Here is a 60,948-nt window from a genome sequence, read left to right on the forward strand (position 1 = left end):
AGATTTGCTGAATTCTTTACACTGCCATAATTGGAAATCTCCTCTCTGTAGCCCACGTTTAGTTATATAAAATTATAGTAATAATGAACAGAGATTGAAAGTCTTACAACCTATCATACTTTTAGCTTTTTTTTCACTTATACCATGACAGAATTCTTATTTTAACCATTCACAAAAATCCATGTCATCAGAACAGTCATAGACTATTTTTCCTTGTTATTTTGGATGAGTTTCTTACCCTTGTTTGAACTCTCATAGAAAGAAGTCTCATTCATTCAAATATCATTTGTCACATATTTTAGTCACTGTTAGATATTAAATGATTAATACAATAATCTCTAAGAAATTGGATGAACACATAAGACTCAGAAAAACATAATAATTTCTGTTTTTTAAGAATACTATTACTGCTTGGTGTAGGGAAATCTAAATTCTTTTTCAAATAATGAGTAAAAACTGGGTAATATGTGAGTAGGTTATAGATTAAAAAGGATGAATAGATTTAGAGAACAAATAGTTGACCAGATAAATAACCAGGGACTCAATTGACTTCATATTTAATTATAGAAATTAGGAGAATGAATAAGACTGAAGGAAAGTTTAGACCTAATTCAGAGGCAATGTACACTTACAACTTATCCAAGTTCACTTTCAAATAACACTACACCACTTCATGCATAGTGTGAGTACCTTATAATGGCAAAATAGTCCTGCTTTCTTCCTCACGTCCCCTGTATCATTGCTGTCATTCATTTCACTTATATATAGGCATACATGAGCATTCAGTTATATATATATATATATGTGTATGATATATACATAAACACAGATAATTGAATGGTTTGTATGTAATTGTATGTACAATTGTATGTACATTGAATACATTAATAATTGAATTCAATTGAATACGTACATAATTGAATACTTTGCTGATATTATTATTTTGAACAAATAACTGTTTTCTGTTAGATAAATTAAGCATAAGAAAAATAAAAGTTTTATTTTACCTTCATTTATTCCTTCTACAATGCTCTTCATTTCTTTATGTAGATCTGAGTTGTATGACCTATATCATTTTCCTTCTCTCTAAAGAACTTTTTACATTTCTTGCAAAGGAGGTCTACTGGCAACAAATTCCATCCCTTTTTGTTTGTCTGAGGAAGTCTTTATTTCTCCTTCATTTTTGAAGGATGATTTCATGGGGTATGAACTTCTAGGTTGGTGGGTTTTTTTTTTCTCTCAACACTAAATATTTCACTTCATTCTCCTCTTGCCTGTATGGTTTCTGAGGAGAAGGTGGATGTAATGCATATCTTTGTTCTACTATGGGTAAGATGTTTTTATCCTCTGGCTTTTTTCAGGATCTTTTCATTTATCTTCGATTTCCTGCAATTTGAAAATGATGCACCTAGGTATAAATTTTTGTCATTCATCCTGCTTAGTGTGCTCTGAGCTTCCTGGATCTGTGGTATGGTGTTTGACATTAGCTTTGGGAAATTCTGTCATTATTGTTTCAAACATTTCTTCTGTTCCTTTCTCTCTTTCTTCTTCAGTATTCTCATTACACATATGTTATACCGTTTGTAGTTGTCCCACAGTCTTTGGATATTCTTTTTTTTTTTTTCCCCAGTCTTTGTTCTTTTTGCTTTTCAATTTTTATTTATTATTTATTTATTTATTCATTTATTTATTTATTTATTTATGAGGAAGGTCAGCCCTGAGCTAACATCCATGCTAATGCTCCTCATTTTGCTGAGGCAGACTGGCTCCGAGCTAACATCTATTGCCAATCCTCCTCCTTTTTTTTTTTTTACCCCCCAAAGCCCCAGTAGATAGTTGTATGTCATAGTTGCACATCCTTCTAGACGCTGTATGTGGGACGCGGCCTCAGCATGGCTGGAGAAGCGGTGCGTATGTGTGTGCCCGGGATCTGAACCCGGACTGCCAGTAGCAGAGAGCGTGTACTTAACCGTTAAGCCACGGGGCCAGCCCCTGCTTTTCAATATTTAAGGATGCTGTTGAATATCCTGTAGCTCATATAGTCTTCCCTCAGCCGTGTCCAGTCTACTGATAAGCCCATCAAAGGCATTCTTCATTTCTGTTACAGTGTTTTTGATCTCTAGAATTTCTTTTTGGTTCTGTCTTAGAAGTTCCAGCTCTCTGCTTACCCTGCCCATTTGTTCTTGCATTATAGTCCTTAGCATATTAATCATAGTAGTTTTAAATTGCCCATCGGATAATTCCAATATCTCTGTCATTTCTGGTTCTGATGTTTGTTCTGTCTTTTCAAATTGTGTTTTTCGCCTTTTGGTATTCCTTGTAATTTTTTCTTGACAGTAGGACATGACGTATAGGGTAAAAGGAACTGGTGTAAATAGACTTTAGTAATATGATGGTGAGGTGTTGGGGAAGGGAAGCACTACCCCTAATCACTGAGACCTATAATTAGGTCTCAGTGTTTTAGTGAATCTGTGTCTCTGGGCTGTGAACCTTACAAGTGTTTCTCATTTTTGTTTCTCTCCCCTTTGGCGGGACAGGATGGTTATAGTGGGCTGAAGTTGGGTATTTCCCTTCCCCCAACTCAGTTAGGCTCTGATAACACCCCAGTAGATTAGGCTCTTGAGGGCAGGCCTTGTTAAAAACAGAGTGCTCTGACATATTTGAACATGGTTCCTTTTCCCCTCTCCCTGCTGAAAGCCCTAAGGGATTTTTCTCAGGTATTTACTGTGGGAATCTGATAGATCTACTGGAAGTAAATCTCACAGTATTGTGAGGGCACCCCGAGGACCAAGTGCTCCTGGAGTTTTAAACTCTGTTGTCCACAGTGAGCCTCCAGCAATTTGTCAATTTCAGTTCAGGTTTTCTGATCCTGGCAGTGGTTTCTGCTCACGAGTCTCTGCGCTGGTAAACCATGACTCCCTAGATTAGCTTATCTCTCCAATCTTGGAGCCAGCAGTTGCCCTGTGTCTTTCGTTCTCTTGTGGATCCTAGAAGACTTGTTTAGTTTTCAGTCAGTTCAGCTTTTGATTTGTTGTTAGGATGGAGTGACGACTTTCAAGCTCCTTACGTAGGGAACGAGAAACCAGAAGTCTTTTCTTCCATTTTTTAAATACTCTCCTCTCATAGGTTTGATGACCCTATATTCTTAACCATTCCTTTTATCTCATTAATTTTCCCTTTGCTAGATTCACTCTTCTGGTGGACCTATGAATGTAAGGATTTTTAGCACTCTATTAAGGACCATCTCACCTTTCTTTACTTACTTTCCCTAAATGCCATTTCCATCTTCATAATTTAAATACCAGCCATATGCTAATGACTCACAAAATTACATTTCAAAGATCAAAACTCAACCATTGAAATAAAAATTGACCTCATCCTATGATGTTTTACAGACGTTTTAAATCTAACATGCTGATAACAATGTTCTTCCTCTTATTCCCTAATTCTCTTTCTCCATAATGTGAATTTTTCACATCTTATTAAATTGTATTCCCATCTGCTTACTCAAGTCTGAAGTCTATGTATCGTCTTTGATTTGTCATTTGCTGGTCTTCTCATATTCATATCTAACCCACCAAGTTCTCTAGTTCTATTTTTGTACTGTCTCCCTCACTTCTATTACACTCCCTCCAACTTTAGTCTGAACTTCTTGAATACCTCATAATTGATCTTTCACCTCTCCTTTTTCTACCTTTAAGAGATTCTCCACAAAGCTACCATGATCCTTATTTTCATATCACATTACCCATTTAAAAGATATCCAATCTCTTTGTATTGGCTAGGAAGGCCCTGGATAGTTTGATGTCTGCTTACACTGGAACTGCTTCTTTACGACACTCATCCTTTCTCACTCCACTATAGCTATTCTTTCAAAGTCTTTAGACATAAGGTGACAATTTTCTCCTGTATTCTCGCCAGTCTTAGTATGGGTAAGTTTTTACAAATCCTGCATCTCAAATAAAATAAGTGAGCCCTCAGACCATGCAATACAACATAATCTCCATTCCATTGTACTTATCCATTGACACATTTTCTCAGTTCTCCTGTCTGGAAAGGGGACATACAAATACAAACAAGCAAATATTTTGTTTGTTGACCATTGTGTCCCATGCGTCCTGCATAGTGTCTGGCTAATAATAGTCATTCAGTGAATATTTCTTGAATGAATAATCTGGTCTACTCCAAAGGGGAAAATAATTTCAATTATGTATTATTCTTTTTTTCTCCTGGTGTATAAAAGGGAGCTCTTTGTCACAATCATCATGTTTTCATTAGGAAACTCTTCTCTTCAAAAGCAAGCCATGTTGAATCACCATTTCCAAGAACACTTTTTCATAGTTCAACTTATTCATGTCCATGGGAGGTGTGAAAATGCTGATGGGTGACAGTGTTCTGAAGAGCACCTTCCTGTGTGGTCCAATATCTTGGCTTATTTTCTCTAGATCTGCAGGTCAACAAGTGGAACTCAGTTTCAATTCCACTTTGTGGACCAAATCTTGTGCTAAGCACAAGGAAATAATAATGGAAAACAAGATGGTGGTTCCTGCCCTTGTGGAGCTAATGGTCTAGTGAACACAGAAGATACAAATCAAGCAATCATGAGTCATTTTTCTAATGACTTCAGAAGAATAATGGGACTCAAAAGGAACTACAGTAGGGGGATCTAAAATCACCTAGGAGGTAACAAAAGACTTTCTTGATGAAGCCATTTTTAAGTTAAATTTTAAGACCTAAAAGATAATGTGCTTATTCTTTATTTGTTTGCTTCTAGGCCCAGTCAGTCCTTCTATTCTGCCTACAACTGCTGAGGCTGGGAGGCTACAAACTACGCTTCTCATACTACTCTGACAGCTGTCTTGCTAGTAAGTTCTGTCAGTGGGAAGCATTGTGGGAAATCAGGAAGGTGGAGAAGGAGAAAAGTTTCTCTGTGCTCTTTCAAGAATGTTGCTGACTCTAAGTCACCTACAATTGCAACTGTGAAATCAGAACACCTGAGCACCTCAGCTCCCAGAGGAGCCTCAGCTGGGAGTTCTTGGTAATGGCAGCAGCTCCAGTAGTTTATCAGCAGGTTCAGGTTATTGGGGTCATCCCAGGGTGAGATGAGTTTTCTTCATTTCTGGATAGTATGCTTGTTTTCTCCTTACTCCTCCAACAGTCTCCCATTTCTCCTTTTTGACAACTTCCTAAAATTTTGTAAACATTCATTCTCTTAAACCTCTTTTGTTTGAAATACTCAGCATTGTCTTTCTCATTGGACTCTGACTGAAATAGGTGAATAGGCAGTGATTATACAAAGAAAAATGTGCAGAGTTTGCCAAGAAGAAATAATTTAATATAAGAGATAAAAGATATTTTTTTTTTTTACTTTCTAGGAATTAATAATCCAGCATTTTGGAGGCACAGATGATCCTAAAAAAATGGTCAGTGGGAAAGTTTTGGAATCGCAAAAGTCTAATTCTCCACTGCCTTATGACTTGCAATCAAAATATTTCATAGCCTAGCACTGAGAAAACTAAGGCCTCCAAATCACTGTGTCTCCAACTTCCTCCTCTGCAACCAACACATCTATATATGGATATCACTCTGCCTCTTTTCTTCCAGAGATATGATGTCTTTTCTCCTATCCAAAAACTTATCCACCCTCTCTTTTATGGGGGACAACACTCTTGCTTCTTTTGCAGATCTTGACTCACCAATCTCCCCTACTCTTTCCTTTGTCTCCCTCCTCTTCTTCTCTATTTATTTTTAATTTTTAGCATGTGCAGACTCTTAGATTTATCTCATTAAAAATATTTTTACCATCATATCATTCACTTTCTCTCATCCTATACATTTTCCTTTTTTTCAACTAAAAGTTTTCTGAATGGGTATTTTATATTTTTAATTATTTTCAAAGGTAAATTAGCAGCAGTGAAGATGGGAAGGATTAAACGTGGATAATCCAAATTAATTATATTAGTGCAATTGGAGAGTTAAAGAAAAATGAATAGAAACATATTCTGCCCTCGTGGAGCTATGGTAAAACAGCAACATCTGAAAGTTTCTCTTGGAGCTACAATAAAGTTATACTTGATGGGTGGATATAGTAGAAGTATTATATTGTGAGGAACTGTGGGAAACTCAATAGTTAATCCAAAGGATATGAAGTGACGATTTAACTTTCCACATCATCAGAGTAATTTATCACTAAAGACATTATGACAGATTTAGAGTTCTAACTAATCAGTAGAGGAGAAAATACAAAAATCATATTGAACTTGCAAACATTTATGCAAAAAACAATTAATCATTATTTTTATGTAAGCAAATAGTGACTATTTATAAGTATATACATAAGTAGTAATAAGCATCAACTATATTTGATATTAACATTAGAGTTATTTCATGATGTACAATTGATCAAACTAAAATAAGGAAGTAGAAATTGCTTTATGGTAAGTTGGCTCTAAAAAGAAACTTTAACTCACTACTCCTTTTGAATTGCCGTGGTCAATCCCCGATGTCTTATTGTATCTTCCCCAGTGAAACCACCCTGAGGATGGCCCTGCGGATCTGCTGGGTTTTGATACTATAGATAACAGGGTTAATCAGGGATGGGAAGAGCACAGAGACAGTGCCCATAGTGATGTGCACCAAGGGCAAGGTGTGGTGCCCAAATCTGTGCACGATGGACAGGGCTGGCACAGGCACATAGAAGCAGAGCACAGCCAGCATGTGGGAAACAAAAACGATGAAAGAAGATGAGGGAGATGGGAGGCAGAGAAGGAAGGGAGGAAGGCCCTGGAGAATAGGGAAGCTAAGGTCTGAGAAAGAGTTGCTGAAAGACTGAGAAGAGGGAGACTGGTTGCAGGGAAACAGAGGGAGAGAACTGGGGAGAATAAAAAAATGGAGGAAGTTGATAAGAATTAATAAGAATCTTAGAAACTGAGGTTGGATGGGGAGAGGCAGAGGGAGGAACAGAGAGGTGGAGGGGTAGAGTGGGAAGTCAAATGAAAGAGAGAGAGAAGAGGTTTGAGGAAAAGAGAAACAGGAAAGACAACAGGACAGGGAGGGCTGGGCAACAGAGAGGAGAGATGGTATGTTGGATATAGCTAGGCACCAAGGGACTGATATGGGTAAGTCTAAGGAACAGAGAGAGGGTGAGGCACCAAGGAGCCTGAGGTTGGTACCCTAGAGAAGGAGGCCAGGGAATCTCCCACGGTCCTTTGTTCAATCTTCTTATCTCAAGTCCACTGGACACTGAAGGATCTATCTAGTCTTGTGGCTGTCTAGACACAGTTTCATTAGGCAGTGTAGTGTGGTGGTTAAGAAAGTAGCTTTGGAATCAGATCTGCATTCACATCATAACTCCAATACTTATTTACTCTATGATTGTGCAAATTACTTGCCTAATCTCAATTTCCTCTTCTGAAAAATTGGGACAATTATTATACCTACTTTGTGGGTTATAGAGCCATTTGTACACAGTTCTAAATGTGGTGCAGTTAGAACCATACACTCAACAGATGTAGATTATTGTTGTTTGCAGTTTCCATCATCTTCTGATTGAAAATTGTCCACAACAACTATCTACCATGTGACAGATTCAGCTCTTCTCTTCATGTCTGCAGTAGGCTCTGTGGGAAAGTCCATTAGTGACCCGACAACAATGAATAGTAAAAAACCCAGGGTTCGGTGCTCTGAGCTCTTGAGTGGGTTTTTGGACAAGCTAGCCACATGACTGGTGAAGTGACTAAACCCATCTGTACCTTTGCTTCTTTCTATAATGGAAGATTTTCACACGTTTCCTGCTTGCTTTCCAGGGAAATTATTGGGTTAAGGGACCATGGAAAGAAGTGCTCTCAAGTGCTGGAAGCTGCATCAGTTTTGGGGGGATTTGTTGAGATTATGATTCCTTGCCTGCCAAAATCTTGTGTTGCTCCACTCCAAAGCCCAGCCCAGTAACAAATTCTGGTCTCTTTCCAATCTAAAAGATCATGGGGAGATATTATAGAACAGCAGCTCTAATCACAGACTAGCCATCCTCATGGAAGCTGCCTTATTCCATAACCCTACTTATAGACCTGCTAGATAAGAGGTATCAGAGAAGTCATTGGATTGGCTATCTCAATCCACAAACCAAAGCATCTTTGACAACTGACTGTCCCTTGCTGTCTGCAGCTTCTTTCCTGGTGCCTACAGCACTCGTCAGTCCTCTCCTTGGTTCTTCTCCTTGGCTCAGGCTGCTGTTTTGCATCTGCTGCACTTGCAATTATAAGGCTATATCTTTCCTTTTCCCTTGGGTCTTGGGTCCTCAGAGGAAACTTACTAGGTGGATGTAGAGCTGAACAACACCAAAAAAGGACGAGTATCCTCTGAGAACTTAGCCTTTGGGTGCCCCAGTTATCTTCCATGGAAACTTAGTGACCCACAAGTACCATTATGAGACAATTCTTCGTTCTCTTTTCCCACTAGCTGCTATCGTTACAAGAAAATTTGTTGATTGACCTCAAACCCCCTTTCTGTGATCCTTTTTTCCCCAGTCAGGCCTCCCTTTGAGACTCTCCTTTCTACCGAAAGGACTCTACTTTCTTAACCACCACACTACACTGCCTAATGAAACCGTGTCTAGACAGCCACAAGACTAGGTAGATTCTTCAGTGTCCAGTGGACTTGAGATAAGAAGACTGAACATGCTCATTCATTTAGCAAACGAGTATAGACTGCAAGATTTGAGCCATAAACTTGGATGAAAATATTAATAAGACACAATCTCTGCCTTTGAGAAAATGATTGTCTTTTGCAGGAGATAGACATAAAAAAGCCTAAATCTCCCAGAGAGAGAAAAAAAAGGACTCACAGGAGATACAAGGATTAAATAGGTATTCTTTACTAATGGCTGCTCTCTCACTAGATCCAACATTCCAGATAGAGACAGAAACAGACAAAGGCTCAGAGTTGTTAAAAAGCAAGACACTATAAAATTATGTGAATTTAAATTACATGAAAAATGTATGTTTTACAAACATAGTATCAGCTTCAAAGACTTAGAGAGGCATGAGGATATTAAATAACATGACATGCTTGTAAAGAGTTCTGCATGTGGGAGCATAGGGTTGGTGAGGGTGAATGGCAAGACCATGTACACAAGATACTGTAGTTAGAATTAATAAATTTAACTTTTATTAGTTTTGTTTTGTTTTATGTTGTTGGTTTGTTTCTGTTTTTTATTGAAGCAGTTTTAGCATAGTAGCTAAAAACATAGACGCTGCAGAAGCATAGAGTTCTATGAACTTAGAACTACAAAAGTTCACTTCTATAGCATAGAATTTAAGAAGAAGCTAAGTAATTATGATTTTTTACTTAAACTTCCTTCAACAAAACAGGCTCTTGTCCTAAATAGACTGACCATGTCTGAAGAGTGGCAAAAATGGTACCTCAATTCTATTCTAAACCAAAATCCTGTATTCTTTATACCTCATTCTACCAATAGGATCCGTAGAAAACAAATTTCCACTCAGTATGGAAAAGAACATTCTAAGGTGGAAAGTTGCCATTCAGTAGTGTGGCCTACCACGTGAATTTCAATGAAAGTTAAGAATGGAACCTGTGTTTAAGGGAGTGGCTACATCTAAGACTGGAGAGACTCTGGGGTTCCTTAGGGCCTCCCAAACCTAAGTCATTGAGATTCCAACATCCCTGTCTCCCCCCACCCCTGCCCACACACATATGCACACACGAGACACCACACAAGCACAAAAGCGTTCATATCCATTTTTTGAGTTTGCTTCTCCTTTAAATTTCATTTTGTATTTTGTTTGTTTTTCAACAGGTTATTTTTCAATTGTAATAATATAGAGAATGATGTAATAACAACCTGAGTGAATGTACATGTACATGCTTACTTAGTTTTAACAAATCTTAACATTTTCGTCTATTTGCCTCAGGTTTTTTTTTTTTTTTTTTTTCCCAAATAGAATTGAAGCGTCCATGTAAAACTTCTCACTTCAATTTAATACCCTCTTTCCCTAGAGCTGTTTTCCAGAGTTTCCCATTTATCATTCTCAACTTAATTTTTAGTATTTTTCATACACATTAGGTATTATCAGACTTTTTACATTTTCATTAATTTTATCGGTGAAATATGGTATCTTTGTTATTTCGTGTTTTCCAAATTTATAGTGAAGATGAACATGTTTTCAGATATTTATTGTCACATTTGTTTTTCTCTTCTGTACATTGCCTATCATTTCTTTGTTCAATTTCTTATTAGATTCTCTGTCTCTTTATTGATTTATAGATGTTCTTTATATATCCTCGACACTATACCTCAGTTGCTCATCTAGACATACACTGTAGATATCATCTCCTAGTCTGGTTTACATTGTCTCTTTGTTTTTGATGTCTTCTGTTTTACTACATTTTAATATCTATCAATCTACCTACCTATCCACCTATCTATTCTCCAGTATTTTCTTTTAAACATTTTCAAGTTTTCCTTTTAACATTTGTCTTTAATATAATGTGTTTTTTTTTTTTTTTTTTTTTTTTTTTTAAAGATTTTATTTATTTATTTTTTCCCCCCAAAGCCCCAGTAGATAGTTGTATGTCATAGCTGCACATCCCTCTAGTTGCTGTATGTGGGACGCGGCCTCAGCATGGCCAGAGAAGCAGCACGTCGGTGCGAGCCCGGGATCCGAACCCGGGTCGCCAGCAGTGGAGCGCGCTCACTTAACCACCAAGCCACGGGGCCGGCCCTAATGTGTTTTTTTATGTATACTGTAAAATAAAGATAAAATTCTATATTCCTTATGAATAAAAAATTTGACTAACATTTTTTATTGAATAATCCCACCTTTTCCAACTCTTTTTAATATTATCCGTTTGAAGTACAATTATATTTGGAGGTCTTTGTCTGTAACGTTGCCACCATCATCTCTTCAACACCACCCGCTACCACTGTCTCTCCTCTCATTTTAACCAGGCAAACAGAAAAAGCCGATATCTGAAACAGAAACCAGTCTAGCAGATATCAACCATCTGTGTACCACTCTAAGGAATTCTCTCAGATAATGTGTTGACTAAAGAAAAAAATGAATAGACATGGGTGGCTAGGACGTAGGAAAAGTTGCCCTGTGTTGAGGCAGGGATGTGGCAATTCCTGCCCTAGGAACCTCTAAACTCCAGAGTCCATATTAAGAAAGTGAGAATTGAGTTTATTAAACAGCTTCGGCAGGTTTTCCTCAGGCAGAAGGAGTGGTGATTATATACAAGAATTCCCAAGCCCTAGACCTATGAAGAATGACTCTCAGGAAGCACTTCCTGGTGATAGTAATTTTAAACTGTGGCAGATGGGGCAGAGGGCCCAGAGGGCCCGAGCAACGCAGAACTAAGAAATGATGGGGGACACCCCTTTGGATGCCATCAGAAAGGAGTCTTCTCAGGCTTCCTGGATGTGAAGAGGGAAAGCTTTGCTAGAAAAGGTCTCTTTCTTAGCTTTAGATTCCACTATATGCATTTACGTATCCAGGAATTCACTTAGTATTTATTTGTTGAGTATCTATTTCGTGCCAGTCATTGTATTTACGGAGAAAAAGGCATGCATAATTCCTCCATAAAGCTTAATTTAGTAATACATTGTGGAGGACAAAAAAAAAGGAAACCAAATTAAAACACTGAGCAGTACATTACTATGGGACAAATGTTACAATAGGAAATGCAGGGTTCTGAGGAGACAGATGGAGCATCTGCTCTGGTATTGGAGAGAAGGCTTGTCAGTGAAAATGTCTGTGAGGAAGCAACCTCAGTGCTGAGACTCCAACATGAATTTCATTTAGCCAATGGTAGGAGCAACCTTCTCTGCCAATTTTAGGTTCATAACCTCCTGAGCAAAGGCATTACAATTTAGACATGTTTGTGGTAGTTTCCTTCACAGAAGCTTTGTCACCTTTCATGTCATTGTGTAAGATCTCACAAATAGAGTGGCTACATACAAACACTAAATTCAGCTTACTGTGAGACCTGAGGTTTGGGACTTATACGTCCATAGGAAAGGTAAAATCAGAGATGAGGAGTCAGGGGTGGGGTCAAGGGTTTCTACTCGATGAGAAAGTCCAAAAGGGAGCAGGAACACAGCCTCAGAAAGATTTGGAGGAGTTCTGCCTGAATCAGTCATTAGGGAAGTTCTGAAACTTCTCTCAAGAATGTGACTCAGGAAAGCAAAGGATACTGTTTAGCCAGGCTAGAAATCAAAGAGAAACAACTTTCTCACTAGAGAAGAGGCAAGCAGTCCCAAGGAGCCATGGCGGGAAGTACATTTCCTGAGGTGAATTAGAACAACTCACTTTTATCTGGTCACTGCCAGGTTCTTTTCTGGGTGATTTTTATATATTATATTTTTTTAGTTTTAGTTTAGTTTATCTTTAGTTTTGGTTTTTGCACGTTGATGATGACCATTAACAGAGTTTTGCTGTGGGCAGTTTTTGTTGCTACCAAAATAGCTAGATCTTGTATATAGGTAGAGGCATTATAATTCAAGCAAGAGAAGGACAGCATTCCTAACCCATAACTCAAGAAAGAAATTCACTGCATTTTATACAAAGCAGTGAAAGAAAATCTTAGGGAACATGAAGTATGAAAATAGGAAATCAATGCAGCAAATCCTTGGCCTGATTTGGGACCTTCTTCTAGGCACCCAGTGGAATTTTTAGCCCCAGGACTCAGCCTTGGCCTTTCTAAGACCCAGGAGCTTAGTGATGGCATGGCGGATCTCCTTGGTCTTAATACTGTATATGATTGGATTAAGCATGGGAGGCACAAAGAGGTAGATGTTGGCCATAAGAAGGTGGACAGCAGGTGGAGCATTCTTCCCAAAGCGGTGCACCAGGGACAGCCCCATCATAGGCACAAAGAATACCAGCACAGCACAGAGGTGTGAGGTACAGGTTTGGAAGACTCGAAGCCTCTCCTCTTGAGAAGTCAGTCTTGCCACTGTGTACAGGATGACACCATAGGACAGCGCAATGAGCACCAGGTCCAGCATCACAGTGAACACTACCAGTGTCAATCCATACAAATTGTTGAAGGTGGTGTCTGCACAGGCCAAATGTATCACCTCCTGGTGTAGGCAGAAAGAATGAGAGAGGACTCGAGGCCCACAGTAAGGAAAAGCCTTCAGGAGGAGGACAATGGGAACAAGGGCCACAGGTCCCCGGAGGATGACAACCAGGCCTGCCCTGACCACTCGCTGGCTAGTGATAATGACTGAGTACCTCAGGGGGTGGCAGATGGCCACAAAGCGGTCAAAGGACATGACAAGGAGCACTGAGGACTCCATGAAGGAAAATGAGTGGATGCAGAGCATCTGGATTTGACAGGTTTCAAAGTAGATACTATGAGAGTTGAACCAGAAGATTCCCATAGTAGTGGGCAAGGTGGACACTGACAGTCCCAGGTCAGTGATGGCAAGAAAGGACAATAGATAGTACATGGGTGTGTGCAGATGACGGTTGGTCTTAATAACTGTCAGAATGAAAAAATTGCCTGAGATGGCCACCAGGTACATAAGGAAAAAGAGGATAAAAATCCAGTGTTGGATGGCTTCCAGTCCAGGAAAGCCAGTGAGGTAGGACATGGGGCTAAACTGAGTGATGTTGGACAAGAGCATGAATCGAGGACTGAGGGGATATTGGGTTGGCATTCGTCAGGGACTGAGCTGAAAATAAATGGATTTTTCTGGTTATTAATTCTTCAGTTTCACTAACATTCACACCGTCATAAGCAGAATCATGACCATCATCATCTTTGGTATCGTCTACTGCACTGTTCTCAATTCTACCACTCTCATTACCAGATTGAAACTTTCTTTGATAGCACCAGCCTCACAAGGTTTTCCTCTATATTTCTATTCTTCTCAGTCTCCTTTGCTGGCTTCTCTTCATTGCTCATCCTTGAAATATTGCAGTTCCCGTCCTTGGCAATTTTCTGACCATGCTCTGTTGTTCGTCCCTAGGCAATGTCATCACTCTCATGAATTTGCTTGCCATCCATATGTTGATAAAGGTCAAATCTATAACTCCATAACTTCTCTTCCTTTGATTTCAAGACATATATCTAGCAGCATGCTGAGTTTCTGCATGTAGATGTTTCATAGTTATCTCAATAACATGTCAAAAATTTAACTTATAATCATTTCACCCAACAGAATTTTCAGTTATTTGTTTTCATTAAATCAGTAGAAAAATGTGGACTTCTGAAATAAGTTGAGGAAGAGATATAAATTTGAGGGATATTAGTATACAGGTTGGAGGAAGAAACCTAAGAAGTGAGTATAGAGAGAAGTCGCTAGCATTGAGCTCTAGGAAAATCTGAAATTTCGAGGTTGGGAAGAGAAGGCTCCACTAAGAGAGACTGAGGGGAAAAAATGCCAGCTAGATAGGAAGAAAACCGGGAGAGTGTGGTCTTGTATGAGTTTCAAGAGGGATTAATCAATTATATATAATGTTGCTAACAGGTCAAGGTAATGAGGACTGAGAAGTGACCAAAGGATTTAGCAATGTGGAAGTCACAGTTGATCTTGAGAAGCAGTTTCAGGGGAGTGGCTGGGAATAAAATGATCTCGACTCACCCCCAGAAAAAAGACAACGTTCATGTCAAGATTTCTGATTCCCTCTGCTGTGGCCATGGCTGCTCTGGGCCAGAACAGCCACAGTTCCCAGGTATCCTCTGCAAGACCACTTGAGTGGCCGACCAAGCCCAAACTCACAGTGTCAATAAAGCAGTTCTTTGAAAAAACAGAGTGTATTCATGAGAGAAAGAGGAAGAGTGAACAAACAAATGGACTAGGGCAATGCAGGATTCCAGGCAGTGATGATGGTCCACTTGATGTTTATAAATTCAAAGTGGAACCAGTCAGCATTTAGGTGTGTTTTTCATCACTATATTTATCTGCTCAAATTCAGGAAAGAAGTATGTAGAGAGTTGAATTTAACCAGATTAATGTTAGGGTAGGCCAGCATGACTAAATTTAAGGGTATATGCAAAGGAATGGGTATGCTGATGTACTGTGGACACTAAACTGGATAAAAAGAAAAGTTAAACATGAGAGAGTGAGGGACAGTAAAAAGGGATGACAGTTCTTGAATATGTGATGGGACTGAGCTGCTGATTTAAGGTAAAGGACACAATCCTTGATGAGAGGAGTTCAAGGAGCTGAGAGTGAGGCTGCAGATTGGTTCAAAGAAAGGACTATTGAAGTCACTGAGAATTATGTCTGGGTCATAATTCCATAGTAGTGGAAAGAGAAAAGTTAGGCTAAAACCTTCAGTGAATAAAGTGGTGTGTCTGGAAAGGTGGTTGGTGGATGCAACAAAGGCGGGATAGCGATGGTAACTGACGCTGTCATGCACTGAAAAGAATGGGGAAGGAGGCGGCACCAATAAAAAATGTTCAGGAGGACCAGGGTCAGCCCTTCATCACTTTGACAAGGGGATGGAAGGACTATTCACACTTATCCTCTCTTTTTTCACCCCTCAGTTCACTACTCAACCAACCAACCAACCACTTTTTTTTTTTTAGCCCACTTAGCTAAAGCAATGCTGTTTAAATTCACCAGTGACTCTGTGGATGAAATTCAATGGAGACCTTAATCATGCCTGATTTCATTGCAAAGATTGACTTTGTGGATGTGCCTTTATTTTTAAAGCTCTCTCTTGAATTCTTGATGCCAGTACCTGCTGGTTCTCTTTTAATTGTCATAATGGCTGAAATTCAGTCCCTTCCACCCATTGCTCAAATGTTCATGTTAGTCAGTCTCCTGACCTTGGACACCTTCTCGTTCATTGTATTCTCTATTCTTCTTATTAGTATTGTTATCAGTAATAGTGGTAGTAGTAGACTGATGACCCAGATGTTTACCTCTAGCCCAGACAACTCTGCAATGCATCAAGCCTGAATTTCTTCTTTGTTATTTGATGGCTCCAAATGGATGCAAACTAAACGCAACACATCTAATATTGAGCCCACCATCTACCCTTTCCATACCTGATTCTCCTCATATTGATGCATTTTTGATAATATCATTTACCACTTTCCAATCATACATGACAACATTTTGGATCTTGTCCTTTACTTGACACTCTCCCTCTTCCCACATCTAATTTTTAACCGAGTTAAGTGTTTTCTACTTCCTAAATATCCCTGTAGTCTATTCCTTTGCCTCAACCCCAGTGCTCACTGTCATAATTCTTAATTTTTCTATAGCTGCTTAATTGACTCTCTGTTACTTAACTTGCAAGGCTTGACACCCCCTCCCCTTGATCCATTCGCCATTGTAGTCATGGGGGTTATCTGGAAAAATGCAAACTATATCAGTCACTGCACTGTAATCAGTCCTTCAATAGCTCCCCTTTCACCAGAATAAAGTTCAAACTTGTAAAAGAGCTACAGAGGCAGCTCCAATTTATTGAGCCCATGCATGATTCAGAAGCTGTATAAAACTTAACATAATCATGTATATTCCTCATAACCATGAAGCATTGTATCCCCGCTTCACAAAGGAGAAAACTACAGAAAAGGTCAATAATTTTCTCACAGTGACCTCATGTCAGAGATGAAATTTGAGCCCATGTTGGCCTAATTCCAAAGGGTGTGGTTCTAATACGATGTAATACTCTGTCTTTAGCCAGGCTCTTCCTGCTTTGGCACTTTTCTAAACTCATCTTTTTTCTATAGAGTCAAGAAATCCATTTCTTCTTTACACAATTTGCCATGTGTACTTTCTTGTCACTATTTCTTATATGGCTTTATTTCTTACTTTCCTAGCATAAACCACCTTGTTTTTCTGACCAGTGAACATTGGTGGATCCTTTAAGACAGCACAAATATTTACTCTGACAAATCTCTCTTGAATTCCTTGTGTAAGAGTTGGGCAAATCTTTCTCTGTACACACATGGTACCTTTGCTGCAGCACTATTAAAGTATAAACACACACACATACATCTTTTATATATTTTATATATATATATATATATTTTTATATTTATATATAGTATCTACTATTATGTTATATATATGTATACATACACAAATACGTATAAGTAATACATGTGTATTTTCTCATTTATACTTTATATAATATAGTATATATTATTTATATACATATATATTCTTCATACTGTATAGATATTCTTTATATATAAGTACAAAAAGTATAATTATATACAAGTAAAAATGTATACTTAAACATATATTTATACATATATATTTATCTTATATATTGTATATATAATATGTATTATTTGTATATTATGTATAGTCCTTATATGAGTCTGTGTGTGTTTATAACTTACGATTTAACCCACATTTTTGTACCAACTAGATGAATTCCATAAGACCCCTGGAGTGCAGAATGTGTCTAACACATGGTGGACACCACTATATGTTTTTGCATAAAACACTAAATAACTGAATGAGTGACTCAAGTGCTTACCTCTTGTCCTGATTAGTGCCTGGAGTTTGGTGTTGAGTCCCGTTTTCACTGACTTCAGAATAAGAAGGACAAGGAGAGGGAGATGAGGGAAATTAAAAGTCTATAAGGAGACCATGACAGGGCTGGGATTATTCCTCCTGGAAAAAAAGTTCTGGTGAACTTTTCCTGGAAATGAAAGACAATTACCCATACTAAGGGAGCAAGAGTTGTTTCTCCATTTCCACTAAAAAGCAAGAGTCCATTCATCAGCACATAGTCATGTCTAATGACGATATAATTACAGTATTCACAGCAGAGGCGGTACAGGTGAGAACTGAAGAGGAAATTCCTGAAAAGAAAGATTATCACTATACGATGAGCAATTAGATTCCTACTTTACCTATATGTTCTAAGTATTCTCTTATTTCAATTTAATATTTGCTATTTTTTAAAACGTATTAGTGGTGGAGGCCACTGTTTCTTACGAGTAGGAGAATATGCAAATAGAGTCATGCCTAAGCATAAGGATTTGGACCAGGTATCTCATGCTTGAAGCAAGGAGAACATTCCCACAATGTTCAAATGCATCTGTAAACATGCCTCTTGTGACTGGCGTAGCAGAGGATTTTGGAAGAGGGGAGGGCATATCCTGGATACTGGGGAAGTCAAAGGGGGTTGTCAGTATTAATACACACAGATTGAGGGCCTTCCCTGCTATGTTCACTCATCTGGGACATAAAATGCACTTAACATACATATTGAATGAATGAATGGCTGTTTGGTTGATAAGAGGAAAAGGGAAGGCTGAGTGTACCAGACAGCTTGACAGGGAGGAGTCTATGGAGACCAAAGGGTTTATGCTATCTTGATGCCAGTGGGAGGTTGATTTTCAGCACCCGGAAGGGCCTGACTTGGCCATGTAGGCCCAGGTCAGGAGGAGCCAGACAGCTTTTTCTCTGGGCCTTAGGAACAGAATACTGCAGATGGTCTCTCTTCTTCCCTATGGAGAGCAGCCTCTGATCCTTTGTCTGGCTCTGGTTCTGTGCGTAGACTCTGTGAGTTTCAGAAGTGGAAGAGATTCTGTGGGATCCTGGATTTAAAGACTTAATTTTTAAATGAACAACTAAGTAAGGCCTAGTGTGGGGAGTACACTTGCCTAAGGTCATTCAAGGATTTTGAGGAGGAGCCAGAAGTAGGCTCAGACCACCTCCTTCCAGGACCACTGCTTTCCTTGAACCCTGTACATCCGCCTCTTCCTGCATTTTCTCTCTTTCCTTTCATATGATCGCCTAATTCCCACCTGGAAACTCTGGCACAGGACAGCAGTGGAAGACTCACCAGCAGCTGCTAATTTATAAAAGTGAAGACCAGGTAGTCTGTACTAAACAGGGAACAGGGTAGGTGAGTCTGACACCAGGGTCAGTGAGAGGCATCAGGCTGAGGTTGTCAGAGAAGGATTTATCCTTCTTCCTCTGTGCATGTGAAACACCATGGCTCCAGCTGCGAGAAGCTGAGGACAAACAAAGAGTCCCCAGGGCTGGGAGCTCTGTGGGCAGGAGCCGTCATTACTCTCCCCTCCTTGGCTTCCATCCCTCTCTCCTTCAGGGGCTCACTTGGGGCTGAAGGCCCCTAACTTTACAGAATTCTGTCTCCAGATTTTGGCTGCTGACAGATATCTGCTGCGGGAAAGGTGGTCCTGCCCCACCCATTTTTTCTGCTTTAGGAAGAAACTGATCTCCGTCACCCGTCACTTTATTTGCTCTCTCCCTTTGGTCCTTAGAATGGATCCATAGTTTGTGAAGAGGCTGGATGTGGCATAAGAAGATTATCGATGCAACTTCCACATTGGCTTCTCAACTGCTCATCCTCCTTGAAGCACCACAGCTACCACTGCCTCAAGGTCCTCTCACTCTTGCACCCATTGTCGTGCCCATTTCTGTATTTCTTTTATAAGATCATTCATTTGCCCTTCGTCTCTGCCAGTCACTGTATCTTTGAGCCTATAAGTCAGCCAGGTTAAAACCTTCCGTATATATTGCCATCCTAAACACATGTCCCGGCTAGTGTCTCAGGCTTTTCCACTCAACTTTGAATGTGTGGGACAATCCTTCAACAAACTCTAAACAAGCAGTCTTTTCACAACATTTCCTCTCTTCTTGCCTTCTTCATCCTTCTGGTGGCAAATACCATCATCTTGTAGAAAAATCAATATGCATTTCTTCCTCAGTCTATGTTAAAGAACCTGGATTGATGTGGTCAGGTTGTATGCACACTTCTCCTATCTGTCAACAAACACACATTTGGAGATTGGCATAAACAAGGTGTTATATTGTTATATCCGTCAAACTGGGGCTGGTTGTTCAGCGTTGTGTGAGGGTGAAACCCAAAATAGAGCATATAGATGCAAAGTGAGGACAGATGCCCACGAAGCTTATGACACACCAGTGTGATCATAACACACCTAGTTAAAGGTGGTATCACCTCATACCAAGTAAATGACTAGAGGTTACAGCCAGAGTGTAGGTAGGCAGAGTCAGGCAGACAGAACAGGATACAGAGAGCTGGGTGTCCTACCAAATTGTATTTGTTGAAGAGGGTTCTGGCTCCGTACACAGGGAGAGAGCTGACCATCCTCATTTAGGCTCTTAGGAGAGGAAATCCCAACCAGAAAAATTTGAGAAATTCTGCCTTTATTGAGAACATAATATAGTCTATGCCCTAGAGGAAGCCTAGTTAGGGACAGTATAGGGATAATATAGCAGTGACAACGCTGTTATTTTTACCATCAACAGCAACTATTCATAGTATTTGAGGGCATCTATCATATATAAAATAATACAACAAGTATTGTAAGTGCAACCAAAGAGATGAACACAGCAATTATGTGACTTTGGGTGGGTGGTCACTGGCCCACTGGGGAGGCCCGAGGAAGGCACTTGAACTGATACTAAGTAAGAATTAACCATGAGATGGGGCTTTATAGAAAGGGATTTCCAGGAAGAAGGAGTAGCATAAGCTAGGACACAGAGGTGAGGAAATTTTCCTAAGAACTATACAATTTTCCAATACTCAAATATAAAATTTAAGAGAGGTAACACCTTATAATGAGACAGTAGAGGTAGACAAGGTCAAGACGTTGGAAGGGTTTATATGACATGTGAAAGACCGTATACATATTGATGATTTTGATTAAGAAGGCAAGGAGTGACCTTATCGTATGTTTAGTAGAGTATATTGTTTGCCATATGTAGGAAGGATTTAAAGTCTACAGTGGATAGACATTACTTGATGTATGGAGTTAGGTGAGGATATTTAACTGATAGCTTTTCACATCACTGTTAAATAATAATACTGTTTAATGAATAATCTGCCACTTATCTAGAGACACAGTATTTGCTTTATTATATTTTTTACTAGCATCTATATATCAGCTTTCTACTCTGCTTCTCTGAATTATATAATAAATGAAGGACTAATGTTCAGGAAATAGTCATTAAAAAACACTCTTAGCTCTTTTTGTTTTTTTATTCCCCTAAATGATCTTTAGATTTATTTTATCACATCAAAAAATAGTCCTCTTTGAATGAAAACTGAAATTACTTTAAACATTTTTAACAATTTTCATTCACTGTGCACATATTAAGTGCCTACTCTGAAAAACTCTGAGCATGGCCTTGCAGATACACAGGTAAATACGACAGTCTTGCCTTAATGAAGCTCACCTGCAGTAAAGCAAATAGATTGTTAAACAGAATTCACCCAACAGTGTCACTAGTCTAGGCTAGGGAGGCAGAATTAGTTTCTGAAAACTGGTGGCAGGGAGCAACAAAGGAACAGACCTTGGCCCCAGATCTATTCCCTTGGGTAATCTTGGAATCTTGTGAATATGAAGTGAAGTGTATGTGGGTAGTGGTGGTTGGGAAGGGGGAGTATCAGTATGCTGATGTGAGTCATTCAGGCCTTAACTCTGAATGTATTAGAATCCATTACTAAAGTATCTAAATCCATTTCTAACAGTATCAATGCAAGAATGTGGCTATTTGTATATATGCTAGTGGTTTTTAGTGTGTGAAATATTATTTTCAAATGTGCTTGTGTGTGTGTGTGACAGAGAGAGAGTGAGTGACAGACGTATCTCTTTGCCTCTGGTTGAGTGTGAGAGAGGCTGTCAGTGTGAACAAGACGTAGCTCACCTTCTTGTCCACAAGGAGCTCAACTGAGCCTACTCTGTACCAAAGCATGAGAAGACCTGTGGGAGAGAGAGACAGGGGTGTATTTGAGCCTGGCATTCTTTTCAGGGTCCAGTATGAACTATATTTAAGGCACTCTCTAGCCAGAATCAATACCTAGCTCACTGAGCCAGGCTTGGTGAGGTAGGAGATTACTCCAGGAAAACTGAAACAACTGGTTAACATACATCTGTGGTTTTCCAATGAAACCACCAGAGGGAGCCTTCAGCCAAAGGATGGGCTGAAATTTAAACTTTCTACCCCCATTGCCAACAGGTCAAGACAATGGATCTGTTTTTCCGGTACCATCTTCCCACATCCTGTATGTCTCCTACACAGCTCTGAAACTACTGGCCAATTCATTCCTCCTCTGAGGATGACATTCTCTCTGTCTCATACATACACAAAATGGACATACTCACACCTACACAAACTCACATCAAAACCTGAAGTTGATGGATAGAGATGACATTTTATCTCTACTTTCTCAGATCTTAAAGATGATGACCTCATAGGACATAGATCTCTATGTGTGGCCTTTTGTCCTAGTCAATTGACCAAGCTTTGGATCCCCAGTCTGACCAGACATGGCCCTAAATGAAACATTTACTCAGGGTTCTCATTCTCTCCAGACTCACAGACTCAATTTGGGGTCTCTGTCACAGAAAAGGCATATAGACTCAGCTCATTATTCCCTTGACCCAAGGTCCAGGCCTGTTGAATGAGGCCTTCCCTGGATGAACTATATTTTGTGGTGTGGGATTGATGTGGATCTTTCAGGCTAGAAGGACCCACAGAGCTTGAGCTTGCCAAAGGGATCCTCTAGCCTGGTCCAGAGCCCTTAAGAAAATTTCATGTTGGAGTTTATTTTGTCCATTCCCCTAACTACCAGCATGCCAGCATTTATGTGAGCACAAAGTCTGGAATGTTTTCTTAGAAGAAGTTTCCATATCTCCTCACAGCAATCCTTTCAGAAAGCTCTTCTTTCCTTATATCCTATCTCTCTCCAGTCATTCTGAGAGGAACCAGTTTTCATCCTCCTTGTTGAAATTTTTCAGACTCCTGGAAAGCCAAGGATCTGCCCTACCACTGCCACCACCAACTTGAGCTAAGGCCTGTCTGTCTTTTTTTTATGTAACTATCTCTACTCATGGCCCATCAAGCTCAGAGAACTCACACACCTGTCTCATCAAAGCAGGCTTCACATTTTCCAGACTTTTTCCTATGCCATTCCATAGTCTCTTCTACAAACCTTATTAAAGAGAAGGCATCTTTCCTAGGTCTGGTCTCTTTGTTATTCAATCAGTGGCCAGGGGTCTGTTGTGAGCATATTGCAGTTCTGTATGTTCCCTGTATTGTGTATTATAGGAAGATAAAGAACTGAATTTTCCCTACACTGAGTAGTTCTTGCATCATATTGGAGAAATAGTACTAAGAGTTTAAAAAGCCTTTAAAATGCTTTAATAAGAGTAATAAAAATAAACATTGGTGTTAGGATGCTTGAAGAAGGGAAAATATTTGGGAAACTCCTATGATGATTCCAGTGAGAGATGAACCAAGTCATGGAATATAGGGAAAGAGAGGAGAAGAATGAGGCACATGTTAAGAGGGTACAATCTACACAACTTGCAGACTATCAAGGTATGAACTAAGTCTGATACACTGACACTGACATCTCCTAACATAGCAGTCTGGACCCATTCTCCTGAAGCCAAGGAAACACATCGCAAAATTATTTTATATTTATTATTAAATAAAATATTTATATATTTCATATTTTAAAAATATAAAATTATTTGATATTTATGTCTTGTCATCAAGTTCTAGCTTACCTAACTCCTGGGACCTTCCCAGTTCCTTAATAATCTGTCTTTTGAGCCTAGATAGAACCATTCCCTTCTGAGGTCTTTTGCTAACTTTCTCTGTCTTCTTCGTCTGGCTTCTCATCTCATTTCTTTTTCTCCTCCCCATTAAAAGCAGATTCTCAGCTGACCCATAATCAAGGAGGTGACATTAGTTTAACAGGATCTCAGAATTAGTGTGAAATTCCCTGCAGAGAAAGAATTTCTTATAAAACCTTGGTGAGAGGTAGCTGTGCTCCCATCTTCACCAAATATTGAGCATCAGGGCCAGGCCAAGGAGAAGCAAGGTAGGCACCTAGAGAGCAAAATTTAAGGAGGCGCTCATTCTCATAGTGCAAGTGCAAGTTCAGCAATTGCAAGACTCTAAGAGTGAGAACCTCCTTGAATTTGCACCTTAGATGGAACCTTGCCACATGTTAGTCTCGTGGAGTTCCTGTTATGTGTTAGGAACCGAGGGTACGCAGTGATTAAGAAGTGGTCGTACAGACTTATATGCTTCTGGGAGAGACAGATAGATATGTAGTAAAATACAACAGACTGATATAAATGCTCCCATAGAAATAAGAAATGAAACCAGACTTAAGGGCTTAGAAAAGACTTCCTGGAGGAGTAGTCAGATAAATCAACATGTGTTACAGTAGTGAACTAGCCAGGAAAGAATTGAGGGAGGAAACAGTTTTCCATGAATACAACTAGCCACTGGAATGTTTTCCAATGAAGAGGAACTCTTCCTCTTGGAAGATGGCATGAAGAAACAGAAGTTCATAGGCCTTTGAAATTCATCAGTTAGTTGAATCCCAGTCATATGACATCAAGCACATGATTTAACCCCTCCCAGCTTCACTCTTTTCAGTAAAATATATTTGTAGTAATACATGATTCAGGCAGCTATTGAGAGGATCATATGTGACAAGAAAGTCATAATTCCTGGAAAAACTAAAATAGCTATTTGTGTCCTAAATTAACACAAATTACTCCACATATACTTTCTTAGGAAGCCTGAGACAGAGTCAAAGCTGTAGCACTGTTTCTGTGCTTCCTCCTTTACAGCAGTGAGGAAGCTTAAAGGGTGAATTTACTTATCTATGTCATGCAGGTTCTATGCTAAGTAGTCAGTGGAATGGTTTAGACAGGGAGTCTCTGCCTTACTTGCAGGCATAAGAGGAAAGAGCCAGGTTTATTTACTGTTCGCAATGGGTCATGGACCAGGCTGTTGCTATGCCTCTATATAAGTCCTTTATATCACACTATTGTCTAATATAGGCTTTGCATTACCCCTCCTCCCACCCTTGAGGCTTAACTTCTTGGCTGACTTCAAAATAATGGTATTCTTCTTATGGGGGCCCTGCCTTGATCTAGGATTCTGCTGGTCCAATTTCTTCAGCTGGCCTCTGCCTGCACCTGCACATTGACTCTGATCCCAAGGATCTTGACTCATCACTTGGTAACAACCATCATGGCAGATCTGTGACCCTGAGTTTCCACTTTTGGAAATGTACCTGATATGTGTCACAGCACAATACTGTTTGTTAAAGTTGGAGAATGAATATGCCTCTTTAGTCAAACTTGGGATGTTGAATGGATCACACTCATATACCCAGAGATGTGCAGGCTTACATTGAGACCTTCAGGGAGCCCCACAGATATCCATTTATCCAACCAATATTTATTAGGCACCTACTATATGCCAGGCACTGTAGGAAGTTCCAGGAGACAGCAGTAAATAAATGGTAGGGTCTCTACTTTCATGAGCCTCCTAGTCTACAGCAGTATTGTTGTTCACATCGCTCTGTATAAATAAATTGAGTACAAAGCAACATTGTGAAAACCAGGAGAGTGGCCTTCTTTGAACAACTCAGTAGTAGACCAACAGCTCTCCTGAGAGCTTCCTAGCATTAGCTGGTGAAACCAGACCTTCTCTGTTTTCTGGCCTGCCCGTGTCTCCCTATTAGCAATTGCAGTACATCAAGAATATCGTCTCCTTTCAACAACCTAGAGCAGAAGCAAGATTTGGAAGACCCTTTGCAACCCACTTATTGAAAAGAGATGCCACAACATGGCCTCACACAGACTCTTGGAATGGTGACCTCCTTATTTTGATAGGCTATCTCAAGTTGCACTACATACTCTAGCTTCAACCCAGGAGGGAATCATTTTGAGTGATATCTGAACAATGTTCCTTGGTTCTCCCCTAGTCTACAGTGTTCTCTCAAAAAGTTTGACTGAAGCTTGCCCCTCATCTTCCATGTAGCTAACATTGTTTGTCTTATTCCCTGACATATCACCACTTTGAAGATGAGGAGATGAGGAATTTAGATAAGGATGAGATTAGGAATTTCAGGAAATATTTGGAAACTGTAAAAGTGAAAAAAATGAGAATCCTAGTAAAGTAAAATAAAACATTAAAGTTTAAAAAAAAATTATTGGATGGAATCCAATGTAGATTAGACAACATAAAAGAAAAGAAAACTGAACTTGAAAACACCTGAATATAAATCAACCAAACCGAAGCACTGAATGAAAAAAAAAAAAAAAAGACACAAAAAGATTAAAAAATAATTTAACAGAATCCCACAGGCTGTGGAACAGTATCAAGCTGTCTACCATACATGCAATTAGAGTTCTAAAAGTAAAGAAGAGAGAAAAGGGGTCAAACATATTTTTGAAGAATTATTGGTTGATTATGTTCAAAATCTAAACATAAAGAGTATCGTTAATTCAGATGCTCAAAAAATCTTGAGAAAGACCAATTAAAAAAGAAAACATACAACCAAATGCATTTATTTCAAATTGGAGAAAACAAGAAATACACACATGCATCTTAAAAGCAGGCATGGAGTTTTACCTGACTTTTCATTGGTAGCAGTGGAGATCTGAAAAAAAAAAAAAAGGCACTTAATTTGTGAAGTAGTGAACGTAAAATCTGTCAGTGTAGATTACCAGTGAAAATTTATTCAAAAATTAAGGTGAAATAAATATTTTCCAATTAAAAAATAATTGATATTAAGACTATCTTCTTTCTGTTACTAAATTCTTCAAGAAACAATTGAATATTAAAGCAAAAATAATAACAAAATATTGTAGAATTATTATATAAGCAGAAGTAAAATATATCTCAACGGTAGAGCAAAGGGCAGGTTGAGATATAAATGAAATTATAATGTAACAGAAGAATAAGAAATGAGAAATGTACCACCACATTGGGTCAAAACAATTTTTATTTCAAAACAAGGCAAGGACATCTATGAGAGAAGAAAATCACTATCCTACACTGTCCATGAATATGTTTACTGTTTTGTTTTGTTTTTAAGGTCTTAACCAAATAACAGTAAATGAATTCAGTAACAATTAAAGAAAAAAAGACTCCAGAACCAAGTCATTTTGGAAGATAAAAATAAATAAATAAATACAATAAAATAAAATTCAGTAAATGTATTTTGTAGAATTTTTATAAGTTGATTTTAAATTTTTTATAGAAAGGCAAAAGACATAGATCAGCCAAACAATGGCAAATAAAGACAGTCTTTTAGAGCTCATACACTACTAATTTCAAAACTTACTATAAATCTTCAGTAAACAAGATAGTGTAGAATCATCATAATGAGAGACAAACACATCAATGGAACAGATGAGAGAGTCCAGAAACAGACCTTCACATAAATCAAGTATCGATATTTGACAAAGTCACCATTTTTATGAGAAAGAATACTCTTTTCAGTAAATGGTATTCGTACAACTGATTATCCATATAGAAATAAAGTGAACTTTGACCTACCTTATACCTTACAACAAAGACCTATATATACTTGATAAAAATATACCAAAACTATAAAGCATCTAGAATAAAACATATGAGAAAATGTTTGTGACCTATTTTAGTTAGGGCCAAATAGCAAATGGCATAAACATAAATTAATTGATAAATTCAACTTCATCAAAATTAACAAAGTCTGCTCTTCAAAACACTCTGTTAAGGAAATTAAAATTCAGTCCAAAGATGGGGAAAAAAATATTTACCACACGTACATTTGTAAAAGCACTTGTATTCAGATTAAATAAAGAATTCTTACAACTCAACAATAGTGACAGATAATCCAATAAAAACAGACAAACTTTTAATGCAAAATTTTTCACAAGAGAATATATTCTAATGGCTAAGGAGCATATGAAAAGAGGATCAAATTATTAGGCATCCAGGAAATGCAAATAAAACCACCATAAAATATCACTTTACACATGTCAGGACGACTGCATTTAAAACAACGGACAATAATGCCATGTGTTGTTATAGATGTGGAGCACCTGGAACTCTCATATGTTGCTGTGGAAGAGCAAAATTCTTCAACAATTGTGGGAAGTACTTGAGAGTTGGGATTTTGAGGCACAATGTGTTTGGATAATTATCTCAAGGTCTCATAGCTGGTAAATAAGAGTCAGAATTTGAATCAGGAGGTCTGCTGTCAGAGTTCCAGTCTTTACCAAAACACAAATCAATGTCATATTAGTCAAAGTCTGTATTTTTCAGTCTTTAATCTTATATATTTCAAAATAATACTATGGATTTGAAATGCCATTAGATACACAGAGCTCCTCTTTCTGTGTTCCCTCTGCAGCGGTAGACAGATAGTACATTTATGTTTGCTCCCCCTACGCCTTAGTTATTTTTCTGCTCTTTCTAGACTGAAGGCAAGGATGTATCATTTTGGTTCATGATTCCTAAGATATAACAATGTCCTGGCATTAAATAGGCATGATATATGTTTGCTGATATTTCTGAGAACAATCGTTAGGGTCCCCAAACTACTTTTACATTTCTAATAAGAACATAATCTTAATAATCTATTTTTCTTTAATTATCAAAGATCCAGACAAAGTACCTGAGAATTAGGAAAAATATAGATTGAAGAAAATAAATAAAATAATTGAGTCTTTGAAAGTTTGGATAATAATAGTAATAATAATAAAACAATAATAACAATTAGTATTCTAGTAGCTAACAATTATTTAGGTCTTGGTGTCCTAAGCCCAGGAAACATCCTAAGCACTTTCCAATCAAGATTATTTATCCAGGACATACTGAAAATAAGATTAAGGCAAAGAAAATTCAAGTTACCAGCCCAAAGTCACAGAATTAATTAGTACTCAAATTAGATTTTGAATCCAAAATTTCCTAACTCATAACCACGTAAGTAGGAAAATGCAATATTTGTGCTTTCTAAAAAAAGGATTCCTGACCCCATTGGGGAAAAGGATATGAAAAATTTGGGGAAAGAATAATTATGTTTTATAAAGAAAAATACTAATATCGTTCTATTAGAGAACAAATAAGTGTTACTTGATACTTAATTCCATCATTACACTTCCTTGACTCTAAGTTAATTTATCTTTACAACAAGTAGTAAAAAAAAAAAAACAGTATGTCGTAGAGAAGAGCGCTTAAAAATTCCTGGGACAGGGTTTTACACAATAAATACTTCATAAAGAGAATTTCCTCCCAAGAATTTTTCTCTTTCAAAAAAATTCCAGAAATTCTGTGTCAAAAGTAGCTCAAGAGAAACTATTTACACAAAAGTTTTTGTTTGGTTGGTTGGGTTGGTTTCGGTTTTGCTCAGGTTGTCCTTGGAAAATCAGCTTGGAATTGCTTGGAATCTCTTCTCTGTATCCCTTATCTAGACACAGTCCAGAGCAGTCTTTGCCACACAAATCTTCCTTGCTTCTGTCTCTCGGGTTCCTTTAAACAAAGATGCTGCCTCCTTCCCTGAGGACCTGTAGGAGCCTGTACAAATGCTGCCTCTCAGCAGGGTGAGAAGTTACAGAGAAAACTGAAGCCGCCTGGCAAGCAGACACAGGTGAAGTACATGGTCACGGAATATGAGAAAGATGGGTTAGGAAGTGAGGCTGAACAGGAAGAGTTATTTCTGTGAATTGGACAAAGAGATTTATGTCACTACAGAGCTAAGGGAAGGAGGAGTGGGGGTGAAGGAGCTTGGGAGACATTATCTGAAACTCTCGATCATGGTCTACAAACTCACTAGATTGTGTCAAGGCACAGATTACTGAAGAAAACTTTCTGTGGGTAAAGTTATTTCGAGAGGAAGGGCACCAAGGAAAGGGTCTCTCAGTGATGGAAAAGCTGCCGAAGGTCTGAGGCCATCAGTATAGAGGCAGCATAGTGATGGGTCAATTGGAAGGGATTCTGATTTATACAGCCCAGGATTTCCTCCTGTTCTTTTCTGCTTTCTCAATCTACCAGTCTTCATAGTGGTTAAGATAACACCTGTGATGACCCTTGGTCACTTTGGGATTCCTGAATACTGATTTCCATTTTCTTGTGGAAGACAGAAATAGCAAGATATTTTAAGTTTTTCAAATGCATGGTTAGAGAAAGCATAAGGAAGTTTTACCAAATAGTAATGTAAAAAAAAAAAAGGAAAAAAAAAACGATTAAGTAGATTATCCAAATATCAATCAATATGAACTTAAAGATTTTCACAGAAACTACTGGATGATCAAAAGGGTCAGATTGCTTTATGCACCAAGAGGGTATTTTGCCTTAATCCCACCCTGTGAGGCAGTTCCAAGAGATGCTCCTACTCATTATTGCAGTCTTTTGGCAGAAAGTGCACCCTAGTCTGGTCGTCTAATATATGTCCTTTTGACAGATATCTGGGTACCAGAGTTCTACCCATTTGGCTTATGCAAAGTCGTCTTCTAGTCCCTTTGCCAATAAATAGTCCCTGAACCACGTGGCCTCTACAAGTTCTTACTCATGGCTCCTAGGTTCTGAAGGCAGGCATTATCTTTCCCCATTCCTTTTCCTCAGTTCATTTTTCTCTTTTGTGGTTTGGCTTGCTCAAGATTCAATAAGTATGTTGGGATTACCTTTTGTATTTACTGGTCTTAACTCTCTCTTTTTCTCCTAGCCTCATGGCATCAAAGGATGTCCTACAGAAATCTCTTCTCCACAGCTATTCACTGCAACAGCCATAAAACACTCCTACACCTTCCTGCTACAAAGGCGTAACTGCTTTCTGGACAGGTAAACAAGTACTTGGGTTAAAATAAAGACCACTTCATGCTCTCAACTCAGTGATTGCCAAGAGATGACAAGCTCTGAGCTAAAACAAGCAAAAAGGTTAAAATTTTGTTAACTCATTTCCCAACAATCTCCCTTTCCCTAGGTCTTCCTTGATGATATATCCCATAGTGATTTCAAGAGGTCATAGAAGATTTACTCAAACCCTTATGTTTTTCACTTTTCACAGATTTGGCAAGGAACTCTGGTCTTGTGGCTGCCTCCTCCAGTCATGTTTTCGGTTACTAACTCCACTCAAGTTCCCTTCTACTTCATCCTCACGGGCATCCCCGGCTTTGAGGTTTTCCATGCCTGGATTTCCATCCCCTTCTGTTGTCTCTACACTATCTCTATCATGGGCAATACCACCATACTGGCTGTCATCAGGGCAGAGCCCTCCCTACATGAACCCATGTACTTGTTCCTCTCTATGTTGGCCTTAACAGACCTGGGGCTTACCCTCACCACTTTGCCTACAGTCATGGGGATCCTCTGGTTCAGTGCCTCAGAGATCAGCTTTGAGGCTTGTTTTGCTCAGTTCTTCTTCCTCCACGGATTCTCCTTTATGGAGTCTTCTGTGTTGTTGGCTATGTCCTTTGACCGCTATGTGGCCATCTGCCACCCCCTCCATTATATCTCCATTCTCACCAACCGGGTAATCAGAAGAATAGGTATAGCCATCATTTGCCGCTGTTTTGTGGTGGTTCTTCCAGGATTGTTCCTGCTGAAGCAGCTTCCCTTCTGTGGCTCCAAACATCTCTCTCATTCCTACTGCCTCCATCAAGATATGATTCACCTGGTGTGTGCTGACACCACTATCAATAATTGGTATGGATTTGTTGTAGCTCTGCTCATTATTACACTGGACCCCCTGCTCATTGTGTTCTCCTATGCACTCATCCTGAGAAGTGTGCTGAGAATTGGCTCCCAGGTTGAAAGTCTCCGGGCACTCAATAACTGTCTGTCTCACATTTTGGCTGTTTTTGTGCTCTATGTGCCCATGGTGGGATTGTCCATGACTCACCGCTTTGCCAAGCATGCCCCTCCACTTGTACATGTCATTATGGCCAACATCTATCTTCTAGCACCTCCTGTGATGAACCCCATTATCTACAGTGTTAAAACCAAACAGATTCGTGGAGCAATTTTTCATCTCTTCTCTCATAGACAGTTGTAGTAGAGTGTTGAGAAGTGGGGTTTTGGTACTATTCTTTAAAAAAAGGATTTGGAATACTTGGAAATTTATGGTTTGGGTGTCCAGTCGTGTATAAATCCCAAAGCATAATGGGAGTAAATACATTATCATGCTCCCTGAATTTGTAATTTAAACTAAGCTAAATCACTGACACATCATGTAGCTGCCTCATTTACATGAGAATTTTGCATACCAAGTTCCTCAAAGCTATAATTCTCAACTTTTTTCCTTTTGCTTGCATTTACTCATGAAATTTCTCTTCTTAATTTCACTTGGCTAATACTATTCTTATCTGTCATTTGTCCTTTGTTCACGGCATCCTGATTGTAACCACTGCATCCTCTGTCAGGCATGGTTTTCACTAACTTCTAGCTTCATCATGTTCTGTCCTCTCTGGGTAAAAAGACTCATTATAATTGAATCTCATCTCCCTGGATCACATTGATTCAGGAGTGACAATATGATTAATGCTTCTGCTCGATTTTCTTAGGCTTTGGTGATGTAGGATGAGTTATTTATATTTTTTCTGGTCTGATTGTTTCAATAAAGCATTATCTGGTGAGCTTTGGCCTCTGATGGAAATAATACAGGTAAGAACAAATTCTTGGTATATTTTGGATGTTAGAAAAAATGAGCAGGATATGACTTAAGAGCCAAAAACTGTCTCCAATTTCTATAGTTCTTACTGAATTTATTACAGACCTAAAATTTATAACACTTGTAATGCTTATTCCTTTATTTTGGTCTCAAATTACATACCAATGTAAATTCCAAACCTTCTGTTGGAGAGCCACAGGAACTCAGGAGGATCTCAGTTCCTAGTTATGTCATCATAGTACCTTTTCTTCAGGGAGCCCACTCCAAACTGTACAGTAATATGTGCTCTGTCGCCTTCTTTCCCTTCGTGTTCCAGTTTTAATTCATCTCCTTAAATTTGTCTCCCTTTGCCAGCTTATCTAATAGATGGTATTAGCCTATCTCCTTATTCTTACCGTTATTCTGTAACATAACAGCATATTTATTCCCTTCATGACAGTAATGCACAATATATACTTGCTATGTGCTTAGTTAATTGTTTATTATCTTGCTTCCCCTATGGTTCCAGATACCTGAAGTTATTTTCTTGTACTTAAGCTATTTATTTTTAAGTTTAGTTGAAACCTATTATACATGCTAAGCACTTAAAATTCTTTAATGAAAGTTAACTCTGTCAGCTTTTATTAACATTAGGCCAATATGTATCTCATCCTCCAAAGCCATGTGACTAAAGTGTTCTGCAGGGTTCCGGGAAGACTACTGTATTTTACATTTTCAAACCATTTTTGTCCTTTTAGATTTCTCTGACAAGTTCCTTTTTGCTGTTTGAGATCCCTTGTAGAAGACAGTAATAAATGATATGATGTTTACCCAATGAGTAATCAATCTATTCCACAATCTCTCTTAATCATAAATTACTGGCATTCCTCACCACATCCCACTTGAGCAATGGATTCTCTTTTACAGAAGTCCAGTAGCATCTACACATACAAACCATGTGTTGGCTGTTATTTCCACCAGGAAAAAGAGAGAGAATTCACGTATACCTACTCCATCCTGCCATTCTCTCTCTAAAGGGAATATTTGTGTGCATGCTTTGCTTAAAAATTGTCAAATATCCCTAAAATAACGACAAACTATAAGCATATTTGTATTAGTTAAGAATCCTTTTACCTTGAGAAATGGAAAATTTTTCTCACTGTCCTAAGCAAACCAAATTAAGAAATAAAAAAGTGGAGTGTGGGGGAATGAGTTGACAGGAATATACTGGGGAATTATTGTCCCAGATAGAATTTGCAAGAATCTTGAGGATAAGACTTGGAAATAGAAAGTCGGCAGAAATCCTGATAGTTTCCACAAGCCAAGAATCAGGAATTCAACCAACATAAAGCAGAAATGGACTCACGGGGGTATTCAGGCCATGACTGCAGCAAGTCCAAGACCCTCTTACTTTAAGCAAAGTTATCACCACTGCCATAGACTGATACTGTCCATTATTTTCACATCCTTCTTCAATATCTAACGTCACAGATAGACATACTAATTTGCTTGGGGTTATGTTGTTGAACTCTGATTGCAGAACTTCAAAAGAACAAGAATCTGTCCTCTCTTATCTCTCCACAAGAAGTTGGACCTCTGTCTATCAACAAAACTACAAACAACATAATAAGTTACTTTTTTAAGATAGGAGAAATTAGGTTCTGAATTGCAACCCTAAAAATATAATCCATATTCATTATAGAAACCATAACCCACTACAGGTTTCAGTGACTGGTAGTTACTCAAGAATAGTTTTCAGAAACCTGAGTCTTTGGCATGTTCAGGGTATAGTCTATGGGTTCCATTTTGTTGAGCCTTATTCTGTTCCATAAGTAGATGGGTGGTATATCCAAGTGTCAGTCTCTACCACTCATTGTTGAGAACTCATATATACAAGTGTGTCAGTTTAGCTCTTCCAGCAAGCTGATGCCAGCCAGCATGGGTCTAATATGTATACTGGGTTGGATGGCATCCCTCAAAAATTCAAGTCCACTCTGAACCTATGAATGTGATCTTATTTAGAGATAGGGTATCTTTAGATGAAATCAAGTTAAGACCAGGCCATACTGATTACAGTGGACCTTAATCCAATCACTGGTCTCTTTTTAAGAAAAGATACAGAGACATCATCACACACAGAGAACAGACAGGCATGTGAAGATGGAGGCAGAAGTTGAGGTGATAAAATTACAAGCCAAGGAATGCCAGGGATTGCCAGAAACCATCAGAAGCTAAGAGAGAGAGGCATGGAAGAAATTCATCCCTAGAATCGCAGAGTGATCATGGCCCTGACAACACCTTGATTTTGGAATTCCAGCCTCCAGAACTGTGAGGGATAGTTTTCTGCTTTAAGCCACCCAGTTTGAACTGATTTTTTACAGCAGCCCTGGGAAACTAATGCAACTTGCTAGAAGTTTACTGGGGTAAACACCCATGAAGGATAATGAGGAGGAAATCTTGAATAGTCAGGAAAAATTTCAGACCAATATGACACTCTGACACCTATGAAAGCAGTGAGGGAAGGAATAAGGCTATGTAGGATAAGTCTAGGACTTAAATACAGCTCTGAGAGTTTCATCCAGGCTGACCTGGAGCTTCAGAACAAAAATTGTTCATTGGAGTCTTAAACCCAACAGAAATGGCCCAGGTCTTGTACTGTCACTGTGCACAGTCATTGGCTATGAATATCCTAGGGAAGATTGTGACCTTGGCATGATCATTGTGATGGACCCTGAACACGGGACAGTTGGAGGCTATCAATTATCCACACTTCTTATAGTAGGTTCTCTCAAAGGGAGATCTGAGCGGTACACCTTAATGAATCCATCAGCAAGAATATTCAAATGCATAGCACCAGAGCACCAGGGGCCATAGTTCATCCAAAGCCACACAGTGTCCTCTAACAGCTGGGGAAAGTAGTTAGCATGGATTGTTTTTTCAGAATTAGCGTTTTATATTTTTTAGGTTATTTAGTGTTTTTCTGTGTATTTAGTTTTCCTCGTTCATAGACAATCAGCAGCTATCGACACCAAATGGTAACATGGGAGGACATATTCCACCTCATCTCTAGTAGCCTTCTCCATCCACACCATGTTATATACAGAAGAGGCTATAATTAACCAACACAATGGGAAATGTCTCTAATTGACATGGCTGATGAGACTAATCATCCATTTCTTCTGCAAAAGAGATCAGCGCAGACATCTGCAGCCTCAGCCAGCAGGCTGCCCTCTAGCATGGCCTGTACCCTTCATTTTCCCACTGGTAAAAAGATTTCTTACCAACAGATAATTATATTTGTTCTTGATCCCATTCCAATATCATTATTCCTACTTTAATTACTAAATTTAATTTTATAATATTGTAGCAATCGAAATATGAGTGGGAAAAAGTTGATATTACTTTTTAATTGAAGTCAAATGCTTTGGAAAATCCATGTGAAAATGACTCACTAAAGTAATTGCTGTTAAGTTAAGCACGAATAAGATAGCTATAAAATATTGAGAGAGAAGAAAGCATAAAATTCTAAAACCATTCTTCACTCTCATTGTATTTCAAGTATCGAATTATTCTCATTCCATTCTAAACAAACTGAAAGAATACATGATGCAATATTAGGAAAGCTTATGCAAGAAAGACAACACTGGATTCTAACCAAAGATTCATATCAAAAGGAAAGGTGCAGGTTGCGTATCCAGAGCTTACCGGTGCTGATAATTGTATAGAATGTGAAAAATTGATATTGGGAAACTTCCTGTTACCTGAGATTTGTTATTTATTTCACACATCTTGCAGGTTCCAATTATACCAAAGAAAATGATATAGTTATGAATTAAAGGTGGAAAAATTTTTGAAAATTGTGAATGACGCATATATATATACTGTAACAGAAACACAAGATCTAATGGAAAAGGAAGTGGCTAAGAAGGGACTGAACAGAGTAAAAAATTGCTCAATTCTATAGTTGGCCTAAATAATTTTGCATTATAATGAATAAATTATTTAATGATAAAAAACAAAAATTGAGGCTATGCTCTGAAAGAGATTCTATATCTTCTGGATACAACATAAAATCATATTTTTTATCAAATAAAAGAACTTAAAATAATTCTGCCATCATATGAATTTTTATAATTTTATGATTTAGTTATTCTTTTAACCAGCCAACTACTGGTTCCTGATCCACTCAGATGAAAGGGCTTTTGTACAATATAAGTAAAGCTGCATGCTTGTTATTCAAAGGCAACTGGTATCCATTAGAACTTCATTCAAAGCTAAGCCAAGTTAAAGTTCAAGCTAAAAGAGTTGAACTTGTAGAGTTCAACTATACACTAGCTCTAAATATGTCTCTTTAAGAGCATTTATTGTGTCCTACTCCTTAGGATATACTAACCACTGTAATAAGAGCTTTCAACGATTATCTAATTTAAATCTTCATAATATTGCTACAAATTAACTTCTATAGCAATGGCAATTTTTTCTTTTTTGTGAGGAAGATTGGACCTGAGCTAACGTCTGCCAATCCTCCTCTTTTTGCTGAGGAAGACCAGCCCTGGGCTAACATCCATGCCCATCTTCCTCCACTTTATATGGGATGCCACCACAGCATGACTTGGCAAGCAGTGCATCGGTGCGCGCCCGGGATCCAGGCTGGCAAACCCTGGGCCGCCAAAGCCAAGCGCGCGCACTTAACCACTTGCCCTGCCGGGCCGGCCCCAGCAATGGCAATTTTTTGAAGAAGAGGACTGCAACTCTTTCTGATGGAGAATGAAAGGAAGGTGGCAGGAATGTGTATGTGAGCTGATATGTGAGATCATCCCTGAGTGTTGATGTGTCAGTCTTGGTGTGCGTCTCTCTATGTGTTGAAGTGATTGTGTCTGCATGTATGTGTCTTTTCATACATTGATTCATTCCTTAATTTGTGGTTTTATTTAATAAATACATTCAAGGCAATGTTCTAGGTGCTGAGGCTATTGCAACAGACAAACAGGTAACTCTTGACCTCATGGAGTTTACATTATACCATGAATAAACCAAATAAATAAGTAAAATATAAAGTATATTAGGTGCTAACATGTGCAATGAAGAAGAATAAAGCAAGGAAAAGGATAGGCAATAAGGGGATGAGTTACAATTTTATAACAGAGTGGAGGGGGAACCATCTCTGAGAAGGAAACGTTTGAGGGGTTCCATGAGTATGTTACTTGAATGTGAACTAAGACTTAATAACTAAGCCTGTATAGTTGAAGTATAACTTGAGAACAGTAGATTAGATGCATTGTGTTTTAGCTCCACATCACAAACCTAAATTCCATGGTGGGAAAACACAAAGATGTCAAGATAAGGAAGTCCCTCCTTCCCCAAACAGGTCAAAGCATTGTAGCTTTCTTTCAAGCATATTCTCCATTTTAAAATATGTACTAGCAGACATTGCAAATTCACTTACCAAAATATAAAGAAAAACACAAAAACAAGAGGTTTGTGACAAACTTCTAAATTTTCTAGTTTCTCAAATTTTCCCACATTATTTTATAGGTAATTCCTAATACTTGTAAAATATTGTAGCAAATGGACATATTTTTTTCTCTGATCTCTCTCACTCTTACTACCTTCATCACAGCATGATTTTTCTGGGATGTGTTGATACGGTTATCAGTAATTTGTATGGGTTATGCTGGTCATGTTCATCATTATCATGTGCACTCACTCCTCGGCTAAGACCCTTAATAACAGCCTCCTCCACATTTTGCAAATTCCAGGTCTTGTGTTTACCGTGAGACTGTCCGTGATCACTGATTTGCCAAGGGCAACGTATAATGGTGATGACTTGACTGTGATAAACCTCATTATCTGTAGTATAAATTCACACTGATATCTCAAGGAATTGTTTGGTTCTTATTCCTGAAGTCAGTATACTAGAGATGGAAAAGTGGGGATGTTGTACCATTTCATTGGTCTGGAGGAAAGAAAAGTATACAGTGGACCCAATTTCCATGTACATCCTCAGATTTGATGGGGTCCACATATCTGCACTCTTGACTCTCCATCACTTGTTCAGTGGAGAGCTGCAGCAACTGCTTCTATTTCTTCATTTTCTAACATTACCAGATGTCTTAGCCACTCCAGGATAAGGGCCAGACTCTCCACAGGGTCAATTGTGTCTCTTGAAGCCACAGTAGCATCAGTGTTCAAACTTAACCTAACAACTCCTGTACCCCTAGCACTTCTGGACTCAGATGCCACAGGGAGTGGGATCTGACTTCCCTAGGGTTTTCCCGGAGGGACTTGGTAACCTAACCAGGAAATGCACAGCAATTAATACCTACTAGGGATAAATTTAACCAATGAGAGAAAGAAGATCATAAGGCGATATCAGGTAAATTCTCTTCCTAAACCCTCCTATGGTCTGTGCAAAGGCATGGTGGTTTATCCTAAGACATCCCTCTAACCAAGCAACTAATTTTATTTTCATATGAAGCTGTTGCTAGCTTAGTACTGTACCTCCTTGTGTTTGCCTTCTCTTTTTCCATGTTTCATCTTTTTCTCCCTTCATTTTCACCGCCTTCAGATTGTATCCTCCAATAAAACATTAGCCCATAGTCTTTCTCTCAGGTTTTGTTTTCTACAGGATTCAGATTCAATGACTATTTTGGGTTCTGGGACCCAATTCCACTTAAGAGGGGCAGTTTACCCACACCAAAAACAAGCAATCCTGGGACACCAGGTGGGTGTTCTAGAATTCAACTCAATTCTGACACTATCCACCCAGAGATAGGACAAGATCCCATAGGTTAAGGGCTCAGTCCCACAAGACTGCCCTTCACTTCAGATGCCAATGGCAAGCCCAGGTTGCCATCTGTCCTTCTGACCAATTGGCTACAGATTGGAGATTCCAATGATCTCTTCCATATCATGATGCCAATCACAAGTCCAGGTTGTTATCTGTAATTCTGACCTACCCACTACAAATTAGAGGTTCCCACAATCTGATCTTTGAGTTGGATCAATTTGCCAGAGCAGCTCACAGAACTCAGAGAAACGTTTTACTTACTAGATCATTAGCTTATTATAAAAGGGTATAATTCAAGAATAGCCAGATGGAAGAGATGCATAGGGCAAGGAATGTGGAAAGGGAACAAAGCTTTTATGCTCTCCCCAAACGAGCTTGCAACTCTCCCAGCACCTCCACGTATTCACCAAGCCAGAAGCTCTCTGAACCACCCCCCTTTTGTGTTTTTATGAAGTTTAATTACATAGGAATGATTTATTAAGTCATTGGCTATCGGTGACTGATTCAACCTCCAGCCTCTCTCCCCTCTCCAGAGGTCAAGGAGGTAGGCCTGAAAGTTCCAACTCTTTAATCACAAGGTAGGTTCTCTCAACCAGCCCTCATCCTTAGATGGAGTCCAATAGTCACCTCATTCATTTAACAAAAGGCACATTTAGGCTCTCATCACTTAGAGAATTCCAAGGGTTTTATGAGTTTTGTGCCAGAGAAGCTGACAAAGACCAAATATATATCTTATTATAAATCACAACATCACAGTGACCTAAAGGGTATAGCCAATGTATTCTCAATCCTAGATGACTTATAAAGAAGGATGGACATTTTAACATTTAAGATATACCTGAACCTGTATCTTTTGAACGAGCTTGCAGATTCATGAACTTTAAGCCTTTTCTCTAAAGCAAATCAAATTTGGATTCCTTAATTGTTTACGATCGGTTGTGTTATTTCCACTCAACACTAATGTCATTCTTTGGATATAATGAGATATAATTTTTTTCTCTATCTCTTTAGATACTGTTATCCCTATCTCATGGGGTACCTCTGCCTCTGTTTACTCTGTTAATTATTTATGATGGAATTGTATATCTCTAGGATGCAACTCAGATTTTTACAGTTTGGTCAATTTCTCTACAGAATTTTTATGGGCCACGGAAAGTGAATCATATATTCAAATTTTCTTTTGAATGTTTGTATTTGATTTTTAAAAAAAGCAATATGAAAGACCCTGGCTCCTAGGAAAAGTCTGTGAGGACTAGAGCATAAACATCAGAATGTAATATGGACTGTATGACCATGTTCCAGTGCCCCTGTATGTACTAGAAATGCGTGGGACTAAGTCCAGAATAAAGTTCTTACTTCAATATTCACACTACGGCCAGTAGAAGGAAGGGTTCAATCACTATTCTGATCACTCAGACTATGTGTTCTCTGGAAAAGGCAGTCCCCTCTGGGTAGCCCTAATAATTTTGAAAAGTCTCTTTTCTGAAATATGGTCGTATCACTCTTTTCCCTCTCAGTTCACTGAACTGGAACTCCAGGACAAATAGGAGTATGGAAAAGCTTTTTCTACCTCTGCACCTCTCAGGTGACTTTAACTATCACCTCCTTTGGGAGCTCTCATTTATCACACCAGCTTATGCAAGTGTTTCTTTGTTATTCTTTATTGCATCCACCTTTTTGTTTCTTCCACGGCAGTTAGATAATGTTGTAATTATTTATTGTCGTACTTTTTTATTGTTTGCCTTCCCTATTAAAATATAAGCATCATAAAGGCAGAGAATATATGTACTGATATATCTTTAGTACCCAGTAATTACTAAAATACAGGGGTTTCTCTTTAAAGAAATAAATAAATGATCACCTATCATTAACTGACTAATTAAAATCGACTAGATATTTTCTGTCATCAAATCTCAATGCCCAATGACAGAACAGTAACATATCAAGAAATGTACCCCTCTGGGGATTTGAATTTAATTTTCTCTATAAATTATTCTGACATGACTATCTGGTCACTTAAGTTTATTTTATTAAGAAAATATATGTAAAATTTCTGCCTCACTTTACTGTAGCAGTCCAGTCTTGGCCAGTCAGTATAAGAGAGAGATATCTTCTTCACTTATTTAATGTCTCACAGCATTAGTAATCCAAATTCTGAATTTAGGATTCACTATAAAAGACTGAGACTATCAATGATAGGAATAATAAATAATAACTACAATAGCAATTACTGTTATCATTATTACTTTTTAACTCACTATTTGGTAGCCCCAAGCTTTTGTTTTCCTCATTTTCTCTCTGTGTTGCTCCAGGAGATACTGTACAAGCCAAAAGGTGGGAGGAGTGGTTTATGGAACAACTGACTCATCTAGGGTCCTCCAGAGGGAGCTTTGTAGAAAGAACTTGGTGACACCACATAAGGAGGGCTGGAGGCAGGAAACCAAGATCTATTTCCCCACTTCTTTTTCCCAAGTGGAGATCCTGAGACAATGTCTTCTCTTGTCTCTCTCTTATTGACAATAAAGCCAAAGAAGTCATCACTTTTAAAAATCATTGGCTTATTTAGAGTCTTTGTCTAGATTCACTTTAAACCAAGAATGCACACAAGCAACCAGCAACGCTCTTAGTGTAGTGTAATGGAAATAACAGTGCCACACAGCCCCTGCCACCAAGTATAAGGATATGTATTTGAATACTTTTATATATAAATGTACATAAATATGTAGAAAAAGATGCAGTGGGATACATGCTAGATTATAAACAGGGATTATCTCTAAGGAAGATAGGACAGTAGGGCTGAGGGGTCTCTTCTGTTTATATTTAATATACATGAAGTGTATCTAATATTTTATATTTATATTGTAGAAATATTTAAGCTATTACATGGAAATTTTTAAAAACTCAATTATTACTGGTTACATGGTCTTGGAAATTTTCTCAAATTATCAGATTTTATTTTATCAGTAAAAGTAATACGTAAAAAATCTGTTTTATATATTTTTATTGAAGTATAGTGAATGTAAATCTCCTTATAGTGCTGCACTTGGCACATAGTAGCAGCTAAAATACTACTGCTGAAAGATTCCTACTAACCATTAATAACAATTTCAATCAAAATTTGTTTATCACTTTGTGCCTGCCATCCCACATGCATGTACATGCGTATCATCTTCTATCATGCTGGCCTCATGCAGTCTAGATAACAAATGGGTACTCAGGTAATATTTATGAATGTTTGAATGAATACCTACTGTTAAAGACTTCACTCTCCTTATTTGTCTAATCTTAGATCCTGGTCATGTGGCCATATATATTTTGATTACCCAAACACTCTAGCAGAGATTCTGCTTCACAGGCACTCAGTAAATGTTGATGAATGAATGTTCAATCTCAGAAGCAGTCCAAAAATCATCTAGTCCACATGGCCAACTCACAATTCAGACTTCTTGTAAGTCTGTACCAGATCTGTGAGGCCCACAAGGAAAGGAAAAGGTTCTAAGTAAAGGCTTCCTACATCCTCAGAAGTTCCTCTGAATCCTCATGAGAATGTACAAATTCAACATTCTACTCTCAAGAACACTTTGGCCTACAGAGGAAAGCTCTACACATTTGGTTCCTCCAGTTTCTAAGCATAACACCTTAAGTCACTTGGCCTCTGGGAATCTCAAAGTCTTCTTTTGACAAATAGAGCTAAAACCTCTACCATGTCCTGCATTCTCACAGGGTCCTTGTAAGAATAGAATGCAAACCTTTACATTAGGATATCTTGCATTGTGCACAATGTTAAGCATTGTGCTTGTGAGCAGGTTTTTACAAAGTCCTAAATTTCTTTGCCAGATCAGACCCTTCTCACTCGGAATGTCAAATGATCTCATTTTTATAAAATGACCAATAATAATAATAACTAAAATTTCTATAGTATTCACTATGGGCCAGGAACTATTAGGTGCATTGCATATATTAATACATATAATCATTAACACAATCCAATAATGTGGATACAATTAGTATCCCCATTTAAGGTTGAGCAGACCAAAGAACAGAAAGATGAAATGATCTGCCAAAGAGTACACAGCCAGTAAGTGGAAGCTGACATTCTAAACCAGATTGTTAGATTCCAAAACTACTGTACTGGATTGTGTATAGAGAAACATGAAGCTATGGGTTTTTAGACAGCAAGGGAGATCGTGGCCGGATTACTGAAGCTGGGTCATAATTAAGTAATCAGTTGAAGATGCAACAAATCTGAGTGAGCTGCAGGCTCCATAGGAGCAAAGGGCCAAGTGAAGCTTGGGTTACTTGTGAGGTGTAATTAAGGGGTAGTTTTGCCTTGGTAAGACTTTGAAGAATTTGTGACTCCTTACTAACTGGCTGAGTAAGGACAGAGAAATGCTTAGGCTTGGTCAAGATTTGGAGGTGAGTCACTAGATAATGAAAATAGATACAAGCAGAATACATAAGTAAAAGAATACACTTGAATGCAAATATTGTTCCAGTGTCACTTTTATGACGTACCAGCACATCAAAAACATCATTTTTCATTTTAACTTCAAATTCTTCTGTTAAGTATGGTTTTATTCCAGTTAATGAAATAGCTAAAACTCAATGGTTAAGTGGCTTTGCAAGGTCACGTGCCTATATGCAGCAGAGCTTCTCTTCCATTGAACCATATTGAGACTTGAGATACTGTCCTCTGCCCCGTTTCTAGAGACATTTATCCTGGTTCATTCACTGTAGGAGGAGGTGGTAGTATTTGCAAAGCTTGGGAGGGGAATGGTGGGAGACCATGAGGCATGTGCTTAAGAGATAAGACTCTAAGTCCTGGGAGGGACTGAAAGTTTGGGCCTGTTGTCTCAGAGCTCAGATAGCACCCCCACCTCAACCCTCCAACCCCGCATGCACAGGAACTCCTGCTTGGGGAAGGATGGGGGTTAGTAACTGAGGAAGAATTATTTTTGTGAATTTAAAATTTTATTCCAGAGACTTTGGGTCCCAGGAGAATACCCTTATTTCCCTTTTTCCTTTAACATCCCACCCAAAAAGAGACCTTCCCTTGGGCTTCTTTTCTTATCCTCCTTCCTTTCTCCCTAGCCCTTCCTCCTTTGCCTTCTAATTTTCTTTCTTCATTTTCCTTTCCCTCCATTCCACTGACCTTTAACTTCCCACCTGAGGCAGGTTCTGTCCTCTTCACTCGCTGTTTCTTATCTCGCCCTCTTGGGCTCACCTCTAAGTCTCCTAATCTTTAGCACAAAGCTGGACAAACAACGCATGTCCTTTAGAAGCTCTTGCATTACCAGCTGGCCCGCAAACATGCTTGTTGCCAGGTTCTCCCCAGGGTGGTTGGTTGATTCTAAGTCCCTCTGTACCTGTCACCTAGCAATGTTTTGACTTATGAGATTCCCAGTGCTGGGATGATGCTGGGCTCCCCTCTCCAGCTCACATTCATGCCTCTATGGCCACAGTCAGAGCCCTTGGAACCGCAGAGAGGCAGGCAGAGACCCTCTAAGAATGGTCAGGGACATAAACTCCATCCTGTCGTCAAGCCAGCATCTATGATGCAATAGAAAATATTGATTTAAGTGGAGGTACCTGGATCATAACTCCTGCCCTCAAAGGTTATATCTAAAAATTTGAAAAAATTGATGGATAATTTAAATGTATCGGGGTGTTGAATACACGCAGGTTTGTTTAATTGCAATGTTAAGTTTCACCAGGGCCTCAATGCACCTGGAATGGTGTGACGTCAGTAGAGCCTTGACTCAAGTCAAGGCTCGACTGACTACTGACTTCAGTAGTCAAGCCCAGAGCCTTGTCAAGGCAACAACATGACATGTGTATCTCTTTAATGTTTTATTGTATGAATATGCTTTATTGAAGGACTTCTTTAAGGTAGTAAAAACATATAAACTCCTGTGCATAGAGGAGAAGATGGTTGCTGACTGGTAGGTCAGAATATATTGAGCTGTTCTTCCGTGTCTTTCTAAACACATCTCTATGATAATTTCTACCACATGCTTGATCTTATCCCTCCTCCTTATGGGATAAGGGATAAGATAACTTTGATAACTTATTGCCTGGCTGGAACCAGCCTAACATTGTTTTGTCTTTGGCATCACTATATGCTCAAACTCACGATTTCCACAGCTTGCAAACACCAATGGTACTATAATAACAGTGCTTTCAAGGCACTGAACCTGTTGCTGAGTGATTACTAGTCCCTCAGTTTCACTAGATTCCTATCATGGACCTATGATATAATAAAGTCTTTATTTTAAGGTCTGGCCAGTTACTGGCTCTAGTGGTCTAAATGTCTACGGAGCACTTCATCAGAAAAAAAGATATATTCATTGTCAGTTCTAATAAACCACCACTTGAACTGAATGTTATTACAAGCATTATTATCAACATATTTGGTTTTATTGAGGGTCTCTTATTTGCCCCACACTGAGTGGCTGCTGTGGTAAGGAGGAGAAGAAGCAGCAATAGCCTGAGAAACCCCCCTGCAGTCTCCTGTTCTCTATCTTCTTTTCCCTCTTTTTCTCATTGTGTATCCAGCAGCTCTTAGGAAAATATGGAGACCACAATGGCTGAAAATCATTCGCTAAAAATTAACATTTCTTATAACCACATTAAAATGGAAATTCACCAATGGAAACCTAGGAAAGTTGAAAAAGATGCCCTGTGAGGTAGGCTTCAATATACCCAGAATACATGCTTAGGAAGGAATGGGCAGATCCTGTACACTAGAGAGTTTTGTCGTTCACTTTGGGGAATCTCCTATCACAAATTGGATGGGCCAATAGTTTAGAGGGATGTCCCAGAGTGTACAAAGACAGAGATATCCAGAAATTTACATGAAAATGCAAGAATTAGAGGATTAGAAAGACACAGGAATATCATCCACTCTTAGTTTATTTCATTTAATAAAGAATATTTTATTAAGCTCCTACTCTATTCAAAGCATTGTGCTTGGAGCTGGAATACAGTGTGCTTTGTAGCCCAGTAGGGCAGGGGGAGAGATAGACATGAAAAAGGAAATTTCAAGCATGGCAGGTGTTTCTAAACAGAAAAATGTGCCAATCTCATGGGCCTGTCACACATATGACACATTACAGAGATTATAAACTGCACCAGAGCACTTGCCATGGTCCCACATTTGCATATTTGGCTTGCCTCCATATTACCCCAAATCCCAGTGATTCTGTGAGGTTCTCCTCCTTTGGTGATCAAGGGCAAGGGAATATGCAGAAGTCAGAAGTTCATCTATGTCTGGACAGAACCAAGGGCCCTGATTTCGTCAATCTTTAGGGAAGTAATTTGCCTCTAGGTGGCCTGCACAAAGTTTATTGAACACTAGCAATTTTACTTTATCCTCTTCCTATAACCACCCTTACAGCCACCATGGAGAGTGGGATCTTATCTGGCCAAGAGATCCTCCCCACCTGATATGTGCAGGAAACCTATCCCTACAGCCAGGAAACCCTTTTCTCCAGCCCAGAACTTCTTCCACCCTTAGCACAGTATCTCTTTCTTTTTCTTTCTTTCCCACATAACTGTACACACAAAGCCTACCTTTTGTTACCTCTGTGTTTCACACACATGAGGAATACACAGCAAGCTCCATTCATGTCCAGTTCCAGTCTGAATTAAATTCTTCTTAAGGCTCTGATTATACATAATTTCTGATTAATTACTTTCTAATCAAGATTCATAACAGAACTTTTTCCTCTGGACCAGGAATTGGTTTAGTTCTTCATTTTAATACACTTACTCTGTAAAAATTGAGCATTCATACTTTAGATGTACAGTTGCCTTATATGTGCACTATGTTTAATAGTAATCATTTGGAAATTAGCTCAGACTCTCTGTTTCACTGTTGACAACATTCTAGAAAAGGCAACTAGCTTTACACAAGGGATGAAACAGGTAAAAGTCATTGGTTACAAGGATGTCCAGTTCATATGAAAAAAAAATATGAACGCAGTCTGTCTTAAGTTAGTTGGACAATGTCGCAAAACTCAGAGTCAGGTCTGCTATTATTAAACTGAGAGTATTTGAGTATAAAATGAATATCAATTGAGCACATGTTAAGCACCTTGCAATATGTTTAGTATTTTACATGGCTTATTATATTTCATCCTCACGAGAATAAAAGGAGTGGCAAAAGAAACAGTTCTATCTGAAAGACATTTTTTATGATATTTGTACATTTATTTTAAAATGTTTCTTAGAAACTTATGCCAGTCAAGTTATCATTATGTTTATAATCTCTTAGTTCCTTCTCAGACAGCAGAGAGTAAATGTCATGTTCTTGATGGTAGCAGAGAGAATAGCTGGAGTATACTACTGCGAATCTGCTTAGTTTTAGTGCTGTAGACGACAGGGCTCATAAAAGGAGGGAAAAGGAAATAGATTTAGCTCATTGTGATATGTACTAGATGAGGAACATTCTTTCCAAATTGGTGGATGAATGGCAAACCAAATACAGTGACAGAGAAGACAAAGATGCAGCAGGAGTAGGAGACACAAGTGGTAGGAGACTCGGACCTCTCCTCTCCAGAAGCAATACTCATGACAGTTTTGAGGATCAAAATATAGGAGAAAAAATTTATCAGGCAGTCCAATAGGACCACAGAAAATATAATCACAACAGGCTACAGGTGGTTTAAGGTGATGTCAGCACAGGTTAGTTTGATAACCTCCAGGTGGAGGCAAGATGCATGAGAGAGGACATGGGATCTGCAACAGCAAAACCAATAGAGAGGCAATACTGGGGATAAGATGAGAACAAATCCCCTCATAAAAACTCCCATTCCAATCTTTGTCACTTGAGTATTGGTAAGAATGCAAGTATATCTCAGTGGGTTACAGATGGCAATGAACTGCTCACAGGCTATGGCAAGCAAAATTCCAGACTCTATGATAGAAAAGCTGTGGATGAAGCAGGCATGGAGAAAGCAGTCACCATGGATGATTTCCTTGTGATTTATTCACATCAAGCACAGCACTGTAGGAATTGTAATCAGGGTCATCCCAAGGTCTGTGGATACTAGCATGGCTAAGAAATTGTACATGGGCTCATGGAGGTTATGGTTATCCCTGATGAGAAATATGAGAATGCCATTGTCAAGAAGTATGGAGATGTAGGCTACAGATAATAGGATGGAGATCCAGTGGTGTGCCTTTTCTAGACCCACGAAGCCAGTCAGCAGAAAGGATGTGGCATTGGTATTGAGTTCCATTATGGGAAATACATGGGATAAGTCTTCTCTCAAGGAAATGCTGTGTATAGGTCTGTAGGTCTTTGTAAATTCTCCTTCAGTGGCTTCTACTTTATTTTTTACTGAATGTAGATCTTCCCTGAACTACAGTGATATCCATGAAGTAAAGTATTAATTCTTAGGAGAAACTTAGGGATGGGAAAAAAAATAATATGAACAATAACTACAAATTCAGTGGCTAATACATGTGCCAGGCAATGTACTAGGCAAGGAGGGTAGAGAAGTAAGTGTGCAAGACAGAATTGGTTCTTGTTCTTCTGAATCTTAAAACTTGAAATAGATTCAGAGAAGAAAAGAGGAATAACAGGGATATAAAAAATTATAATAGGGCCGGCCCCATGGCTTAGTGGTTAAGTGTGTGCACTCCGCTGCTGGCGGCCCGGGTTCGGATCCCGGGCGTGCACCGGCGTACCGCTTCTCTGGCCATGCTGAGGCCTCGTCACACGTACAGCAACTAGAAGGATGTGCAGCTATGACATACAACTATCTACTGGGGCTTTGCGGGGGAAAAAAAAGGCGGAGGATTGGCAATAGATGTTATCTCAGAGCCGGTCTTCTTCAGCAAAAAGAGGAGGATTAGCATGGACGTTAGCTCAGGGCTGATCTTTCCCCCAAAAAAAAAAAAATTTATAATAGAGGATTTACAGTATACTATGGGAGCATATATGTCGCTTACTTTATTAAATCTGGCTAAGATTGGGCATGGTCAAGGAAAGCTTCCCAGAGTATATAATATCTGACACATATGTGGGAATCAGGTAAAAAAGAGGGAACATTTCATTCTGAGGGAAGAGCAGAAGAGAAATTCTTAAGGCAAGAATGGGCTTGAACAAATAATTGCTACTCAATACAGTTAGAGAAATCAAGAAGATAGTAACAAATGATTAGATTGTAGAGGATTTATTCATTCTAAAAAATCATACAACAGGGATAGCATGGCAGACCTCTTACCACATGTAAGGCTCCAAAACACTTAAACATCTATGCGTTGTAAATACTTCCATCAGTGTTGGGATAAGCTAGGAAATGAAGAAATACTAACATATCGCCATGGGCATTAAGAAGAATATTCTAGAGTAAGTTCATTACATATATGTATGAAGCCTCCAAGACCTCTAGACTTTCAATTTTAGACAACTCCTTAGTTGAAGTTCTAGCTACTCTAATTTTCGATCGTGTAATTTTGGGCAAATCCCTTCAACTCTTTCAGCCTATGATCCTTATCGGAAAATAAATGAGACTGGTTAACTTTGTCTTGGCCTGTGAGGGCTAAATGCAATATCATTTGGAAGAGGACTTTCTAAGTAGTGAGGTACTATGCATATGCGAGGGGTTTTGTTACATTTATTGTAAAGGGCCATTCTGATTCTGTTTGACAGAGGCAGGTCAGGATCACTCACACTCAGATATACTGGATCATTCCAATTTGACCAAAATATATGGAGAAAAAGTTAAGATAATGGGGTGTTAAGAAGGATTTGGATGAAGAGCTAGGATTAGTGAAAGGGTACTGGTGTCAGGGATGGAGGGGGTGGAGAATGAGGAAACAAGAAAAGTAGAGAAGCGTTTTGATAAGTGACAAACAGACCAATTGAAGTCTGAAGCACGGGGCTTCATGTGGGGATGAGGCAAACTTTGCACTTGTGGAGTTCAGAAAAGGAGGATCAGAATGTAAAAAACAAAATAAGTAAAAGAAACTTTGTTTTGACAGGGATGAGTCTGAGCTGCCTATTTTCACAGCGCTAGTCATTGCTACTTCCTATGCCATGCTGAGGCCAGGGACCGGAGAGGGAAGACAGAAGACAGAGCTAGAGAACACAATTGCTTCCTGTTATACAAAAAATGTGGTCTGAATGTGTTGCATATGCTCCCTATTTTTAAATAGAATGCCCACAAAAATCCTATGTTCCCAATTTTTCAATAACTGATACTGAAAATGATTAAAAGCCCCTCACTAGATCAAAATGCAAGGAAATAGCTGAGTTGTCCATTTTCTGCGCCACATTAGACAAGGAGAATTCCAGAAATTATGATCTGCTCAGTAGTATCTGTGAGAAAAATCAGCCTTAATATTTCTTAATATACCCTCTTTCTATGTTCACACTCAAAGACTGAGTGTTTGTACTTGGCTCAATCAAAGTAATGAACATACTTTGTAGAGCTGGTTGCTGGTGATATCTCTGTGTGTGTCAAAAGGTTAGGGGGTTGGAGGGACAATTAATTAGTAATTAAGATCATGTACTCATGACATAGTTTAGTAGTGTTATGATAAATTTCTAGGCCCAAGATGGAGCAATTCCTGCCTGGAGTGCCACATCAGCAAATTGAAACTTAGACAACTTTTGTGTACTGGTAAATGCTCTTCCTGACTGTAGTATACCAAGTCAGCCAATCCACCAAACACCAAGCCAGCTCTGAGCCTTCTCACCCCGAGCAAGGTTGACTATGTGGCCCTAGCCAACCAGATATTTTAATTTTTTTCTTTCTTGTTCATTATTCTTTATCCTACAAAAGCTTCCTGCCTTCTGCTCCATTTTGCCGTTCTCCAAGTGGAGACTGTCCACTTCGTGAAGTGTTAAATAGTTTGTGTCACCTAAATTGTCTTCTTCAGTCATTTTTTAACATTGCAAACACCTAAAATTCTAAGACTGTTGCCTCATGATTTTGAAAAGTATATCCATCAATTCACAGTGAGGGGTCCGTCCCTGGGGAGACCTTGAGATCCTGTAATGATAAAAAACTATTTCCCCAAACTAATCACTCTGTTCGAAAAACTTGGAGGCTTCAAGAAGACACTATTAGTCTCTCTTAAGTGTCTTCTCAAGAAGGAACACCACCCAGCCAATTACATAACAAACTTTACATTTGCCTCTCCTTGGGCTCCTTTTCCCTCTTGTTGTCAATCTTCATTTCCCCAAAACTCTGTCATACCCTTTCTTCTTATCTTCTACATTCCTGACTTCATCTCTGCTGTCTGACTAGGTAGTTTATAACTAATAATGCTATCTATTCTGATAGACGATATCCAGCAGACCTGATTTAATCATGAAAGTCTAATTTTAAGGTTCAGCACATGACGTTTATACTTTTCCAAAACCATGAACTGATCATCTGATCTACAGATACACTAAATTCCTGTCTTTCTTCTTTTTTTTTGTTTTTGTCAGGAAGATTAGCCCTGAACTAACATCCTATGCCAATCGTTCTCTCTCTTTCTTTTTTTTTTTTTCTGAGGAAGATTGGCCCCAGGATAACATCTGTGCCCATCTTCCTCTACTTTATATGGGGCTCTGCCACAGCATGGCTTGACAAGCAGCACATCAGTGCACGTCCAGGATCCTAACCTGCGAACCCAAGCCAGCAAAGTGGAGTGCGAGCACTTAACCAATACACCACCAGGCCAGCCCAAAATAAATTCCTGACTTTCTTACCAGTGAATACTGGCTCTGAATGGCCTTCTATTCAAATCATCCAACAGTGTTTTCACTTGGGTAGCATTCCTTGCCGGTAAAAATGGTGACCCCCTGCCCCTACCTACTCCATCCCAACACCAAATCTGCTATCACTCCCTATCTGTGTGAGGTTTGAGATCCTCAAAATCTGTGGTACCTGTACCTTGACATGGAAGAGGATGAACAAAGAAGCTCTACTCTGCCTTTGGTTTACAGGATTTGCATATTTATTTCCTGATAGATACTGGACTCATTTCTGAGAGTAAACAGCAATTTAAAGCAGAGTGTCAAATGTCGAATTCCTCAAAGTCTGCCTCTCTTTTACTCTGTGACTGGTCTATTTGGGAAGTTTTTCTTTCTGTTAGTCTATACTCTTGGTCATTATAGTTCCTCCCTTCCTCAACCTGATCTAAGCTCCTGGGGAGTAAACACCTGGTGGAACACACAGAGGCAAAGAGGAAGCTGGTTCAAACAGCTGAAGAGAGCAACAAAGGAAACAGATAATCCATCCCAGAGTCCTGACACACCAAAGATATCTATTTCCATGGATATTCTGCTTTTTTCTTCCAAAATATATCTGCCTAGTAGGGAGTGAAAGGTAGATCTTGACTTTTCCCTGTTCTAAAAATCTGCAAGAAGAGATTATTCAGAAGCCAAGTGTTAGGGAGAGACTTTGGGATATGTTCCTATGCCCCATCACCTCTTGACTGACATATTACTGCCTTTTTCTGTAGGTTCCAATAAGCTAACTCTCCATACCACACTCTGCCCTGCCATGCCCTGTTACCTATACTATACCTTCCAGGACAAGACTGACCTACTGACCTACTCACCAGTCTTTTGTCCATCTGTGACATAGAAGTGACCCTGGAACACTGAGCCTGGCCAAGGTCTTGGTTCCAATACCACCTCTTTAGATTATACCCAGAAGCCAAGCTTCAAGGAGTACTTGTTTCCGAAGACCTTCCCCAAGGCCAATTTCCACCTCCTCCTTCCTTCTTTGTTCTCCAGCCTTGGGGTTTTGGAGCTTTGGGACAGTGGTCCCCTAAGGTCTCATCTTGTTCCCTGGCTTGGATGTTAGCCTTGTCATCAGGAAGGTGATTAATTTTAAGCATCACATACAGGTAGGTAAGAAAAAGTAGAGAGGATGGCCTTTTTGCTCCAGCTTTTTTTGAGAACTCACAGGACTCTGTCTCTGCATTGAAGCATCTGTGAACATAAGGATCAGAGTAGGGCATTAAATTGATCTATCAAGAAAGTTTCCCCACCTTACCTCCCTTGACTCTACCTTGAGATATTCAGTCAGGGCCATCATGATCTCAGAGCTCTGCTCTGCTTCCTAAGATTCAGCTCTTTCAAGAAGAAACTGAACTTGTCAGTTCTTTGTTTCTTATGAGCTCTTTCTCTGATCTCTCCATCCCATCTATGCAAGATAGGGAAGGATAGAAAGTGAAGAGTACTTTTGGGGTTGTCAATCAAATGTACCCATTTGAAGACTTTATAAAAGATATTGTTATTCTAATATCCTTTATATTAGTCAGCTATGGCAGGCCCCAGGGTTACTAGTCATAGAGAGAAAGTCAAGAAAGATTTCTTTTAATGTAGGTTAGATCACCCCGAATTCATTTTCAAGAGCACAAGGAAAGGATGAATTCTGACTTAAAGAGCTGTGATCTTATATTTTTGAGGGGATTAGATGAGACTACAACTTAGGATGTCCAATATTTGAGGGTATTTCAGTGCATATTAGCAGAGATATTCAGCGTACATGCATATACAGAGGCATAAACAGACAAACCAATAGACATACAGAGAGACATGAGTCACTTTAAATTTTATGAATTTTAATAAAAAGTTTGTATTTTGTTAAAAATTATCAATGTTCTTGTAACACTGTAGGAATAAGACCTACGACAGCATTATCCTCCGGGAGTACATAGTCTAGAAGCTGTGAAACTAGAAACATAAATGTCACACCTAAGTACAGACAGATACACAGCCCAGTTGAGTGAAAATAAATAAACAAACAAACAAACAAACAGTCCCTTGAGCTGATCTGGTAAAGATGTTTTCAAAGCCTGGAAGCTGCTCTAAAGATCTGGTTTCTTGTTTCTTTTTGTTTCCATGTTACTCATCAGCGCCAGGAGTTCTGGGATATTCTCAACTTCTCATGACCAAGAGTAGGTGCAGATGTCAGAGACCACTTGGAATGCCAATATGACAGAGCCCAGAGACAAAGTCCATCTATATGAAAGAAAGTGACTAGTCACTGGGTGACCCTTTGTGTAACTCTAGCATTTCATACTCTAACTTCTGTTCATAAGAATATCTTTTTTGATTCACTTTAAAACCTATCATTTGAGGGGGCCGGCCTGGTGGCGCAAGTGGTTAGGTGGGCATGCTCTGCTGCGGCCGCCCAGGGATCGCCAGTTCGGATCCCGAGTGCGCACCAATGCACCGCTTGTCAAGTCATGCTGTGGCGGCGTCCCATATACAGTAGAGGAACAAGGGCACGGATGTTAGCCCAGGGCCAATCTTACTTAGCAAAAAAGAGGAGGATTGGCATTGGATGTTAGCTCAGGGCTGGTCTTCCTCACAAAAGAATAAAATAAAATAAAATAAGGTAATAAAATAAATAAAATCTATCATTTGAGTCATGGCCATGACTCTCCAGCTGGCCATAGGATTATGAACACCTTCTCCCCATCCCTAAACTAGGAACAAAACCAACTTTGATAGATATTCGGAGTCAGAAGAGATCATTTTTTCTTTAATCATAACATCACCTCCATCCTCTCCCTTCCTCCCCACTCACACATATGACCCACTCTTTCTCAAGTCTGGTATTTTACACCTTCTAGGAACACCTATCTAGCCTGATGTATGATGTACTTCCAAACTGGAACTTAATACCACTTTACTATCTGAAAATATATATCCCTGTTTAGCAGTATCTAGAACTAACTCATTAAGACAACAGTCATCTGGATTAGGAATTATATCTCTGTTTATTATTATATAATTACATTTCTGCATTATATTATTTATATATATTTACATATATATTACTAACAATAATGAAATCATTTAATAGATGTTTTTCAGAAATTTAACACACTTAGATATACTTACCCTAGAGTTGCCATATTCAGCTGAGGACAGGGTAAGGCTCATTGCCTTACTTAGTGCAATTTTCTAGAAATAGTAACTAGCTCCATATAAACAAAAAGACTAGAGGAATGTCTGAGTTCAAGAGTATCATTTCTAGGTAAAGAAGAGCCAATACGTGCAGAATATATGGAAAAACAATGGCTTTGACTCGAACATTGGTGATGCATATCGAAGGTCCAATAATCATACATCAGGTGTCATAGGCTAACCAAAGAGGGTGAGTTACCTGGGAAAACAGTCAATAATGTGGACATTTGAGATATATGCTTAATGCTGTACATATGTGTGTCATATACAACTCAGCAATAAATGGGCATGGTGAGATGATGTTCTATATAGCAGAGGGGTTGGTTTCCACTGACATGTCTTTGCCTAGTTGCTCCTACCAGCAAAGCTCTCAACTTGTCCAGGTTTCCTGAGTTATTCCTTGGAGAGCAGTGAGTCAAGTTATGCTCTAGAATGAGGCAGAGAAAATAAGCGAATTATACCACTCTGGATCTGCTTGGTTTTAATGCTATAGATGACAGGGTTCATAAAAGGGGGGAAAAGGAAGTAGATGTAGCTCATTGTGATGTGGACCACAAGAGGAGCATGTTTTCCAAACCTATGAATAAACGTCAGACCAACTACAGTGACATAGAAGACCAGGATGCAGCAGATGTGGGACATACAGGTGTTGAGGGCTTTGGCCCTTTCTCCTCCAGACGCAATGCCCATGACAGTCTTGAGGATCAAAATGTAGGAGAAAAAGATGATGAGACAATCCAACAAGACCATTGCAAATACAACCACAACTGGATAGAGACGATTGAAGGTGATGTCAGCACAGGCTAACTTGATGACATCTTGGTGTAGACAGAAAGCATGGGAGAGTACATGGGATCCACAATAGGGAAACCAGTGAAGGCGAATAATTAATGGCATAATTGACAGACCAGCTCTTGTCAATACCCCCATCCCAATCTTCATTACCCTGGTGTTGGTAAGGATGGAAGTATATCTCAAGGGGTTGCAGATGGCAATGAAACGGTCGTAGGCCATGGCAAGCAAAACACCAGACTCCACAATGGAAAGAGTATGGATAAAGTAGGCCTGAGAGAAACAGGCCCCACGGCCAATCTCTCTGTGATTCAACCACAAGACGCCCAAAACTGTGGGCACTGTGGTCATTGTCACTCCAAGGTCTGTGGCTGCCAACATAGCTAAGAAATAGTACATGGGCTCATGGAGGTTACGATCATCTCTGATGAGAAAGAGAAGGGTGCCATTCCCAAGAAGAATGGAGAAGTAAACCACCAACAATGGGATAGAGATCCAGTGATGTGCCTCCTCCATGTCTGGGAAGCCAGTAAGTAGAAATGAGGAAGCAGTGGTGTTGAGCCACATTGCAGGCTTTGCAAAGAGAAAAATATTCCCTTTGGGCAATGCAGTATAAGCTATAGTTATCCTGATGTTGCTCTTGAGTATGCTACCTGTTCATACGCTGTTTATCAGTCTTGACTTCCAGTGATAGCAAGGACGGTAATTTAGTCATCCCTTGGAGCTTCCTAAGTATGGAAGAATAGAATGTATAAGGAACAATTCTACATATTTTTCAGGGTTGACTGTATATAAGGTATAAGACAATATACTGGGGACACAGCAATTTGTATAAAATAGACCTGGTTGATGTCTTTATAAATTATATAACCAAGAAAATAAAGACAAAATGAAAGAAGAAATCACTATATTTAAATAGTGTCCTAATAGTATTCGAACTTGCAGGATGTTTTTCACGGTGCTCCTTTTCTTGACTGATGGTATTGAGGATGGATATAAAGGTTTCACGGAAAGTATGAATCTTAGAGGATCAGTAAAAAATTGGTTCTAAGCAGTGTTGGAGGAGCAAGTATGAACATTCTATGGCCAAACAAATAAAAAATAAGTAAGCAAATAAATAAAATAAAATAGACTTAGTTGATTTGAGGGAATGCCTAATACTCAATACATCTGGAGGGAAAATCCAGTTGATTAAGCTCTGGAGACTTTTGGGAGGCTACAAAAATGATAAGAGTTAATTGCATGTATTTATCTCCCAAACAGATAGACCTCAAATCTATGTTGCCTGGCATCATAACAGCTTGGTTATTGATGTGCTATGTCGCAAAGCATTCAAAATTTCATAATATAGATACAAAAATGAGCAATAAAATATGGATTTTATAATAAACATTTGAGAGTACTATTATCACCTATTTGGAGATACAAAGACAGAAGTTAGTTATTTAGGCAAGTTCAAGAAGAATATTTTTTAAAATCTGGGGAGTCAGATGAGTTTTAACAAAAGTGAGGAGTTTCTGTGAATTTTAAGGTATCATCTGGTACAGGCAGCCAATCTGTGAGAGTAAAAAAGCATATGTTGGCGGCATCAGCCAGAGAAAAATGGGGCCACCTTCTATGATAGTTGGTATGGACTGTGCATTTCATATGCTTTGAAAAGAACATCTTGTTGTGAATTGAATGTATGGCTCCCAGGACCCCTTTATGCCCATGAAAATACTTTTGCAAGATTACTGGGCTTTCACCTTCAGAAGAATTTGGTTGAAGTTCCAACTTTGTTACTTTGTAACAATGGTGATACAGTAAAGTCACTTAATCTTGGGCTTTGGTTTCAGTATCTTTGAATGGTAAATTAAACTAGTAATTTCTACCTTTCCCAGTCGTGTTCTTGATACAAGGTGTGAGAATGGAATGGAATTGCCAATGGAAAATTCTTTTGCAAAGAGTAAATTACTCTTTGCTTTTGAAGTTATCTTACTATTACTGAGACGAGCCTCCTCGGTCTCTATCTAGTGGGTATACACCAGGATCATTCATTCACCGTGATATGTTTCAAATTTTCTTAAGAAGCCTGGGGAACAGATATAAGATGATGGGGTTTTGATGAGCCTGGATTTGACTGTAACAAAGTATTATACTAGAGTTCATCTGAGCAATGGATAAAAGATGAATGGAAAGCAAAAGGAGGGAAGGAGAGTGGTGAGTGAGCGTGGCGACTTCTGACAGTAGCTAAAGATAACATCAAGCCTGGAACCCTGGGACAAGGGTAGGTTGAGGGAAAAGGAACTCGGTCTTCACAGCAGTGAGAAGAGAATGAATAGCTGACTCCTGCCTGTAAGTGAAAGGCTCAGAAAATACTCAACTTATGCAGGGTTGAAGAAGTGAGAGTGGGGGCACCAGACTGGGAAGATAGAGTGGAAAGGTATATGTAAGAACAAATAATTGTTGAGTTTTTATTACGTATCAGGATACTAGAACATTACATGTGCCTCATTCTTTTGTAAAATCCTCACAATAGCCTATTTCTCCCACTTTATAGAGTCATATTGGTTACATGTCCAAGGTGACACATTAAGCAAATGACAGAGTCTTATTTATGCACCGTGGATTAGGAAGATTCCAGAAATTAGGAAGAAATCTTTGTAGTATTTAGGAGTACAACCAAGCTTGCTGCCTTACTTTTCTGTTTTGATACTGAAAAACTGTTTTTACTTTATTTACTCAGAGCTATTTTTGTGGTACAAGAGATTATCTGTGAGTTCTGAAGGGGTTAAAGATCCTAGACCCTTGCCTCATCCCTGCAGCCGCCTATCATCTACCAGAGTCTCTGTCTTAAAGTGAACTTGGGTTTTCATTGATAAGAAGCCAATTCCCAGGGCCGGCCACCTGGCGTAGCGGTTAAGTGCGGGCGCTCCATTGCTGGCAGCCCGGGTTCGGATCCCAGGCACGCTCGACGCACCACTTGTCAGGCCATGCTGTGGCGGCATCCCACAGGAAGTGGAGGAAGATTGGCATGAATGTTAGCTCAGGGCCAGTCTTCCTCAGCAAAAAGAGGAGGACTGGCATGGATGTTAGCTCAGGGCTGATCTTCCTCACAAAAAAAAAAAAAAAAAAGAAAAGAAACTAATTCCCAGTCTCCAGTCTGCCACATAAGGGTGGCCTCCACGCACATACCCTGAGATCCTGCTCAGGCTTTTACCTGTCATAGTTTCTCTCACCTTCCCTTGAGCTCCTTTCCTTCAATTTTCCTGACACTTTATCCTCTATCTCCAATACTTAGTCCCTTGCTTCTTCTTTTTTTTTTTTTAATCTCCTAACCTTTGTCCCTTACCAGTCCATTCTGGATAGTTCAAATTTGTAATCCATTCTTCTGTTTCTTCTATCTGCAGGGCTTCCCAGGGCTCCATTCTCAATACTTAAATCTTGACACAATGCCTAGCACATAGTGTGTGTTCTTTTTCAGTCACTGAATGATTGCTTTTCCTACAAATACAAATCGATTTTCTGACCATCTTACAGCCTGATTTTGAGCAGATTCTCAAATCATCAAAGCACAAAGATTAAGTGATAAAACCTAGTCAGTGGTTGATTGACTCTGAATACATAGCTGTGTACATCCAGCAGCTGGAAATGCTTTGAGGGTTGTTACAAGGGATATAAAAAGAAAGATTCTACCCTGTTTTCAATTTGGCGGGTATTGAACGCTTTTTGCATGCTGTGTACCTTTCCAGGTGCTGAAGATATACAGCTATGTAAATCACTGTCCCTGATCTAAGGCTGTACACAGCCCATGCTCCATCCAAGATTAATTTTGACTTGGCTTATTAGGCTTGATGATGATCAGATAGAGACTTCTCTCCAGAAAGTGTTCATACCTCTCATGGTTATAGAGCTACCCTTGTCAAACTTTTTTTTAAGATTGTATCATTGGAGCTTATCAAGACTTCTAGGGAAAAAGACCATGCAGGAAATCACAGGGTTGGAATGGGGGCCAGAGAGGTTGAAAGTTCAGATACGAGGAGAGCAAGAAGTGGAAATGCATAATTCATTCCTGAGTCTATACCCATTACCTGATTTGTTCCTACCGATCTTCTTTGCCTCATGTGTTCCAGAATCTATCCTTGGCATGATTTTATATATCAGAGGAGATAACCCTTAAAGAAGCCAGGTTTTAGAGATGTTGAAGAGTCTTTAGGACTCATGACTATTCTCCACACACTCTTGACAGATAATACTGTCACTTTTCGCCTGTTGAGAAACCAGCTCCCTATTTCCTGCCCTCTCTACTCAGAGTCCTGCAGTGAGACCTCAGAGAGATACATTAGATACCCTCACTGACCTGAATTTTGGTTCACTCTCATGCTTCAGTGCCATAGTCATGAATCTGGAATCCTTAGGCTTATCAAGCTTTTAATCATAACACCATTGTTTTCATAATCTGCACAAAAGCCTGACTGGTAGGAACATTAATTTTAGAAGCTCCTCTCTAGGGTCCATTCTTGATTTAGGCCACTCATTGCCCCTCCCTCTCTTTCCTACCCCCTCCCTCCCTCCCATCATGCATCTTTTTCCTCTCTGTTTGCACCTTCAGTTTTAGAGATCTGGGGCTTTGAATAATATTCCCCAAGGTCTCTGTCTGTATCCTAGCTTTTACTTAAGCCCTGTTGCTAGGAGAGTGATTAGTTATTTATATCTATCAGCATGTGGAAGGAAAAGTAGACCAGTTAGGGATCTGGACTGAAACAGAGTTCTTGACAGAGCACTTTCCCCTGCTGTCTGTGAGAACTCCCAAACCCTGTCCCTCAAATGAAGAATGTGTGCAAATTAGAGGGCAGGGAATTAGTTTTGGTGAAGTAAAATAATTCCTCTCATCTACCCTCTTTCCCTTAGTATTGATGTCTGGCTGCAGCTGATGGGAGCCCAGAGCCCTGTCTCATGGCCAGGGAGCTCCCCTTTCTGTTCCCTGATTCCCTTTCTTCCCTGTGTCTACATCTTCCAAACCCATGTTCTCTATAAGAAGACTGGAGAAGATGGGAGTCATTTTTAAT

The 60,948-nt window shown here is 39.1% G+C and overlaps 3 protein-coding genes and 1 pseudogene across 3 annotated transcripts; 1 reads left to right on the top strand and 3 right to left on the bottom strand.

The window, feature by feature from the left end:
• Positions 1–12,688: 12,688 nt before the first annotated feature.
• Positions 12,689–14,113, bottom strand: LOC101389131 (olfactory receptor 51M1-like). Its single transcript, XM_004433892.3, has one exon. The coding sequence runs from the start codon at positions 13,679–13,681 to the stop codon at positions 12,689–12,691; it is 993 nt and encodes a 330-aa protein (XP_004433949.2). The 5' UTR covers positions 13,682–14,113.
• Positions 14,114–30,819: 16,706 nt separating this feature from the next.
• Positions 30,820–32,599, top strand: LOC101401854 (olfactory receptor 51Q1-like). The gene has a single exon (XM_014790150.2). The coding sequence runs from the start codon at positions 30,849–30,851 to the stop codon at positions 31,791–31,793; it is 945 nt and encodes a 314-aa protein (XP_014645636.2). The 5' UTR covers positions 30,820–30,848; the 3' UTR covers positions 31,794–32,599.
• Positions 32,600–47,429: 14,830 nt separating this feature from the next.
• Positions 47,430–48,623, bottom strand: LOC101389625 (olfactory receptor 51B6-like; annotated as a pseudogene).
• Positions 48,624–55,049: 6,426 nt separating this feature from the next.
• Positions 55,050–58,680, bottom strand: LOC101389384 (olfactory receptor 51B6). The gene has a single exon (XM_087433998.1). It carries the CDS (start codon positions 56,465–56,467, stop codon positions 55,529–55,531), a length of 939 nt encoding a protein of 312 aa, XP_087290124.1. The 5' UTR covers positions 56,468–58,680; the 3' UTR covers positions 55,050–55,528.
• Positions 58,681–60,948: the final 2,268 nt, after the last annotated feature.

This window comes from Ceratotherium simum, chromosome 7 (genome assembly GCF_057802395.1).
Source record: "Ceratotherium simum simum isolate JZ-2026a chromosome 7, ASM5780239v1, whole genome shotgun sequence".
Lineage (NCBI taxonomy): Eukaryota > Metazoa > Chordata > Mammalia > Perissodactyla > Rhinocerotidae > Ceratotherium > Ceratotherium simum.

Bases quoted from the DNA above. Each gene is read 5' to 3' on its own strand.
- LOC101389131 (XM_004433892.3), bottom strand. From the start codon at position 13,681: ATGCCAACCCAATATCCCCTCAGTCCTCGATTCATGCTCTTGTCCAAC.
- LOC101389384 (XM_087433998.1), bottom strand. From the start codon at position 56,467: ATGTGGCTCAACACCACTGCTTCCTCATTTCTACTTACTGGCTTCCCA.
- LOC101401854 (XM_014790150.2), top strand. From the start codon at position 30,849: ATGTTTTCGGTTACTAACTCCACTCAAGTTCCCTTCTACTTCATCCTC.